Source organism: Nomascus leucogenys, chromosome 9, assembly GCF_006542625.1.
Source record: "Nomascus leucogenys isolate Asia chromosome 9, Asia_NLE_v1, whole genome shotgun sequence".
Lineage (NCBI taxonomy): Eukaryota > Metazoa > Chordata > Mammalia > Primates > Hylobatidae > Nomascus > Nomascus leucogenys.
Genome location: NC_044389.1, coordinates 23,418,268 through 23,490,356, shown reverse-complemented (window position 1 = coordinate 23,490,356; position 72,089 = coordinate 23,418,268). Strand labels below are relative to the sequence as shown.

The window sequence follows — 72,089 nt, the reverse complement described above, 5'->3', positions numbered from 1 at the left end:
CTTTGAAAGATAGTGAGAAATTTAGTTTTTAAAAAGTTACATGCTTAGTAAAGTAAATATTATTTACAATCTTAAAGTAAAGTAAATATTATTTACAATCTTAAAGTAAAGTAAATATTATTTACTTAGATTTGTATACAGCAGGATATCAAACTTGTGCTTACATTTATGATTAAATTCCAAGGTGTTCTGAAAATTGCCTCAATAAGTCCCTGATATAAAAAAAACCATTTTTTGAAGGATTAAAGTTAGCATAATCAGGAAATAAAGTAGAATTTCTAAAATTGGATTATTTGAGTATATTATTATTTGAGTAGACTTAGTCTATGTTAGGGTTTGTGAGCACCAAAAACTGGCTATTACAGGTAGCTCTTGGATCTTATGAGAGGGGTAAGAAGCAATTGAACAGTTTTACGCTTATTCATTACATACAGGATTTACCCAGGTATTTATTTCTGCTGCTTCAGCATTTTTTACAAAGCCTTTGGAAAGACAGGATGTGGGCTAACAATGGTAGTCTTTAAGTAGAACATTTTCTTTTTTAATATAAAAAGCAGGTGAGAGAGAAAAGACTTTGTTTTGCTAATAAGAACAGAACCTAGCTTAGTAAATGTGATACCCTCTCACAAATCCATAAAGAACTGAAAGTTTATGCAATTTTAAAATACCTCAGGAAATGTTTATGGATATCTTTTAATTCCAAGTCATTTAACTTGCATTTAAATATGCTAGCTTAGCGAAATCATATTGGTAATTTCGTTGGTACAAATGAAATAGAACTGAATGGTGTGGGATTTGGAGAAAAGAAAGAAAATTAAAATTATTGCCTTTAGGAAAATACACTTTATAACATAAGAAACTTTGTATAAGTTTATCTCCCCCAAAAAATTGTTTCTGAAAGATTTGAATTCAAGCAATTAGTGGAGAGACCATTGTGGGAATCCTTACTGCTTTACTTATTTGCCTACTTAGAGCAGGTTACATAACCTCTCCCAGCAGCACATTCTTCATTTGCAAGCTAGGGCTGGTTGTAGCACTTTTCTTTCAATGTTGCTTGAAGATTGCATAAAATCATATGTAAAGTAGGTGGCATGTGAATATGCACAACAGATGCTATCTCTCACCTTGATCTCTTATTTATTTTTATTTAGTAACATAATATACACATATTGTCACATGTATAAATATTTGCCTATCCTTTATGTCTGTCTACTAAACTGGCATAAAAGTGAACTCAAGGTACTACTCTTGCTCCTCTGTGCTCCCCTCAAGGTACTTTTAATCTCTGAACTCCTCGAATCTCCCCCAGGATTTGACTTTTTCTCAGGCTCTGGCCTAGGTCAGTTAAGGTGGGAAGAGAAATATATATATATATATATATATATATATATATCTTCCCAGTCCAAACTTAAAATCCAGTTACTGCAAGGCAAACGTATCTCATTATAACTAAGATTGTCTACCATTTAGCATTAACTTTGGTATGTTAATACGCTAAAAAGAGTCTCTGTTTTCCTTTATTAACTATCCCAGACATTCCTTTCTGTACTTCCATTTTGATAGGCCATGGCTTGCAGGTAATGTGACAGTGCCCTGCTCTTAAAAAAGAATAATCTCTTGGTGTCAGGAATCCTGGAAAAAAAAATATTGATAAAAGTGCATTTATAAATACAGAGTTTATTTCATGTCATAAGTTAGTTGGTGAGATACATCTTGAACATTTAATGAAGAAATTGACTTTTCTGAGGGACATGGATGGTTTTACTGTAGAAAAACAAGTAAATCAAAGCAGGTTGTATAAACATTGGTCTGAGTGAAAGTAGACACATGTTTCACACTAGTCAATCTTTATGGGGTCCCAAATTCTCCTAAAAGTACAAATTACCTTCATTAGAATATTAGGCCAAAAGCAGTAGAGTCTCTAATAGAAATGAGTGAGATAGCCTGAATGAATCAGAGAAAATGACAGTGGTAAAGAATCATTGGTTGAGCAGTAGTTTCTCTCTCTGAATCTAAGCATGTAAACACTAAGAGAAGTATTACGGAACAATTCTGTTCCATATGAAGTTTTCATTTATCCAACAATGACAAAAAAGGATAAGCAATGATATTGTGCTAAAAATTACTTGAACAATTTAAGACAGGTCTGTATGCTTTGTCATCAGAACAGCCCCTTTGAGATCATAAATTATATGCCTGAGAAATGTTATAGCTTAGCGAGATTGATCTGTAATGTCATGCAACCCACTGCCATTGCACTGTGCATTTGTGTTTGTGTAATGTTTATATAACAGAGGCCGAGAGAACTTATACTTGAACTTTGCTTATGTGTTAATTTTCCTGAAATGTCCGAAAGAGTAATTTTTTTTTATAAAGAAGCACGTTTTGTTTTGATAGACACTACATTGAAGACCATGAGAAGCTACCTGTCTCCCATTTTGGTAGCTCTTCATTTTACATGTTATCAACATGCAGTGCCACTAATGAGTTGGAGACGCAGAGAGCTACATCCTCCTCCACCATATGGAAATTTAGGAAGTGTATTTAGATGGCTCTCAACAATTAGTCAATGAAAATAATATCTACTTAGAATTTTTTAAATACCATAAAAAATACCCAAAAAGTAAATTATCCTCCAAAATAATAATAGCGCGTATCTCTCTATAGATACACATATAACACACACATTAATGCACACTCCAAGACACATATGTACATGATACACTCATGAACATTTAAGAGAAATAACATTTTTTGCTAAGAATTCAACAGCCACTATTTTAAATTTTAAATATAATGTAAACAACTATATAACTGATCTGATATAACTGAATATATTTTAGTGAATATGTTGAGCCTTATTCTGATTGATTTATATATGAATTCCACAATTTAAACTGTCTCCACGTTAATAAATTATTTAATGTGGTTAACGTGCATATTAAAGAATGTCAATGGGAAAGGCACAGAGCAATCTCTTCCCCTGTCAAAGCATTTGCATTTAAGATTAAAAAGCAGTACACAGAAGTTTTATAAAATAGAAAACGGCAGGGTTATTTAAAGGATTGTCAACAGAAATTCAGAATACTGACTTCGAGTAACTTGGTCACACTGGTTACAAATCACTATTCCTTTGTTTAAAAATCATTTTTAAAGCAATTACTCCTTCATTTAACCTACAAAATTGTTGGCATAAAATCAATATTAAATCCTATAACTGAAGCTAGATTGTGTAGAAATAAGTAATTTATGTTTTATCTCTCAGTCGTTTCTCTGGAGTGTCTCCACAGACTGAAGAGCAAGTGGAATACACCTAGAATTCATGTTATAAAGCTATCTTGTCCTATTGCTTGTACATAAAATAGCATATGGTTATAGTAAAAATTAAAAAGGTAAATTGCTTGCATTCATCAGGTATTATGCATAACACGTGGCTCTAAATGCACTCATTCGTTAATATAGGCAGTGCATTTTTGCATTTTTATTCAGTATATGACATCATGATTGAGACTGATGAAATTCTATAATATGTAAATGTTACTCTATGCTTTTAAAAACACTATGGTTTACTTAGTCTTTAAACTCATTTAAAATATGTTAAAAAGTAAGTTTAGTTCTATAGAAATTATAATACAGAATTCAAATATTTTTTCTTTTGCTAAATCTAGATATTCATGTGTGGGCCAAGACCCATTTTTATATCATATTCAACCAAATAACTAAATTTATGTGATTTTCTAGTTAAGGATGATGTTTACAACCTAAGAAAATGATCCAAAATGCAAATCGAAACATTTTACATTCTGTTGAAATCATTTTAAAAGTCTTTCTTCAGGATACAAGATAAATTGAAAGTATTGCATGATCTGTGAAATACTCAATGATCTCTTCTCTCCTTACTTAGCCACCTGTATCTCAGTTCTCCAGTCAGCCCCTGCCTCCTTCCTTATTCCAGGGTCCACAGAATCAACTTATTTAGAAGACTGAGAGTTCACTGAAATGTGTGCCCACAGTTGGTCCTTACAATCCTAACTCCTAAGTCTACTTCTGAATTCATCTTCAGCTGTAGAAAACAGCTGTGGCCATGCTGATAACATTCCACTCTAAATGCTGCATCTCTCTCCTTGTCTGCAGGAGAGCAAATTCCAGTCCCATGAAAGCTTGCTGGCTAAGACCAGGTGCAACTGAAGTTCAGAGGACTAACTGCTTCAAGGCACAACATCCAACCAATGGTATGTGTGTCAGGGGAATGAGGTGGGAGAGTGGAAGTTGTTCAATAGCCTAGCCTCTCCATCTTTCCGGGGAAGAATTTGGAAGTATGTCCTACATGGTTCCTCATAAAGCCCCAACAGACCTGCACCCCTGATGCCCAAAATAGACACCCATTTATTAACACATACCTTGTGTCCTTTTCTTCCTTACTGTTTCTTTTCCAGCGTTTTTTCACTTTTGTTTTCTGGACCATCTCTCACATAAAGTACCTGTCCCTAACTCTTCGTTCCTGGGTTTACTTAACCTTAAATGAAAGTAAACACCCTGCTGAACTGGAGCATCCATGTCCAATATAAAAGCATTTGAGTTATACCAAACAGAGGAGGAGGCGGTGTGGGGGGTAGGAGGGTGCTGTCACACCCAGGTGTAGGCCGCTGTGATTAATCTCTCTGATGTGGAATTGCTTGAAGTTCCTTGCATACATCAGATTATTACATGCCTCTGTGTCCTCTATCATGCTGTTTTGTGCCTGAGATGCTCTTCCTCTGCTTCTTCACTCAGATAACTTATCTTCAAAAAAGCAGCTCAGATATTATGTTCCAGAAAGCTTTCTCTTATGCCCAAAACAGAGCCAAGCTTCTCCCATGGCAACCAGCACAAATTTCATGTTAGAACCCTTAACACATTATACTGAGATGATCTATTAAGATGCACTCTTTTATTTTTTTTTCTTTTTTTTAATTATACTTTTAAGTTCTAGGGTACATGTGCACAATGTGCAGGTTTGTTACACATGTATACATGTGCCATGTTGGTGTGCTGCACCCATTAACTCGTCATTTACATTAGGTATATCTCTTAATGCTATCCCTCCCCGCTCCCCGTACCCGACGACAGGCCCCGGTGTGTAATGTTCCCCACCCTGTGTCCAAGTGTTCTCATTGTTCAATTCCCACCTATGAGTGAGAACATGTGGTGTTTGGTTTTCTGTCCTTGCAATAGTTTGCTGAGAATGATGGTTTCCAGCTTCATCTATGTCCCTGCAAAGAACATGAACTCATTCTTTTTTTTACGGCTGCATGGTATTCCATGGTGTATATGTGCCACATTTTCTTAATCCAGTCTGATTAATGATGGACATTTGGGTTGGTTCCAAGTCCTTGCTATTGTGAATAGTGCCACTATAAACATACGTGTGCATGTGTCTTTATAGCAGCATGATTTATAATCCTTTGGGTATATACCCAGTAATGGGATGGCTGGGTCAAATGGCATTTCTTTTAGACCGCATTGTAAGTTCTTTGAGAAAAGGATCCAGAATGCTTTGGCTTTGGTACTCCAGGGTAGCACGTTACCTATCATATACTAGACACTGAAAATAATAAACGGGTTAATACTTTTTTTTTCAAAAAGCAGTTATAAGATGTCAGGCAGTGTTTTAAGTGCTACACCTGAATTAACTCATTCCATCCTCATGACAACTTTTTGAGGTAAGTGCTATTAGTATCACCATGTAAAAAAAAAAAAAATTAAGAAACTGAGGCATAATGGAGCTAACTGAGCTGCAGTTCACTTAACTAGCAACTGATGAGTCCAAGACAGGCTGAGGCTCAAATCCATGCTCTTCAAAGCTACCTGTCATTGCTTCTCTCAAGTTAAATATTAAACAATAACATCGAACCAGTAGAACACACAATTTTTTAGCATTTTGGTATTTAATCTGGGCTAAACTCTGTTCTGTGTCTCTACATAGTTTTCAAAGGAAGAAACTCAAATTCACTCTCAAATCAGGTGATATTTATAAAAGCACTGGTAATAAAATGCTTTCATCACAGCATTCCTGAAAAATCATATGACTTTTAAGTAACTAGTGTAGATTTCCTAGTGTACCAGAAATTTACTTAGAAAGTTTACTTGACGGTCTGAAAATTAAGATGCTCTGTTTACCTGTTACTGATTTTTAGTGATTAATACTCTCGAGAAAAAAATTCAATGACCGTTTATGAAAATATTTATGATCGATAGTCAACTTTCAATACATTGTTTAGCTTTGTAAATAAACCCAAAATGTGAGGCTGCTAGTACACATGCTGTTAATGGCAGTATACTCGGTGAATTTCAGAGAACAAGCCTCCAGTGGCAGTGCAAGCCATGTTTCACACCGCGTGCATCCTGTTTCCTGTCGGCAGTGGCTGTAATAGGCACATAAACTAAAATTTACACACTATTTAATCTGTAAATGTTCTGTGCCTTTGAGCCCCTAGCAATGGAAATACGCCAGTAGCTTTCTCTTATATAATTCACTTTCTCCATCAGATTTCAGGAAATTTTAGCTATTATAAAGTTATAAATTTTTAACATGAAATCTGCATTAGTGGGCCCACGATAATCTTAAATCCAGATAATTATTTCAAAATAAAATAATACCACTGTCACCTGATCAAAAAAGCCTACAGTCTACTTCCAAGATATATTTAAGTAAAAACAACTTTAAATGCATCATCTAAGTAAACTTGGGGAACCATTTACATATCTAGGAACTTCAGGCCAATTCTCAATGGAAAGATACTACTTCTGTAGGCATTATTAAACAAAAAAATGAATGAGACAAGTTGAAGTGATTTATTTTGCTAGCCAAACCATATAATTTAACATTGACCTTTACTTTCTACTAACCTAAATTTTTAACAATCTCTTTTATGCAATTATTTTAGTTACAATATTTACTCTCTACATTCTAAGTAAATCTCAATAAGCAAACAAGAAATATTTGTATTATGATGATTATTTAAAATTTTAACTCTCTGTATTTTTCTAATAAATATTCTAGTAAATAGTAATTTTACCAGAAAATGAAAAGCAGAAAAAAGAAAAATTAAATGAGAAGCCTATGAAAATGCACTATTTGTCCATTGATAATGATGAATTTATGAATCTCATCAAATGCATTATTTTTAAAAGTCACTTTCTAATTATGTTCCCGTAAACCAAAGCAATCTCTCCAGTATAGAGAACTCAATGAAACAATATGTTTCAGGTTTTGGGTGGAGAGTTTAATATTATTATAAATGGGCCAGGCGCAGTGGCTCACGCCTGTAATCCCAGCACTTTGGGAGGCCGAGGTGGGTGGATCACGAGGTCAGGAGATCGAGACCATCTCTGGCTAACACAGTGAAACCCCATCTCTACTAAAAATACAAAAAAAATTAGCCGGGCGTGGTGGCGGGCGCCTGTAGTCCCAGCTACTCGGGACGCTGAGGCAGGAGAATGGCATGAACCCGGGAGGCGGAGTTTGCAATGAGCGGAGATGGCGCCACTGCACTCCAGCCTGGGCGACAGAGCGAGACTCCGTCTCAAAAAAAAAAAAAAATATTATTATAAATGCCTACAAAATACTCCCACTTTCATGGAAGTTGGGTTTATCAAAAGTAGGCATCCTGTTTCTTGAAGGCTTCAATCAGGTGTAAAATTTGAATATTCATTTGGCTCAACAGTTTTTAAGGATTTGTTCTGAGAGCTGTGGGCTAAACTATTAAGTATAATTTAATGAGAATATCTTATTTAATTTTGTATATTAGTTTAAAATTATATCTTTTTATGCAAGACAACTACTAGAGATAAGAATGAAAAATCAGTTTACTTGCATACTTCTTTAGAAGTTTCAACACTTTTTCCATGTAGGTTTAGGATCTTGCTTCTTCTATTTATGTGTCAAAAATAAGACAATGGCATTTTTGAACAAAAACATAATCATTGATGAGGACTGGATAGGGTTGAGTGGTTTTGACTTTTAGGAAGTAGTTTATAATCTGGTATACCATGGATTTCTGAAGTGCAGAGTGATTACAAAGTGAAGGTGAATATTTTTGTGTATAAGTAATGGATGTAAAATAAATACATAATATTACATCATGCACTTATATATTCTATTGTCTGAAACACATATATGCCATGATAAATAGTGTACATAATTTAAAAGCATTACTAAAATCACTGTAGTTTTTGTCATGGTGTATTTCTCAATCAACAGATGCTGAAAGTACCACAACAAGCATGGTATAAAATTATATTGATACTGTAAAAACATATTTGTGTTTGAAATAGCTGGGAAAAACTGCTCTGAAAGGCTGTTGCTAACAGGCAAATTAGTCATATTTTCCTGAATGTATCACTCATCTGTGACTCAGAGAATAACTTTAATATATCACTATATTAAAAGAACCACTTTGTACCAGGAGTGAAGAGGTAAAGGACATAAATGACTTGTGAAGAGAAAAAAAAGAATTCTTCTTCTTTCCACAATTACATTTTTATTAGAGATCTGAATTCTAAAACGTTAGCATCAGTCAGAGAGACCATAGCAGAAATCTATCTGAAAAACAAAATGCATGTAGACTCCAGATCACTTCTACCTTGGATGTGGCACATTGTCATTCAACCAAAATCTCAACTATCAACATGATTTAATGTTACCTGCACCCTGTGTTCTGGATTTTTTTTTTTTGCTATAAATGGATATAAGAAGAAGAATCAACTCCAAATACATCCAGGCCTCAATCTTCAAAATTTATGTGTATGTTAAGTTACAAGGCAAAGGGGAATTAAGGTAATGGATGAAATTAAGATTGCTAGTTAGTTGACCTTAAAAGAGAGAGTATCATGTTTATTCATGTGGAATCAATGTAGTCACAGGTGTCTCTAAATATGGAAGATAGAGGCAGAAAAGTCAGTATTAAAAGGATGCATGGGAGAAAAACTGAAACCCCCAATGTAGGCTTTGGGAGGGAGCCATGAGCCAAGGGATGCAAGCAGCCTCTAGAAGCTGGAAAAGGCAAGAAAATGCATTCTTGGCCAGGCACGGTGGCTCACACTGTAATCCCAGTATTTTGGGAGGCTGAGGCAGAAGACTCGCTTGAGCCCAGGAGTTTGAGTCCAGCCTGGGCAATAGAGTGAGACCTCATCTATACAAAAAAAAGTAAAAAATCAGCCGAGCATGGTGGCTTATACCTGTGGTACCAACTACTCAGGAGGCTGAGGCAGGTGGATCACTTGAGCTGGGAGGTTGAAGTTACAATGAGCCGTGATTGTGCCACTGCGCTCCAGCTGGGTTACGGAGTGATACCTGGTCCCAATAATAATAACAACAATAAAGAAAAAATAAAGAAAAATAGGTTCTTCCCTAGAACATCCAGAAAAAAAAAAAAAAAAGCCCTGCTAAGACTTTGATTACAGCCCAATGAGACATATCTCATACTTTTACCACCAGAACTGTAAGAGAATAAATTTGTATTACTTTAAGAAACTAAATCTGGCCGGGTGCAGTGGCTCACACCTGTAATCCCAGCACTTTGGGAGGCTGAGGTGGGTGGATCGCTTGAGGTCAGGAGTTTGAGACCAGCCTAGCCAACATGGTGAAACCCTGTCTCCACTAAAAATACAAAAAATTAGCCAAGCATGGTGGTACACGCCTGTAGTCCTAGCTACTCGGGAGGCTGAGCCAGGAGAATTGCTTGAACCTGGGAGGTGGAGGTTGCAGTGAACCAAGATGGTGCACTCTCCAATCTGGGCAACAGAGTGTGGCTCTGCCTCAAAAAAAAAAAAAAAAAAAAAAAACCTAAATCTGTGGTAATTTGTTACAGCATATACCTTAGCACACTGTAGAATATACCTTGGCCCTCTCTATAATAGGAAACTAATACAGTGGGCTAAGTTATATGCATTTGATAAATGTAAATTTTCATGAACAGGGAATGAATACAAATGAAATCATAAATTATCTTAGCCCCTCCTCACGTAATTGTTGAACATAATGGCTTTTATTGTGGAACTGACCATCATATACATAATAAGCACAGGTGCCTTGCTTCTCTTCAGGAAAAAAAAACAAAGCCAGTAGAAATGAGACAGAAATGTACAACTGTGCAGTAGGCTGATGTTGAAAAGCAAAAGTACTTTACCACGTGGGATTAATTGAGGGTCATTTCAGGACCACTTGGGCCTTTGACTTGGTCATTACAGCCCTGATTCTGCACACAGTTGGGCAGAACTAATGAAAGCACGTGGCTTATAGGAAAGTGTGAGTGATCTATGAAAGATTTTGAGACTCTCTGAGGGAGGAGAAATCCTTGGTGGAGGAGTAAAGTTACAAATAAAACTATAAATTATGCTGGGAAAGGCAGTTGAAGCTCTGAGTAACTATAACTTTGTTATTAAAAAGATCCATATATTCAAGTGTATAAAAAGGCTTAGTCATTTGATTTCCATTTAAATTTGTCTCTCTTAATGGATTAATGATTAATCAAGAGGGGAAAAATATAAAAGAAACCCTTATTCTCTAAAAAGAGAGCAGAGAGCAGATGAGAGCAGCAAAGAGCAATGGTCCCCAACCTTTTTGGCACCAGGGATCAGTTTCATGGAAAACAATTTTTTCCATGTCGGCAGGGGAGAAACTGTTCCACCTCATTAGGCATTAGATTCTCATAAGGAGTGCACAGCCTAGATCCCTCGCATATGCAGTTCACAGTAGGGTCCGCGCTCCTGTGAGACTCTAATGTCACAGATGATCTGACAGGAGGCAGAGCTCAGGTGATAACACTGATCACCACTCACCTCCTGCTGTGGCCTGGTTCCTAAAGGGCCACAGTCACAGCAGTGGTGCATGGCCCGGGGACTGAGGACCTGGGGAACCCTAGCATAGAGGAAGGTTAGCCCGTAGCTTGTACAGAGCCCTTACGGGGGGCAGGGTAACTTCATTCCTAGGTGTGATATACATTTTGTGAGGAACCAAATTTTGACAGTACCCTCTGAGTTGATTAGACCCTAGAAGATCAACTTCTACAGACTTAAAAGAGATAAACCCAAAATCTAATTTATGTGTTCAAAACAAGATGCACTTCTTTCCTGTGTCTTCTGCTAAGAGCATATGCTTTTCAGTATCACAGCAACTGAGGTTCTTTGAAAGCCCCTTTGCTCAAGGGGAAAAGAAAAAGAACAAAAGAATTAGAGGAGCGTTGCCTTAGTCTATCTGTGTGCTGTAACAAAATATCACAGATTAGGTAATTTATACACAATTTAAATTGATTTCTCGCAATTCTGAAGGCTGAGAATTCCAAGATCAAAGCATTGGCAACTTTGGTGTCTGGTGAAGGTCTATTCCTCATAGATAGCCTACCATCTAGGTGTCTTTAAATGGTGGAAAGAATGGAAAGGCTAAAAGCGCCTTAGCTCTTTCCCCCAGCCATTCTATAAGGCATTGGGACATTCATGAGGGCAGAGCTCTTATAACTTAATCGCTTCTCAAAAGGACCCACCTCTAATACCACCACAGTGGGGATTAAGTTTCAACACATGGGCCCAGAATGGTGGCTCGTGCCTGCAGTATCAGCACATTAGGAGAATCTCTTGAGCTCAAGAGTTTTAGACCAGCCTAGACAACATGGAGAAAACCCATCTCTATGAAAAATACAAAAATATACCATCTCACACCAGTCAGAATGGCTATTACCACAAGTCAAAAAACAACATGTTGGCAAGGTTGTGGAGGAAAAGAAACACTTATACACTGTTGGTGGGGATGTAAATTAGTTCAACCATTGTGGAAGACTGTGTGGCTATTCCTCAAAGACCTAAAGAAAGAAATACCATTCAACCCAGCAATCCCATTACTGGGGTATATACCCAAAAGAATATAAATCATTCTGTTATGAAGACCCATGTAAGTGTATGTTCACTGTAGCACTATTCACAATAGCAAAGACATGGAATCAACCTAAATGCCCATCAGTAGTAGACTGGATAAAGAAAACGTGATACAAATACATGATAGAATACTATGCAGCCATAAAAAATAACAAGATCATGTCCTTTGCAAGGACGTGGATGGAACTGGAGGCATTATCCTTGGCAAACTAACGCAGGAACAGAAAATTAAATACTACATGTTCTCACTTATAAGTGAGAGTTATGTGATGTGAACACATGGACGCATAGAGGTAACAACACACACTGGGACCTATCAGAGGGTAGAGGGTGTGAGGAGGGAGTAGGTTAGGAAAAATAACTAATGGGTACTAGGCTTAATACCTGGGTGATATAATAATGACACACAGTTACCTACGTAACAAACCTGCACATGTACTCTAGAACTTAAAAGTACAAACAAAAAATTTAAAAATTTGCTGGGTATGGTAGTTCATGCTTGTAGTCTCAGCTACTTGAGAGGCTGAGATGTGAGGATCTCTTGAGCCGGAGAGGAGGTTACAGTGAGTGAGATCACGCCACTGCACTCCAGTCTGGGTGACAAAGCGAGACCCTATCTCAAAAAAAAAAAAAAAAAATTCAACACATGAATTTTGGAGGACATTCACACCATAGCAGCCTCAAAAATTATTTTATCCAGATTATGAAAATGCGTGATGGACTATGCTTGAACAAAATCTAAATCTAACTTTCCAGTGAGCAGAGCACTGATGTCACTTGAAATACTATTTCTCTCCATTGTTTGGACTAAATGAAAAGAAAAATATCAAATTTTAGTATTTAAATCGTTTTTATGAACTTCATATGAAACATTTAAATACAAAATTATAAAACAGGTTTAAAATACAAAAAAACCGCAATGTATTTGACATATATATATACACACACATACATACATATATATACACAGGTATATGTGTGTATATATATCAAATACATATATATGTGTATATATATATATATAAAACAATATATATATAAATTCTAGTGTTACTTATGTCCCAAGCATAAAACTCAGTCATGTGGAATTTGGGGATCTCCTGTGTTCATTAATAATCCACTTATAAGCAATATTTTAAACAAAAGCATTTCTGAAGAAAATCTCTCTCTCTCTCTGGTTCTATCACACACACACACATACACATATTTTCATTATTGATAGTTACCTTCCTTAATTTTGGCATCAAAATTAGCTATGTATATCCTAGTATTTTTTAAAGCAAATAACCAAACAAAACCTTTTTGACTATCATTTAAGGAAAATAGGCATGAATGTTGCCAGGTTCCAAGAACAGAATAAAAGCTATGACCAAAGAAGGTTTTCACTAAAACTTTCCTCAAAAGTCATTTCTTTCAGACACTTCCTAAGAATAATCAGTAACTCATCACTGAAGGAAACTTCGAGTCATAGGTAATTACTGATAAATGTCAGCAAGTTCAATCAAGACCAGAAGGGAAATGTACAAACCTCACCAAAACAGCAACCATCTTTATCTTTAAAAAAGAGTGGTGTGAATGAACATGTGCCTGTGGAGATGGAAGGGAATTCCATTATCAAACACTCCTGGACTCTGTGTGAAATGTTTGTAAAATTAAAAATAATGTAATTATGAAAAACTTTCCAACAGAGATGCCAGCTACAATACACACTTAGTCGTTACTGGCCTCCTCTGATTTATCCACTCATCTATAGTAAATGTGAACCATGTGTACAGGAAGAAATATCAACATTTACAAATGGATATTTTGGATGCAATAATACATATGCTGGAATCAGGATTTTAAGTCTCTGGGTTTTCTATCATTCCTGTATAAATTCTCAAAATATGAAATCATGAGTGTTTTATTTACCCATATCCCCACTTTTAAAAGCTATGCTGACAGCCTATTCTTTCTTAGAACAGAAGATGCCAAGATGATACAATATGGTCTCTGCCCACGAAGAGCTTTTATTCTATAGAGGAGAAAGTCATATCTGACATCTCACATGATGAGACAACATGAGAGAGTTTTAAAATCAAGTTATTCTACTGTCCTTGTTTTTGTCTCCTCACTTGACTTTGGGCTTCCCTAAGTACTCTTGTTCAAAAGTCTAGATCCTGCAGCTCTCTCAGGAATAATTCATTTTTATGATTATTTTATACCCTGTTGATGAGGTAGTTAGGTGGTCTTGGGGCTGTGACCTTCACAAATATTACACGTGTTTCTCAGACTGGGAACTGTGGCTCATGCCCATAATCCCAGCACATTGAGAGGCTGAGGCAGGAGGATTGCTGGAGCACAGGAGTTTGAGATCAGATGGGGCAACACGGTGAGACCTTCCCTCTCTAAAAAAAAAACAAAAAAAAAACACAAAAATCAAAAAATTATCCAGGAGTGGTGGTGTGCATCCATGGTCCCAACTACATGGGAGAATGAAGAGGGTGGATAGCTTGAGCCCAAGAGATCTAGGCTGCAGTGAGCCGTGATCATGCCACTGCACTCCAGCCTGGGTGACAGAGTGAGACCTTATCTCAAAAAATAAAATAAAATAAAAACAAGTTTTTCTTCAGTGGTAGAAGTTTTGTTTGTTCATTTGTTTTTGTTTTGTTTTGCTTTTATCTTCAGCCCCCTACTCCTTTCTCTGGCTGCAACATTCTCAATCTATTTCTGTGAAGCTTTGGTTCCTGATGTTTATGTTTTTCCACCATTTAGGTGAGACAGGAAGGCAGAAGGAAGTTATCTTCCTTCAGCTGAGATAGTTTCAGAATTGAGCACTGGCCAAATCCTTTTCTTTGGAAAGTAAGCATTCATTACGGAGAAGGCTATGATCATGTTCACAGTGGTTAGTCTTCTCCTTCCCTAGCCAGAGCCAAGAAGGGATATTTCTTCAACCTTTGTCATAAAAATCTGGTGGCATTCCTAGAATGAAAGCCCACAGAAATATGGGGGCTCCCTAAAACTGTAGCCCCAAGGAGGCTCTCATCCTCACACTAGTCTTCACTTAACCTCCAGCAGTTCATTAAAATTACCACTTAAGTATTCCTATCAGTTCATAGTTCCAGTAGCTTTTGTTCCAGATAAGAAGATTTCTAGTTTATTTGCATAGAGGTGTTTGTAGTATTCTCTGATGGTAGATTGTATTTCTGTGGGATCGGTGGTGATATCCCCTTTTTCGTTTTTTATTGCATCTATTTGATTCTTCTCTCTTTTCTTCTTTATTAGTCTTGCTAGCGGTCCATCAATTTTGTTGATCTTTTCAAAAAACCAGCTCCTGGATTCATTAATTTTTTGAAGGGTTTTTTGTGTCTCTATTTCCTTCAGTTCTGCTCTGATTTTAGTTATTTCTAGCCTTCTGCTAGCTTTTGAATGTGTTTGCTCTTGCTTTTCTAGTTCTTTTAATTGTGATGTTAGGGAGTCAATTTTGGATCTTTCCTGCTTTCTCTTGTGGGCATTTAGTGCTATAAATTTCCCTCTACACACTGCTTTGAATGTGTCCCAGAGATTCTGGTATGTTGTGTCTTTGTTCTCATTGGTTTCAAAGAACATCTTTATTTCTGCCTTCATTTCATTATGTACCCAATAGTCATTCAGGAGCAGGTTGTTCAGTTTCCATGTAGTAGAGCGGTTTTGAGTGAGTTTCTTAATCCTGAGTTCTAGTTTGATTGCACTGTGGTCTGAGAGACAGTTTGTTATAATTTCTGTTCTTTTACATTTGCTGAGGAGAGCTTTACTTCCAACTATGTGGTCAATTTTGGAATAGCTGTGGTGTGGTGCTGAAAAAAATGTATATTCTGTTGACTTGGGGTGGAGAGTTCTGTAGATGTCTATTAGGTCCACTTTATGTAGAGCTGAGTTCAATTCCTGGATATCCTTGTTAACTTTCTGTCTCGTTGATCTGTCTAATGCTGACAGTGGGGTGTTAAAATCTCCCATTATTATTGTGTGGGAGTTTAAGTCCCTTAGTAGGTCACTCAGGACTTGCTTTATGAATCTGGGTGCTCCTGTGTTGGGTGCATATATATTTAGGATAGTTAGCTCTTCTTGATGAATTGATCCCTTTACCATTATGTAATGGCCTTCTTTGTCTCTTTTGATCTTTGTTGGTTTAAAGTCTATTTTATCAGAGACTAGGATTGCAACCCCTGCCTTTTTTTGTTTTCCAGTTGCTTGATAGATCTTCCTCCATCCCTTTATTTTGAGTCTATGTGTGTCTCTGCACGTGAGATGGGTTTCCTGAATACAGCACACTGATGGGTCCTGACTCCTTATCCAGTTTGCCAGTCTGTGTCTTTTGATTGGAGCATTTAGCCCATTTACATTTAACGTTAATATTGTTATGTGTGAATCTGATCCTGTCATTATGATGTTAGTTGGTTATTTTGCTCGTTAGTTGCTATAGTTTCTTCCTAGTCTTGATGGTCTTTACAATTTGGCATGTTTTTGCAGTGGCTGGTACCGGTTGTTCCTTTCCATGTTTAGTGCTTCCTTCAGGAGCTCTTTTAGGGCAGGCCTGGTGGTGACAAAATCACTCAGCGTTTGCTTGTCTGTAAAGTGTTTTATTTCTCCTTCACTTATGAAGCTTAGTTTGGCGGGATAGGAGATTCTGGGTTGAAAATTCTTTTCTTTAAGAATGTTGAATATCGGCCCCCACTCTCTTCTGGCTTGTAGAGTTTCTGCTGAGAGATCAGCTGTTAGTCTGATGGGCTTCCCTTTGTGGGTAACCCGACCTTTCTCTCTGGCTGCCCTTAACATTTTTTCTTTCATTTCAACTTTGGTGAATCTGACAATAATGTGTCTTGGAGTTGCCCTTCTCGAGGAGTATCTTTGTGGTGTTCTCTGTATTTCCTGAATCTGAATGCTGGCCTGCCTTGCTAGATTGGGGAAGTTCTCCTGGATAATATCTAAATGGATAAATTCCTCGACAAATACACCCTCCCAAGACTAAACCAGGAAGAAGTTCAATCTCTGAATAGACCAATAACAGGTTCTGAAATTGTGGCAATAATCAATAGCTTACCAACCAAAAAGAGTCCAGGACCTGATGGATTCACAGCCGAATTCTACCAGAGGTACAAGGAGGAACTGGTACCATTCCTTCTGAAACTATTCCAATAGATAGAAAAAGAGGGAATCCTCCCTAACACATTTTATGAAGCCAGCATCGTCCTGATACCAAAACCTGGCAGAGACATAACCAAAAAAGAGAATTTCAGACCAATATCCTTGATGAACATTGATGCAAAAATCCTCAATAAAATACTGGCAAACCGAATCCAGCAGCACATCAAAAAGCTTATCCACCATGATCAAGTGGGCTTCATCCCTGGGATGCAAGGCTGGTTCAACATACGCAAATCAATAAATGTAATCCAACATATAAACAGAACCAAAGACAAAAACCACATGATTATCTCAATAGATGCAGAAAAGGCCTTTGACAAAATTCAACAACCCTTCATGCTAAAAACTCTCAATAAATTAGGTATTGATGGGACGTATCTCAAAATAATAAGAGCTATCTACGACAAACCCACAGCCAATATCATACTGAATGGGCAAAAACTGGAAGCATTCCCTCTGAAAACTGGCACAAGACAGGGATGCCCTCTCTCACCGCTCCTGTTCAACATAGTGCTGGAAGTTCTGGCCAGAGCAATCAGGCAGGAGAAGGAAATAAAGGGTATTCAATTAGGAAAAGAGGAAGTCAAATTGTCCCTGTTTGCAGATGACATGATTGTATATCTAGAAAACCCCATTGTCTCAGCCCAAAATCTCCTTAAGCTGATTAGCAACTTCAGCGAAGTCTCAGGATACAAAATTAATGTACAAAAATCACAAGCATTCTTGTACACCAATCACAGAGAAACAGAGAGCCAAATCATGAGTGAACTCCCATTCACAATTGCTTCAAAGAGAATAAAATACCTAGGAATCCAACTTACAAGGGATGTGAAGGACCTCTTCAAGGAGAACTACAAACCACTGCTCAATGAAATAAAAGAGGATACAAACAAATGGAAGAACATTCCATGCTCATGGGTTGGAAGAATCAATATCGTGAAAATGGCCATACTGCCCAAGGTAATTTATAGATTCAATGCCATCCCCATCAAGCTACCAATGACTTTCTTCACAGAATTGGAAAAAACTACTTTAAAGTTCATATGGAACCAAAAAAGAGCCCGCATCGCCAAGTCAATCCTAAGCCAAAAGAACAAAGCTGGAGGCATCACGCTACCTGACTTTAAACTATACTACAAGGCTACAGTAACCAAAACAGCATGGTACTGGTACCACAACAGAGACATAGATCAATGGAACAGAACAGAGCCCTCAGAAATGATGCCGCATAGCTACAACTATCTGATCTTTGACAAACCTGACAAAAACAAGAAATGGGGAAAGGATTCCCTATTTAATAAATGGTGCTGGGAAAACTGGCTAGCCATATGTAGAAAGCTGCAACTGGATCCCTTCCTTACACCTTATACAAAAATTAATTCAAGATGGATTAAATACTTATATGTTAGACCTAAAACCATTAAAATCCTACAAGAAAACCTAGGCAATACCATTCAGGACATAGGCGTGGGCAAGGACTTCATGTCTAAAACACCAAAAGCAATGGCAACAAAAGCCAAAATCGACAAATGGGATCTCATTAAACTAAACAGCTTCTGCACAGCAAAAGAAATTACCATCAGAGTGAACAGGAAACCTACAGAATGGGAGAAAATTTTTGCAACCTACTCATCTGACAAAGGGCTAATATCCAGAATCTACAATGAACTCAAACAAATTTACAAGAAAAAAACAAACAACCCCATCAAAAAGTGGGCAGAGGATATGAACAGACACTTCTCAAAAGAAGACATTTATGCAGCCAGAAAACACATGAAGAAATGCTCATCATCACTGGCCATCAGAGAAATGCAAATCAAAACCACAGTGAGATACCATCTCACACCAGTTAGAATGGCCATCATTAAAAAATCAGGAAACAACAGGTGCTGGAGAGGATGTGGAGAAATAGGAACACTTTTACACTGTTGGTGGGACTGTAAACTAGTTCAACCATTGTGGAAGTCAGTGTGGCGATTCCTCAGGGATCTCGAACTAGAAATACCATTTGACCCAGCCATCCCATTACTGGGTATATACCCAAAGGACTATAAATCATGCTGCTATAAAGACACATGCACACGTATGTTTATTGCGGCACTATTCACAATAGCAAAGAGTTGGAACCAACCCAAATATCCAACAACGATAGACTGGATTAAGAAAATGTGGCACATATACACCATGGAATACTATGCAGCCATAAAAAATGATGAGTTCGTGTCCTTTGTAGGGACATGGATGAAACTGGAAAACATCATTCTCAGTAAACTATCGCAAGGAGAAAAAACCAAACACCGCATGTTCTCTCTCATAGGTGGGAATTGAACAATGAGAACTCATGGACACAGGAAGGGGAACATCACACTCCGGGGACTGTTGTGGGGTGGGGGGAGGGGGGAGGGACAGCATTAGGAGATACACCTAATGCTAAATGACGAGTTAATGGGTGCAGGAAATCAACATGGCACATGGATACATATGTAACAAACCTGCACATTGTGCACATGTACCCTAAAACCCTAAAGTATAATAAAAATAAAAAAAATAAAAAAAAAAAGAAGATTTCGGTTTCTATCTCTCTCTAGATGCACTTGTCTCTCCATATTTTCAGGTGGTGGTTTGCCCTGTGACCTCAGTTCTCTGATGAGTCCAAGACATCATGGTTCAGTTATTTTACTGTTGCTGTAAAAATGGGAATGATGACTTCTAAGCATTTTATTTGTTGGGGCTGAAACTGAAAGTCACAAGTCATTTTTTATGTACAATATTAAATGCATTACTACAGTAATACAATTCCCAACATTCCCATTTAGAGATGATTTTTAAGAAAAATATCTTAGATCCTTATTTTCCCCTCTTTGGAAGGGTAACAAAATAACAAAAATATGTAAAAAATGCATCTGAGTCAAACTTTAAAACACACCTGAAATACACACAGGACAATTTTAAATAGGACAATATTAAATAAAATTAGACACAATATAAATAAAATCTAAGTAAAGATACTATGTCTTTGCCATGCTCCTGCCACAGAATCCAGTACCAGACACTGACTTAAACAATAACATAAAAAAAACAAGTATAGCCATGAAAATCGTGACACAAAAGGAAGAAGACTGAGCTTTTTAAGTATGTAACATATTATAGTCTTCACAACTTAAAACATACCATTCCTGCATTTTTATAGACCGATAAGATAAATACAAAGTTCAGAAATAGATTTAAATATGTAGAGAAATTTGATCTCTAAGAAAAGAAAGTTGAATTCAAATCAGTGGGGAAAGATGGAATTTTGAAATTAATTATGTTGTGACACATGAATAACCATTAAAAAAAGATTAATCTAGATTCTTACCTTGTATTTAGAAGATAATAAATTCTAAATGCTCCAAAGATTTAAATATTAAAAATGAAACTATACAAGCGCTAACAGGACCCTTGGGGATGTTTCATTCAGACCTCATAGAAGATAGAAATCTCCCTAAATATAACTCAAAATCCAAAAGTAATAAACTCAAACACTTGATAAATCTGACTATATTAAAAAGAGAATTTTATTAAAACATACACCAGAAAACCATAAGCAAAAGCCAAAAGACAAACTGTGAGACAAATAGAACACAGAACATATAAAAAGTGCTAACATCTCCAGCATTTAAAGACTTTTTACAAATCAAGGGAGAAAGATCAAAACCTGAGGGACGAATGGGCAAAAGCTATACAACAGAGTTCACAGAAAAAAAATACAATGGACTTTAAATATGTGAAACTATACTCACCCTTGGTTATAAGAGACAGTGAAATTAAATACACAGAGACATTATAGGACATGAATTCTTGGAAATACTGGTGAAATCTGAATAGAGCCTATAAGTTAGTGAATAGTATTCTACCAATGTTAATTTTCTTGTATTGATAATTGTGCCATGATTATTTGACATATAAACTTTACAGATAGCTAGGTGAAAGGTATATATAAATTCACTTTATTATGTTTTCAATCTTTCTTTATATGTATAATCATTTCCAAATAAAAGGTTATTTTTTAAACAAAAATCAAGTGTAAAACACTTAAACAAAAATCAAGTGTAAAACTCTAAAACAAAACAAAACAAAGTGATGAAGAACCACTTCATATTTATTACATGGTAAAAATCCAAAAGCTTCATAACGCAATTTGCTGGTGAAGCCCTGGTGTAACAAACACTCTCCTTCATTATTGGTGAGAACACAAAATAGGAGACCCTTAGGGAGATTTTCAGCACAGCATTTATTATTTAGCATTAAATTCATCAAACTCATATCTATCCCCAAAATACACAGGCACAAAAATTAAATGACATAGCACAGGGCTATTGACTACAGCCTATTTATATTGGCAAGTGATTCAAAGCAACCCACATAACCTTAGACTATAAAATACTCATATAAGTTAGTAGAAAAAGAAATAATAGAGATTCGTATTTTCTGATATGCAGTGATCTCCTGCATATATTTGTTAGTAAAAGTAGCAAGGTAAATAAAAATGTTTACAGAACAGTTTGTGTATGGAAACTTTTGAATGGTAAGATGAGAAATACAGATAGTATGTTGCATTTGTATTGTAAGGTAGGAAACTTTAAATATGTGTGGGTATGTTTATATTTATAAAAAGAAACACTAAAAAAATACATATACTTATTATTCTTTGGTTTATTTTTATAAACCAAAGATTTATATATATATATATTTATTTATAGATATAGAAGAAACATATATCTATATCTGTATGAAGTGATACATATATATCTGTATAAAGAAGATATATATATACATATAGATACATAATATGTATGTATGAAAAGAGAAGGATGACATGGATAGAAGCAATGTTTCCCTGATATTCTTATATATTTTGAGTAATACCAAGTCACATAATAATATTGGGAAAAAATCAGAACCACATATTTTGAATACATATCCTTGGTGGAATATATTGTAAGAACAAAAGGAAAAACAAAGAACATTTAAATGTTATTCAGTAGCCTTATTTTGGTGGTAACATTGTTACCAATAATGCTAAACCATTTTGTGTGCATTGTAGGATATATGAAATAATAAGGGTTTAGGAAATAGTTTCTCATGTAAAGTCATAAAATCAAAATATGATCTTTTTACTTCTTTGCAAAATACATATTTTATTCTAGAAGCAATGACAACTCTACAGCAAAGAACACCCATCATGCCCTCATTTTGGATTGTAAATATTATTTCCAAGTTAAATGGATTAGAGCTCCTTGGAAATGTGACTGATTTTAGGACTGGGGCAAGAAATGTACAGATGAGCTCGAACATCTGGGTGTGCCAGAAATAAATGAACAATAAAAAAAGCTAATGGGTTAGTTCCTTAATGACCCAGGAGCCACCTTGAAGTTGCTCACCTGGGCCAGGATAAGGCGATTTGAGTATTGAGAAATAACTGAAATTGACACCTAACACATTGACTATATAAAAACCCAGGAAGTCATAATGATAGTCAAAAAGCAAGAGAGCAAATAAAAGCAAACAGAGACAAAATACCATGAGTATTAGAGAAACAACTCAGTACTATGAAAATTAATAATTATAGGAGACAAATTATTTGTCTGGTCCTTCATACGAACTGTATGTCAGAATAAACAAAAAGTCCTGGTTAATGAGGAAGTTATTCTTTTTATTTTATTTTATTCTTTTGAGATGGGGTCTTACTATGTTTCCCAGACTGACCTCGAACTCCTAATGTCAAGGAATCCTCCCACCTCAGCCTCCTGAGCAGCTGAGACTATAGGTATAAGCCACCACTCCCTATTTGGAAAAGTTATTTTAAAAAATCCATGTAAATCAAATGGAAGATACAGAATTAGAAAAGATGATTTTGTGATTGCTATCTAAATAATAGATTTGGGCAATGATCATCAATATATTTGGTAAATGATAACAATATTCATATACTACCAAAGTATTACATGCTGACCAGTGGGGAAACAAGCACAATGTTACAATGAAGGAGCCGTGCTATTGCCTCCTGAAATCAACTAACTATCTCAGGATCTCCAGTCCTTATGTTCTTCTTGATGTGATACATTATTAGGTGAACATCATCATCTGTGAAATATTCTTACCTAAAAAGGGGTAAACAATGCAATTAAGCCTTTAGTTCTTTCATTTACATGAACACAGGCAATGGATACAAATCTGTATGTCACCCAGTTATTTCAACTGATTAATGCCATGAAAAAAAACGGGGAGTGACGGGACAAAGTATGTTCCATTTAGAAATGGCTTAAGAAGCATAACAATGGCAATGTTTGGATGTATTTTAAGATTCTGTGTCAAACTATATGAAGACATTTTTGAGTAATCAAAGAAATTTGAATATGGACTGGGTATCAGAATATTAAACTTTTTGGTATAATAATGGCATTGTAGAAAGTATCTTTCACAAATACATATTCAAGTTGTTTTTTGTGTTTTTTTTTCTTGCAACCTTTTCCTTTTTTTTTTTTTTTTTCCACTTCAACCTCCGCCTCCTGGGGTCAAGTGATTCCCCTGCCTCAGCCTCCTGAGTAGCTGAGACTACCGGTGTGCGCCACCACGCCTGGCTAATTTTTTGTATTTTAGTAAAGATGGGGTTTCACCATGTTGGCCAGGATGGTTTTGATCTCCTGACCCTATGATCCACCCGCCTCGGCCTCCCAGAATGCTGGGATTACAGGTGTGAGCCACTGTGTTCGGCCTAAAGTTTTAGAAGATAAATATTAATGTCTGGATTTTTATTTGAAATATTTCATCAAAAATTATAAAATGTATAATAAAACATTGCTACTTTTAAAACCAGGAGTTAATTGTATGGAGACTCAATATACTATTCTATCTACTTTCAAAATGCAGTGAAAATTAGTGAAAATTGTATCATAGACAGGGCATAGTGGCTCACGCCTGTGATTCCAGTATATTGGGAGGCCAAGGCAGGCTGATTACTTGAGCCCAGGAGTTTGAGACCAGCCTAGGCAATACAGCAAAATCCTCTCTCTAAAAAATAAAAAAAGTAAAAATAAAAAAATAAAACTACAAAAATTATCTGGGTGTTTTGGGATGTGCCTAAGTTCCTGGCTACTTGGGAGGCTGAGGTGTGAGGATCTTTTGAACCTGGGAGGGGGAGGTTGCAATGAACACAGATGGTGCCACTGAACTCCAACCTGGGCAACAGAGTGAGATGCTACCTCAAAAAAAAAAAAAAGTATTACTTTTTTCTCAAGTTATTTTTTTTAAATAAGCAAAATACATCACAGTAAGTTACAATTTTTTTTGTAGGACCTGTTGCTATCTAATAATTTTTTACTTTCCATACTTTAATAGTTGCTGCAACAAAGAGCCAATCTGAATGAATTACCAATGTCCAAAGCTGGAACACCAAAATAAATAATGTGGTACTGGATTATAACTCAAAATGTAAGTATACATGAGTCTCTACTGATAAAGTATTGAATAAATAAATAGAGGAAAAAATATAACTCTACCTTATAAAAATTAGAAATACTATGTGTAGATACTCTCCCCTTCAAAGGTGAACCTTAATTCTGCCCTCTTCCCCTTTGAGTGTGGGCTGAACTTGGTGACTTGCTTTCCATGAATATAGTATGTAAGGGTCAGAAAACTAACTTCTCAGGGAGAAACCTATCAAATACAATTGCAGCCAGGTGATCCAGGCCAACTTCACCAATAAGTCAGGCTGATGGTATGTATGCCTTTATATGGTTCAATGGGTACTTCACTTCTGTAGTATTCTTCCCCAGAACCCATAACATCGGTCTAGTCAAGATAAAGACATCAGAAAAATCCAAACTGAGAGATATTCTAGAAAGCACCTTACCCAAATTCCTCAAAATTGCCAAGGTTATGAAAAATGAAAAAATACTAAGACACTATTACAGATAGAGGAAACTAATGGGACATGACTACTAAATGCATGTGGAATTCTGGATTGGATCCTGGAACAGAAAGATGACATTAAGAGAAAAACTAGTGAAATCCGAATAGCATATAGTTTAATTAATAGCCAGACACCGATATTGGTTTCTTAGTTTTGACAAATGTACCATGATTATTTAAGAAGATAATAATGGTGGAAACTGGCTAGAGCATATGGGAACTCTATACTCTCTTTATAACATTTCAGTAAATGCATAGTTTTTACAAAATAAAAAAGCTACTGTAGACTGAATGTTTATGCTCCTCCAAATTCATATACTGATACCTGATCTTCAATGTGATGGTGCTTGAAAATAGGTCCTTTGATAAGTGAATAGGTTATGAGGGAGGAACCCTCACGAATGGGATTAGTGCCCTTATAAGAGGGAACCCCGGGAGCTCCCTTATCCCTTCTGCCGTGTGAAAACACATGAAAAGACAGCTATCTAGAAAGTGGGCCTTCACCAGACACTGAATCTGCTGCCACCTTGATCCTGAACTTCAAAGCCTCCAGAACTGTGAGATACAAATGTGTGTGGTTTATAAATCACCCAGTTTTAGTATCTTGTTATACAAGCCCAAACAGACTAAGATGAAAACTTATTAAAAATAAGATAAACTTCTGATTGGCTTTAAAAATACATATTACTTGGGTTTAAAATATAGATATATTACTTATGTTCTAACAAAATTAACAGTTGCGTATCAGAAAAGAAATCCTTCACAGGACTGAACGTAAGGAGGGACACCATGAAACCGTCTGATAGTAGGGCATAGAGAGTGGGAGATTTGTCAGAAACCAAGAGAAATGTTGGCCATTCATATCTTTCATCCAGGTGCAGATTAAAACTTCAGTGGCAGAAGAAAAGGAACCTCATAGAGGTCTAGTAAAGTCACAAGCAAAGAGAGAGATGCTGAACATGGGAAACCACTAAAACATTTTCTCAGCCAAAAGTTTTAAGCCACTTGCAGATAAGCTTAGGAAAGGATTGGAGTTATGAAAATATTCCCGTTTCAACCATGCTAATAATATGCTGACAGTGAGCAAGTCATTTCATTTTTCTCATTCTTAACTCTCTCAACTGTGGGATGACGTTCATCCACAGCTGTGATTAAAACTGCCTCTCTGAAAATTATGAATGTGAAAGAAATCTGACATAACTCCATCTTGCTTCTGACCTCCAAGCTGCCCTTGTTTATTCCTGGGCATAGGCCAAGCTTACTTTGGGAGGAATTTAGTTTATAGTTTAAAACCAAGATGATAAAAACCCCTTTCCAAAACTAACCCACTCCTTACCCAGGAACTGAAACCACCTTTGTAAAATTAACCCAATTTGTCACAAGGTTAAAATTATGGTTCTGGAATCATGAAGCCAGAGGTCACAAGATTTGTAATCTCCCCAGTTGCTCCTGTAGATAACATCACTATTGTAAAACTTCAGATTTGTGTTTTAGGTATTTTTCAGACCCTGTATTCTGTTGGACCAGGTGGCACCACCTGGAGTAGTAATTCATACTAAGAAACTTCCCTCACTGGTCTTGAGACCCTACCCAGGAAATGACTCAGTGAATAAAAAGACAGCTTTGACTCCCTGGGATTTCATCCCTGGTGCAACAAATGAGCATTCTCCATTACCTAGGCTCCTGCCTGCCAAACTATCCTTGAAAAACCCTAGCCTCTGAATTTTCCAGGAGGCTGAATTGAGTAATAAACTCCCATTCTTCTTCTTGTCTAGGCCTGCAGTTGTTAAACTTTATTTCTACTAGAATACCACTGTCCCATTGAATCAGCTTTATCTGCGCATTGGGCAAGAAGAACCCATCAGGGGATTACATAATTCTATGAATTTATAAAGGTAAGTTTTTCAATCTTTTTTGATATATTCAATGAAATATCAAATTTGACAACTACATAAATAATTAAAATATTTTGTAATGTAAAAAGGAAGTAAGGATAGTTTTAGGTATTACATATGCGTTAAATTCCCATTTTGGCAAGTCATTGCATGTGGTAGGAAATAAATTATCATTCAACTACAATGTATGTACATATAGTCAATTGTAATGACCACAAATAGTTATTCCTTTAATTCCTGAAATATTCACCATACCAATAGGCTATTACTTGTAAGTATCATTCAGACGAGTCACTCAGAGAAATATGTTGAACTGTACCATTAATGTGCAATTACCAAGATCCAGACTGTACAGGAAACTATAGCCTTGTTCATCAACAGTTAATTTGTAAGAAAAAGAAAGAAATTGGGCCGGACTCAGTGGCTCATGCCTGTAATCCCAGCACTTTGGGAGGCTGAGGCAGGTGGATCACCTGAGGTCAAGAGTTCGAGATCAGCCTGACCAACATGGTGAAACCCCCATCTCTACTAAAAATACAAAAGTTAGCCGGGCCTAGTGGCACGTGCCTATAATCCCAGATATTCAGGAGGCTGAGACAGGAGAATCCCTTGAACCCGGGAGGTGGAGGTTGCATTGAGCCGAGACTGTACCATTGCACTCCAGCCTGGGCAACAAGAGTGAAACTGTCAAAAAAAAAAAAAAAAAAGAAATTGATAGGGCGCTATTAAAAGAGACTTAAAAGTCATATCAAGTTAAAAAACGGAAAGGAGAAATATATCAAAGGATATATATCTGGGTTACAATCTATAATAATGAAGTGATCATTATAAAATTCAGGATAATAGTTACCCATGGAGAGATGGAGGATTTGTTATTGTAGTGGGATGCATGGCTTCTGGGTGGCTGGCAAAGTACCATTTTTTTTTAACCTGGGTAATAATTACAAGGGTGCTAGTATTATAATAATTATAGCAAACATTTGTGTGGTTTTCAACATTTTTTGTATTACAATGTGTACTAAAATCTTCATGTGTTGCAGAGTGCTATGTACTCCATTTACAAAAACGAATATGAAAAAATTTCCTATAGCCAGAGGTTAGAATCAAGTAGGAAAGAATATAGGTGATAAAATGATTGCAACAGAATCTGGCAATTGTTATGATAAAATTACATTGGATAAAATGGGGCCCAGTGGATGGGTTGGTCAGTTTTGCCTAGCTAAGTTATAAATAGCTTTGAAAAGAAATAATGCAATGCCTAAGCTTAATATTCAAAGAGTAATCACTGTATCCAATGGACAAGAAGGTAGAGCAATGTAGAAGGAATGGGTTATTTTGTTAAAGTATATCTTTACATGCAAAATCATGACTCTCCTGTAGATATTAAGTATTTAAAATTTTATTTGGGCCGGGCGCAGTGGTTCACGCCTGTAATCCCAGCACTTTGGTAGGCCGAGGCGGGCAGATCACCTGAGGTCAGGAGTTCAATACCAGTCTGGCCAACATGGGGAAACCCTGACTCTACTAAAAAATACAGAAATTAGCTGAGCGTGGTGGTGGGTGCCTTTAGTCCCAGCTACTCGGGAGGCTGAGGCAGGAGAATCACTTGAACCTGGGAGGCGGAGGTTGCGGTCAGCAGAGATCGCACCACTGCACTCTAGCCTGGTGACAGAGCAAGACTCCATCACGCCGTCTCAGAAAAAAAAAAAAAGTTGTAGCTAATTGAAAAGAGAATCTGTAAACAGACACATATTGGTCATCAAACGTGTTGAAATAAATTTATAAACAAATAAAAAGTTAATCAATATCCATAGGAAAATAACCAAATATTTCCCTGCTGAACAAATCTGCATTTACGTGAAGAAGCCTGCTCTTTATTATCAGTGTTCAATGATTTGTAGAACTATAAAATACCTAAATGACAATGAAAAGAGAAAATAACTTCAAAGGGCATACTGGATAAGACACTCAGTAATCTTTTTCCCTTTCAAAGTATTTGAATAATTTTTTCCATCAGCATAAAGATCAGGTGTTGCAAAACAACAGGACCCATCCTAAGAAGGGCAAGAATGCGGAACAGCTGGAGTTAAAATGATAGCAGGGATGAGGTGAGAAAAGAGGTTGAAAAGATGGCTAGGGGCCACATCAGGAAGCTGAGTGAAGCTTTTTATTTTGTTTGTCATTAGGGAATGAGCAGAGGCAAATCCAGATGACCCTGATGATCATTTCCTCTTCTTTATCTGCAGTTTAGGAAGAATTTTGCCTAACACTTTGTGACATAGCTCAGTAGAAGAATATATTAGGTTGGTGAGAAAGTAATGGCAAAAACCGCAATTTCTTTTGAACCAACTTAATAGTGAACTCTGGAGTTCTCCCTTTCTTAATGCAGGACACTCCCGTTGTTACACAGATGCTATCTATCCTTCTTTACTTGTAAATATTTTGAATGGTTGAGGTGAGGTCTCTCACCTGGAGCACTTTTATGCTATATCATGCACACCTGTGCCCATGACAAGCCTTTTATGTGGAATGATGCAAGTGTGAAAGAAAGTATGTGCTTTGCTGCTTCTCTGCCTGTGAGTTACCTTAAAAAATCATATTTAACATTTTCATTGTGTGATGTTAGGAATGTGTGTGTCCTTTTCACTTTTGCCATTACAGAAGGAATGAATTTGGTTTTTGTTATATTTTATTCATTACTATTACTTAGTAGTAGCAGTATTTTTATTTTAACATGATCGGATTTGTATTTTAAAAAGATATAGCCAGGCCCAGTGGCTCATGGCTGTAATCCCAGCATTTTGGGCGGCCAAGGTGGGCTGATCATTTGAGGTCAGGAGTTCAAGACCAGCCTGACCAACATGGCAAAACCCCATTGGAGTATTATAAATTTAGGAAGACAGGTATGATCCAGGATTTGCAGTGTCGCTGTGTTAAAAAGAAAATTAAATTACTATGATTGAGAGTAGTTTGGGGATAACTGTGAAAAGGGAGACTTGGTTGGTTTCTGGTATATAAATTCTTTTCATATTCCCTTACCTCATGCTCTTTATGAAATTTATTCTCAAAATAGCTAGTAAAACATTGTGTTGTGTTGATTTTGACTGCTTGATAGGTATCGGAACATGGGTGTTTCCTACCTAAAAACAAACATTCACACTTTCAGGCAGAACTCATTAGGGAATTAGTCCTTTATTTGTAAAGCCATATTTATTTGGATCATAATTTTACATTTTTCACTTGATCCACAGAGACAATTCTATTTCCCTCTTATTTTAATCTGCTTCTCTTTCTTACAATTTATCTGTTGAAGAACTGTGCTGTAGTTGCCCCCAGGGTCTGGGTTCTGGTGATTGCATATTTATGGTGCAGTTCAACATGTTCTTCCATCTTCTGTCCTCTGTCATTTCTACTCGTTGGCAGCTGGGTCCAGAGAATGAATCAGACTTAAGTTTGGTCTTTTTAAAAACCTATAAGCAGGGTATAGCAAGGCTATAAAAAGCACATAATTTTGCCATGTCTTTATATGATCTTAACAACCACTGAATCACAATACCTAAGTTTAATCATTTGTTAGGGGCTAAAATGATAAGATTCTAATGCAATTATTTTATTTTTACGTGTTTGTTATTTTTATTAAAAAATTTATCTCATCCAGTATTTTGTTACCCATGATAGAGTTAATAAAACATGCAGGCTACCTGCTTAATTTTTTCCCTTTCTTAAACAATTTTAATAACAATGGATTAGTTTCTATTGATAATCTGAAAGTAGGTAATTCTTTTTTAATAGCATTATGCACTCATAGATATAAATAAGTTTGATCTGTTCAATCCATTACACTTATTAAAATTATTGAAGTTCAAATGGTGTCATCTTTGTTAGTGGAAAACCCACCAAATTCTTGAAGAATTTTAAATTGATCAGTCTTTGACAGCTTATTTGCTAACTGATATGACAATATTTGCTAGGCTTAGCTTTGCTATGTCCTGTCTGAGACCTGGAATCAGTGATATCTTTAGCAAACCTAGTTTTCTTGGAGTGAGAAGTGACATTTCAAGACCACAATCTAGGTCTCATTGCTACTGCATTAGTCATTGTTTCTAAGTATTTATAGTGGAAAAGACTAGAAAACATTTACAGGCAGGAATTATATATATCCCAGATCTGTCCACTATAAAAGACTAGAAACAATGACCAACACAATAGCAATTTTCTGTTTACATTGATGCTTGCAATCAAATTTCCAAGACTAAAGTGCTTTTAACTAAACTATTCTCTATTGCATTTGCATGTCACTTTTTCTATATTAAGAATTCTTTTTTCTCAAGAACACAGAATATGATAAATTAGATCTGCCACTAATTATTCATTTTTAAATTATTTTTAGATTACTAGTACTATTACCATTGTGATTACTAAAATTAAATAAATTAAACTAAAGAAACTTTCTTGAAATCCACCTCATTCAAAAAAGCACAGAAAAATTAATTTTACATGAAAAGAATAGAAATGTACAAAGGTCAAATTCGATGCAATGTTATAATAAGAGAATAAGGAACATAACTATGTGAATGCACACATACACAAAATATAAATCTGAAACCTAGCCTCATTTTAGTTGGCCTTACTTTCTCCTAATGCTAAGGAAAAGAAGACAAGGATTCCAACTGTTAATTTACTGCACTCAAGTTGTAAACCAATGATATTAGGCTAGAAAATAAAGTTATGATAACTGAAAAAGGGTTGTTAAAATTAATAATGTTTATACGAATCTAATTATCTTTTGAGAAACATAGGAAAATTAATTTTAAAACTATGATAAATTTGTTGAACAATAACAGTATTAATGGAATTCAAGTAACAAGGTATAATATTCATATACAAAAATTTTATATGCATATTTATATATATATATGTTTAAAGAGGACCATGATTATTATGATCAACTGATACACCACTTCCTGCTATAAACAGCTTGAAAACTGTAAAAATACACAATACACTGGTTTTTAGCCACTGAAAATAAGCATAGAGAGGCGTAGAGAACTGTGATCCATAACAGAAGAGAGACAGAGAAAGTAAGCCCTGCCTTCCTTTAAAAAGACTACAGTGCAGGGAAGGAACATAAATCTCAAATTTCGAATTTAGAAATTGAGAAGTTTATAGGGATACTCCTTAAATAGAGCATAAACACTAATTTGAGTTGAGGAAATAGTGATCTAAATTCAAGGAGAGTGACAGGACTGAAATTTACAAGACAAAGTACTAGAAAAAGTCTAAAAATACTATGTAAGAGTACTTTTGAGTCTAGCTGAATACCAAGCAGCTCAGATGAAAAACAAAACTGCATGAGTGCTGAAAAAGGATTCCCACCAGGGATGTGGGTTAATTTACAGAGATTATACCGGGTTCAGGTACTTTTAAGTTCTTATCCAAAGCAGAAAAGCCTTATCAAATGCCCTGGGAATGCATTAGAGATTTAAGAATCATTATACCTTAGTAATTAAAACTACTCTAGATCCAGTATAACAAATTTAAACACAGGTCTTTAAGACAGAGGTGATACACAATTGATTGTTGGCCAAGACAACTAGAGATCTGAAGAAGGAGGAAAATACGACGGCATTAGCAGAAAAATCAGTCAATAATAGCAGACCCAGAATTACAGAAATGCATTTTCAGAACAGGCTTCAAAACAGCTATTATAAATATTTTTAAGTATTTGAATATAAAACCAACAAGAGTATAATAAGGAAGGAAAAGCAAACTATAAAAATGGAACTTATGTAGCTGAAATGAATATTTTACTATACAAGTTTAACAGCAGACTAGCTATTGGAGAAGAAAAGGTTAATGAACTTGAAGACATGACAACTGAAGCTATCTAACCTGAGAAACAGACAGAAAAGAGGCTGAAAAAAATGGAATAGTTCCTTAGTGACCAGTGGAACAGTGTTAAGGAGTCAAACATACTGTAACTAGAATATCTGAAGAGAGGAGAAAGAGAAACAAAAAAATGGAGAACTAGTGCCTAAAAGTTTTTAACTTCGATAAAAACTAAAGCCCACAAGACCAGGAAGCTCAACAAATTTCAAATAGAACAAACACCCTTTATATCTTAACCAAAGTTTTAAAACTAGTTATAAAAACATTTGAAAAGTAGTCACAGGAGAAGAAAGACATATTAGAACATAGAAAACTAGCACTGATTTCTCAACAGAAATAATGGAGTTCAGAAGACAAAAGTGTAACATCTTCTAAAGTCCTAAAGAAAAGAAAAATCATCCTATAATTCTTTCTGGTGAAAATATTCTCCAACTGAAGATGGGGGAAAAGACACTTTTTTCATATGTTATATATCTGAAAATTGTTCATAAAATCATATATTTTGTTTTCTCACCATGAAACAATAAGTATGTGAGATAATACATATGTTAAATTGTTTGATTTAGCCATTTCATAATATAAACAAAACAAAAATTTTTTCTCGGAAAATCAAAACTTGAATATATTTATTGTTAGCAGACATGCACTACAGAAAATGTTGAAGACAGGTCTTTATGCTAATGGAAAAGGATTCCAGGCCTGCACAAAGGAGTGAAGAGACCTAGAAAAGGGAAACACGTGGGTACACACACACACACACACACACACACACACACATATAAATCCTTATCATTAAAGGTATACATATTTAAATAATAACTGACCATGCCCAAAATAACAATATTTAACTGATGTCACCATTCAGAATCCACCTTTTTCTTCCTCTCTGGTTCCAGCTCCTAACAGACCACATACTCAGAGTAGAGCCAAACCTCTCTTTTCCAATTCTGTTTCAGACCTTTACACAGACCTGTGGAGTAGTTCACTTGTGCCCATATTTTCTTTTATTTTTATTTTTATTTTTATTTTTGGAGGGGGGACAGAGTCTTACTCTGTTGCCCAGGCTGGAGTGCAGTGGCATGATCTCGGCTCACTGCAACCTCTGACTCCCAGGTTGAAGCAATTCTCTGCCTCAGCCTCCCGAGTAGCTGGGATTACAGGCACCTGCCTCCACGCCTGGAAAATTTTTGTATTTTTGTTAGAGACGGGGTTTCACCATCTTGACCAGGCTGGTCTTGAACTTCTGACCTCATGATCCACCTGCCTCGGCCTCCCAAAGTGTTAGGATTACAGGCACGAGCCACCGTGCCTGGCAACTTGTGCCTGTATTTTCACAATTTGTTTCTCCACAGTTCTATCAGCATTGTGTATGGCACACTTCACACATAAATTTAACATATCTTATGAAAAATAATATATTGATTTTATGTCTTTAACTTCTCTGAGTTAACAATTAAGTTGTAGTCCTAGTGACTGGATGATGTCCATGCTTCTATGATTTTCTCTTGTGCTCATTCACCTTCACAGGATTAAACTGATATAAACACAGTGGATACTAATCGTTACTAGGGGACAGCAGGGTGGAAGCATAATCTGCATTACCAGCATCCAGTTCCAGCAGAAGCTCAATGCAAAATGCCATCATACATAATATTTTTCAATTATCAGCCAAGGTGAGAGATTTAAAATACGTTCAAAGTACAAGTCATGGAATCAGGGGGTATATGTATAAAAATATACTAGATATTCTTTAATTTCATATAGATAAATGTTTTGAGCTTTTAGCTGGTATCCCTGATAAATTGTCTTGGTAAAACAATAATTCAAAAAGACTGAAAATAAAATTTTCTTTTAGATTTGTATAACTTAGCTTTCAATATATACCATTTTAGATTAAAGCATTCACTACTGGAGATCAAAGATTCTTGGAAGGACTAAAGCACATAGTAGGTGATCAAAGGCTCTGATAATTCCAGATTTTCCACTGGCCTGTCTCTGAAACTTTGTAAGATTAAATTACCTAATACCTGTGAACTTTGGTTTATTTTTCAATAAAATTTGAATTATGGACTAGAACTGCATTTGTAAGACTTTTGTATTCTACAAAACAGTGAAAGAAGTGGAGGCTAAACCAATTTGGAATTGTCAACATTTTTTTTAATAAAGGCATTAAAAAACATAAAAACTACCATCTCTACTTAATCCATGTCATTATAAAGAACATTTTACATTATAAAGAACATTTTAACAACAAAAGAGTCAGGAGAGCAAATTCAAAATAGCAAAGTCCTTTATATCAAAGGAATTAAAGCTTTAAGAAAAAATCTTTTCATATTATTTTTTCCATTTCATCACAGTGATTAAAATTTCAAAAATGTCTAAAATCATCCTATAGATCTGTGCTTAACACTTTATTTATTCATTTGAGACAGAGTCTTGCTCTGTTGCCCAGGCTGAAGTGAAGTAGGGGCATGATCTCAGCTCACTGCAACCTCTGTCTCCCAGGTTCAAGGGATTGTCGTGGCTCTGCCTCCTGAGTAGCTGGGACTATAGGTGCACACAACCTGGCCTGGGTAATTTTTTGTATTTTTAATAGAGACGGGGTCTCACCATGTTGCCCAGGCTGGTCTTGAACTCCTGAGCTCAGGCAATCTGCCCACTTTAGCCTCCAGATTACAGGCATGAGTTACTGTGCCCAGCCCAAAACTATTAAATTAAATGCTTTCTACAATCTTTTTTAACCATAAAATTCTGATCTGTTGTCTTATTTTGTTACAATATATTAAGCCAATGTAATTAACGTTACATAATCTTATGTCAGTTAAATGTGATTTACTTAACTCATGTAATAACAATAAGAAAAATACTTTTTTAAGAACTGGAGAAAATATCTCCTAATGTTTGATATAATACTTTGCCATAACACATTTTAACACAGAGTCTACACATTTAAAAACTTTTTGAAAAGTTCCTGTGGGAAATGACAGTGTTATTTGAGTCTATTAAAGCATCGCTCTGGTTGCGCAAACTTGAACGAGAAGTTGCACTGTGGTAAGACTAGTCTTTATCTTAGAGACCAAGAGTCATTTTGCAAATTTGTGGTATCATTTCCCTAAACAACTTAGGACCAAATTGTACTTCATTTCCTCAGTTCTGCATTTCTGCAGAGGCAGAAAGAAACACAGCTCTTGACTTCTTTTTTGTAAACATTACTGTAAGAGTTGTGATAACTTTTTATTCTACTATGTATACGTATGGAATAGTATTAATAAATGAACTAGAGAAGTATGTAATAAATTAGACATCTCTTCATTTTAGAGAGAAGATGGAAACAACATTGCTTTTCTTTTCTCAAATAAATATGTGTGAATCAAAAGAAAAAACTTTTTTCAAGTTAATACATGGTTCAGGAAAAGAAGAAACAAGCAAAGAAGCCAAAATCAGGTAAAATTATACAATTTTAAGTCAGCCTTATACTTTTGAAAGTATAATTGAGGTTGAAGATTCATTATCTCTTGTTTTTGAACTATTGGGTGGAAAATATATTGATCGTATTGTTATAATTTGGGAAAAAAACACCTTTTTATTTCTTAGGTTTAAACAACAAACTGTGAAATCTAAAGTGTTCTCATAAAAAAAAAGTGTAATAATTTTAGCCACACAGAGGAACTAGTACAATCTTTATTGAAATATAATCTCAAATATTTGATTGTCAGTGAGCAAAAGGAGAAACATTTTCATATATTACCCTCATTCCTCCACAAATACAGTATTTAAATGGGATTCATGAGTGTGTGGGAATGGGTATAAGTGGGCGTGGGTTTTTACCAATTACAAAATTTTCTGGTAGTCAGCAGGAGAGATTTTAACTGTCATCTAAATTGTCCTGACACGAAGTCCTTTTTATTACAGAGCTAAAGAAAAAAGAAATAGACTAAGTCTTCTTGTGCTGAAACCTGAGTTTCATGAAGACACCCGCTCCAGTAGATCTGAGCACTTGGCCAAAGAAACAAGGTGAGTAAATTTTCAGTATTTTGAGGAAGATTTTGGTGATTCCATCATTAAAGATTTAAGAAAAATGCAATTAGAGATTTCTGATTTATTGAAAATTACACAGTAATATAAGGAAAGTTAGAAATTTCATTTGAAGAGACTAGAAATATTTCATAAAATTAAATCACTTGAATTAAATCGCTTGAATTGAATAATCGTATGAACACTTAAAGCTGCTCTTTTAAAATTATATGCCTGTCAGTTTTAAATGATATATTTTACTCCTTATAACCTGATAAAATGCTCATTAATTTAAGAGTTTTCACAATGCAATATTGTCATAATAGAGAGCTATTCATCTCTTTCTTTAGTAGTTTGAAAAAACACCCCCATTATAGCAAGTAAAGCACAAACAATGTCTTTTAATACTTAGCATTTATTTAATTCAAAAAAATGCAAAAACCTTATATACTAGTTTCATACAAATTCTTCCAAATTGAGTATAATAAAAAAGATCTGAAAAAATATATTCAATTCTCCACATTATCAACATCTCTAGAATATTTTTTCTATTAAAATATACTTCTTATCCCTTTGAAACTTTATTAGTCAAACTTCCTGTATCCGTTTTAAAAAAAATTTGCAGCCTAGCGTGGTTACAGCTTCAAGGAAATTGCAGTACAATTTTTTTTTTAACTGAAAGATACTGTGAGTTTAGTTTTTTTCTACTTGCTGAATTTAAACAGATAGTTGACCTGATTTCTTTATATTTGTTCTCTGTGCTTTTTAACCTAAAAAAGGATTAATTTTTAATTAAAAAATAAAACAACACACATATCCATGAGAAAAATTAATGTTATTTTAACACATTATTCAACAGACAAATTCCAAAAGAAAATTGAACAATGTTTTCAAAGTTTCTAATGTAAATACAATTTTCATTATATTATAATCAAAGGAGAAACTGTGAAATATCATTGAAAAGAGCAGTACAATAGCATATGTTAGAACAGATTCATAAACAGACTTTCTGCACACTCCATTATAAAACATTTTGTTTCTTATACAGAGTCTCCCCTGAAGAGGCAGTGAAATGGGGTGAATCATTTGACAAACTGCTTTCCCATAGAGGTTAGTGGTACTTTCACCAAATATTTTATTGCTTAATGGAAAATTACACAAACTATGCATGTAATTATCCGAAACAATAGGTCACAAAATTTTTGTCTGATTGTTAATTTTCAGTAATTCAATTTTCTGATCAACAGAACTAAATAATAGAAAAGTCAAATAGTGGAAATTTTTTTAAAAGGTCTCATTTTGTTTAGAATTACCTGCTGTGGATGAAATATTAGTTATTTATACTGTAGCCAGTTTCAGTTTTTAAATTTTTCTGATTTTTGAATGAAATATTCGGTTTTATCAAATTCATGATTAACGAACTATTCATGTTAGTTTCATTGTTCAAGGATTAAAAATATAAAGTAATTCTTTTGATGGACATACAGGAAACCCACATAAACCAGTTTTTGTATTTGTTTATTTTTGTTTTTTGTTTTGAGACAGAGTCTCGCTCTGTCACCCAGGCTGGAGTGCAGTGGCGCGATCTTGGCTCACTGCAAGCTCCACCTTCGAGGTTCATGCCATTCTCCTGCCTCAGCCTCCCGAGTAGCTGGGACTACAGACTCCCGCCACCACGCTCAGCTATTTTTTTTTGTATTTTTAGTAAAGACGGGGTTTCACTGTGTTAGCCAGGATGGTCTCGATATGCTGACCTCGTGATCCACCCATCTCAGCCTCCCAAAGTGCTGGGATTACAGGCGTGAGCCACTGCGCCCGGCCCCATAAACACAGTTTTAAAAAACTTTTATAAATTCTTCATTCTGTACTTCGCATCAATTGTCTATTTTTAAAGCAGAATTTTGTAGAAATGTTGAGAATCTAGTGTGTATTTAAGGTGGAACTTTGTTTATGAGATGGAGGGTGAGGACAAGCATCAAGGCCTCATTTGACTCTGGAACACTGATAATAGAGCATGGCTTAGGAGGCAGGCTCCCTGGATTGCCACTCTTCAGGATCAATTTACATAAGGTAGCAAGTGAGTGAACTTTGTTATCTTTATTCATTTTATGCTTTCTTTCAGATAGAAAGACTGAACTGAGCAGGTGATGCAGCTAGGCAATCACAGATTTATTATTCTCCACTCTGAACTTGTCAGAGTCTGCTAAAAAAGCAATGCTTTATCATTACCAAACATCCACCTCAAGCCCACAGCTTGTTTTTTTGCACCTTAAACTTGTCCAGTTTCTTACCTTAGTCTTTGTCTGAAATACAATCATTTCCCAGCTCTTCCCAGACCCTTCCAAGATGAGGTTAGCCTGACTACTCTAACTACTCCTTGTAGCATTGCCTGTGTCTGTGACAATTTTAAGGTGTCTAATGGAAGAAAGGATTCCTGTTGCCAGGACAGTTGGGAGTGGAATATTTGTAATTTACCCTCAAATACTGTGCTCCATTTAATGTAACAACAACTTTTCTTTTCTGACATAATTTTTTTGTTTTATTCCCTTCCTTAATTGTCCAACTCTTTATAAGGTCTTGGTGACCTTTTCATGTTCTTCTGAATTTAGTGATATAAAAATTCTATATCTGTAGACGATACCTGAAAACTTTCCCTCTGCCAATGAAAGTACATGGCTGCCTCTGAATTGTAATATTTATAGGTAGAGAAATCAAGGCTTAAACTTAGGTAAGGATGTAATCAATGAGAATGGAGAGTAGTGGTAAGAAAGTTTGTGCTGACAAAGTTAAACTTTTATTCCTTGTATTTCACTCTAAGACTAGCTACTATCACTTCCTGTTTTGGGGAAAAGTAACTTAAATAGCCTTCCCTAACTACTGTACTCACTTTTCTTCATTTCCAGTATACGACAATTCATTTTTTGTTGTTTTTGTTTTTGTTTTCTTTTCTTTTTTGTTTTTTGGTTTGTTTGTTGTTTTGTTTCTGTGCTTTGAGACAGAGTCTTGCTCTGTAGCCTAGGCTAGAGTGCACTGGCACAATCTCAGCTCATTGCAACCTCCACCTCTTGGGTTCAAGGGATTCTCCTGCCTCAGCCTCTGAAGTAGCTGGGATTACAGGCACAGGCCACCACACCCGGCTAATTTTTGTATTTTTATCATATTGGTCTCGAACACCTGACCTTAAGTGATCCACCCATCTAGGCCTCCCAAAGTGATGGGATTACAGGCGTGAGCCATTGTGCCCAGCCCCAGTATACAACAATTTCTAAACTATTGTTAAATTCTTGCCAAATCTATGTCAAACTTGCCCCGTACTCACTTTCTTGCTCCCATTGTTTTGGTTCAGTTTCAGATATGTTCTTTATAGATTAATTACAATAACTTGTGTAAAACTTGCTTCCATAATTCATGTCCCCCAAATGTGTTTATTTTAAAATCTCCTCTTATATTCAACATTTTGGTACTGCACTGCCCTTTAGACTCTTCACCAGTCAGAGGAAGAGAAAAGAAAACAAAACAACAACAAAAATAAGAGGACTGGGATTAATTTCTTTATAATATAAGTATTTATTAGAAGGAAACATACATCTTTTCATTTGTGGATTCCTAAACTTAGCACATCCCCTGGAAAAGAATATAACTGAATTTGTTTCTAGAAGTTAGTCGTGAGTTCCAGTGAAATTCAAGTTTTAGTTTTCTCCTAAAACATAAATGGTTGTATAATCTTAGTTAAGCTTCCTAATCACTCTGACTTTCAGCTTCCTCCACTTTAAATGAAGATAACGTTTTTAGCTCCAACAGAAATAGATTTCTGTTAGGAATAAATGAGATGATGAATAAGAAACCAATAAATCTTGGACACTACAGAAATGTCAATGATTGCTGCTATTATAAAAAATAATATTTACTAACCAGCTTAATAATCTTTTTTATTTCTGTTTCCAGTCTACTTACGACTGGATGATGATCAATTAGAGGGCTAAAATTTCAATTGACAATAACATATAGACAGGATTTCTTTCACTTAATAAATTAGTATATAATAATTTCATCATACTTTCATTACTCATTCAAAGCATAAGATTTAGCAGGATGATTATTCCTACAGAAAATCCTCACCTAGCATTCTGTAATCTTTCTTCTTTAAAAGTGGTAAAAAGCAAAAGGACAAAATCAAATCTGCTACTCTCTCTTTTCTCTACTGGTAATATTAAAGAACAGTAAACTATCTGCAATTTAAATCAAGAGACACATTTAAAGAAATCAGCACTGACCCACTGGATATTATCACCTGTCATGATTACAACACTAAATATATTATATTGAATTCACAGAATTTATATTACAAGTATTATTTTACTCAATTTCCCCTAATCCAATTATTTTTTATTACAATGCTTATAATAATATTAAATTGTAAAGCTTAAAATAATCACCTAAAACAAGCCTTTTGTTTGCAATGGTTAAATTCAGTTTATTTCTATTTATTTGACTCTAGTAGAAAAGTGTGCATGTGTGTGTGTGTGAATATATATATATACATATATATATATAGTTAAAGAGAAAGATCCTACACACACACACACACACACACTTCAAGAAAGATGTTGCTCTATCAAATTTTATCAAATTTCCATTTATAAAATTTTCTTTTATAAAATTTTATAAAATGCATACTTTTCTCAAATTCTGTATGTTATGTCTATTAAAAGGAAACAAAATTTATTCAGTTTAGTCAAATGAGAAATGAAGTGATAAATCAAACTAGATACAATGGAAATTTGGGTATTCAATTTGACAAAAACAGTTAATATTAGAACCATCATAAATCGATTATTAGCAGTTTTAGGAATGAAACCACAGGATGGATGGTTTTTACCCTAGATTTTAGGGGATTAATCAAAATTCACTAGCTGAACAAGGACAGAAGGAGACCATCCAAGCAAAGAATCAGTATAGGAATGGGGCATTAAACAATATAATTTAGTTAGGAAATTAAAACCAAAATAATTCTTTATTGAAAAACACAATTTGAAAGGGATGGTGTCTTAGGGTAACAGACAATATATCCATGAGATCAAAACAGAAAGGTTGCTGATTTTTGCTCTATTCCACAGAAATCAAATGATTCAGGGAGGTGTTCTGATAATTCTATTTTATTCAAATTTTAGTCACATAGTTTAACTCTTTTAAAACTTAAAAAAATGAGTAAAGTATAAACTTCAGTTAAAAATTATGCAATGGTGTTGTTTCAGTAACTGCAACAAATGTCCCATACCAACATAAGATATTAATAACAGGGGGACATTGAATGGGGGGCATATTACCTTCTTCTAAATCTGTACTACCTTCTATACTACCTTCTTGTTGTGGGAAGTCAGGGACCCCAAAAGGAGGGACCAGCTGAAGCTATGGCAGAATAATATAAATTGTGAAGATTTCCTGGACATTTATCACTTCCCCACCCCAATCAATACTCTTATAATTTCCTATGCCTGTCTTTACTTTAATCTCTTAATCCCGTCATCTTCATAAACTGAGGATGTATGTCGCCTCAGGACCCTGTGATGATTGTGTTAGCTGTGCAAATTGTTTGTAAAGCATGTGTGTTTGAACAATACAAAATCTGGGCACCCTGAAAAAGAACAGGATAACAGCGATGTTCAGGGAACAAGGGAGATAACCATTAGGTCTGATTGCCTGGGACCCGGGCAGGACAGAGTCATATTTCTCTTATTGCCGAAAATGGGTAAGAGAAATATCGCTGAATTCTTTCCCCAGTAAGGAATATTAACAATTAACAGCCCTGAGAAAAGAATGGATTCCCTGGGGAGGCCTCTAAAATGGCCACTCTGGGAGTGTCTGCTTTATGCAGTTGTAGATAGAGATGAAACATGCCCTGGTCTCCTGCAGCGACCCCAGGCTTGCTAGGATTAGGAAATTCTAGCCTGGCAAATTCTAGGCAGAGTGGTACTCTGCTCTTGAACCCTGTTTCCTGTTAAGATGTTTATCGATGACAATACTTGCACAGTGGGACATGAAACTTCATCAGAAATTGTCGTTTTGCCCTGACCTTGTGACCTTGTCCTGCCCGTTTGCCTTGTGATATTTTATTGTCTTTGAAGCATGTGATCTCTGTGACCCACACCCTATTCGTACACTCCCTCTCCTTTGAAAATTGCTAATAAAAACTTGCTGGTTTTGTGGCTCCGGGGGCATCATGGGACCTGCCAATACGATGTCTCCCCCGGACACCCAGCTTTAAAATTTCTCTCTTTTGTACTCTTTCCCTTTATTTCTCAGACTGGCCAACACTTAGGGAAAATAGAAAAGAACCTATGTTGAAATATTGGGGTCTGGTTCCCCTGATACCTTCTGCAAAATATTTCTGTAAATCTAAATCTATTGAAGAATAAAATACTTTATAAAATGATCTCAGGAATGTTACATAGTAAATTTTAACACAATGAAGTCCGTCAATAATTTAAATTCTGTTTCTTATTTGGTTCTATGGAGCTATTAGTCTATTTTTTTCTGCTATTTTTATTTGTTGTCAAATTTGTCTGAATAATAATGAATAATAAAAATTTGTAGTTTAATACTACATGTATATAAACCAGTAATTTCTAAGGGCTATCTAAATTTAAAAAGTAGTAACAAATCAAAAATTAAATATCGAACTATATCTGTCATTCATAATCATAAATTTTTAATTTAGTTTTATCAGTCTTCTCACCAGCTTTATAAAAGTTAATTTTATCAATTTGAACTTATAAAATAAGTTGATGCCAATAAAATATAGAGATATACACACATATGTGTTTTTATTTGTATACATATATGTATATGGCTCTGTGTAGGCACCTTTGAAAGTAAAATGATACTGCTGTATAATACATAACTTCTAAAATAACTTGCTAAACAGTTTTTTTAAATATATAGAACTTGCAGTATATCATGTAGGCTTTAGAAGATCACTAAAAGAGATTAAATAGATGTATGCAATAATTCAACAGGCAAAAGGTAATTCTTGAGATAAAGGCAAGGAAACACTTAGAGTACTAAGAGATTTTGACATGATTCTGGAAAAGCAGTAAGTTTACTCTGAGGCAAAGAATAATAAACACATTATATAATTAAGTTGGGAACAAACTTTGGAAGCCTTTGTGTGTTAAAAAGATAACTCTGATGGTTAGAAAGGTAAAAGTCCATGCATGTAATATAGACTACCTACAAAGTTGTTATATAAAAGCTAAATTCAAAGTAAGGACTCCCTTAGGAAAAAAAAATGGATAAACTTAGTGACTTAATCAATGTGTATGTATGTTATAGAGTGAGAAGATGAAGGAATAGGAAACAAAGAAGGATGAGCCAAAGATTTCTAGATTTCATTTTTATTATAATAGGAAGATAACGATGTCTGTAATAGATGCAAAATAGAGGAGGATGAACAAGACTTGTAAAAAGAGAACAGGGTAGAGTTTGAACATTTTTTGTCCGTGGTAAACCTTATCAAAAGTTTTGCAGGGTTTTCTAAGTGCACACCTAAAATATGGAAGGCTGATTTACAGAAAGAGATTTTCTAACCAGCTCACATTGTTGATAATTGCTTATCTGAATGAAAATGTTCTATCTCATGAGGGGAATTTCTATCAATTAGACAATCTTTCCACTACTACATAACTGTTCCTTTTCCTTGTGTACCCTTTTATCCAGTCATTGCTAAAAACTACAATAGTTTTACCTTTTGTATTAATAAATATTTACTTGAACTTTTTAATCTCTGAATTGTGGTTCTAAGTAACTTCTGAAAACAATTTGTAACATGTAGGATGGAAGTAGAATATGTAAGTCATTGCACATCCTGTATTTAAAAATACAAACTGACTATACTTTGGAAAATACGTATTACTAGGTTTGAGTAAAGACTACAAGGAAATGCATACTTCACTTTTTGGGGAGGAAATGAGTACTTTTTCTTATACTTTTCACCTTGTGGCTTTTCAAGTTACAGTTCCTAATTTTTGGTTACCAATTTTCTGCAAGATAAAGAATTTCAGTGCTCTAAAAATTTAAATTTCTAACTCAAGCTAACCCATAACAAGCACAAGCACTCAACTTTTTTTTTTTTTTTTTTTTTTTTTTTTTTTTTTTTTTTTTTTTTTGAGATTGAATCTCACCCTGTCACCCAGGCTGGAGTGCAATGATGCAATCTCAGCTCACTGCAACCTCCACCTCCTGGGTTCAAGCGATTCTCCTGCCTCAGCCTCCCGAGTAGCTGGGATTTCAGAAGCGTGCCACCACACCTGGCTGATTTTTTGTATCTTTAGTAGAGACAGGGTTTCACCATGTTGGCCAGGCTGGTCTCAAACTGCTGACCTAGTGATCCACATGCCTCGACCTCCCAAAGGGCTGGGATTACAGACATGAGCCACCATGCCTGTCCAACAAGCACTCAATTTCCTAATTTATCTAAAGATTAAAAATAAATAAAACCCAGTCCTAATTATAACGCATCACATAAACCATTTATTATGGCAAAAGAAATCACATTCTATGGCAAATCAGAGCTACAAAGCCAAATGTTACAGAAGAAACAATGCAACTTAGTACTTCGGATATTATACGGTACTTGGGTTTCCAACTTCAGATTTTCTAGACTTTTTGTTTCATTTGGTTTCTTGGCATCAGAAAAATACTCCAACAGATGCCAGAGTTTCAATTTAGAAACATGCAATTACAAGCATTTCATATTTGTATGACACATTGAGCCAGCTTCTTCCAGTGTGAATTCTAATCCCAGGTTCTATCAAGCACTTTTGGCAGCTGCATTCACCACTGCCGCCTTCTAAAGGACTGTTTAGTAAGTTACTGCCTCTGTATGAGAAATGGTTCCATTGTGAACTGACTTAATGCAGCTGCCCAAAGTGAGTAAGAGAAACAGGAAGTAACTAATGTGCTGGGATAAGTAACTAATGTGCTGGGAAAATGTACAGCACTGCACATTACTTTAAAAAAGTTATTTACTTAAAATTTTAATTAATAAACTTCTTTCTCATTCATCCTTTATTCATTTCTTGAATTAGTATTTTTTCTTTACTATTATATTCATATTATGCCAACAAAATCCATTCACTTTAGTTAATGCATCATGAGCACTCAGAACATACATAGCACTTTTCTTGATATTAGTATGCTGACTTCACTTTAAATGTCTGTATCAAGCACAAGACTAACCATAGTAACAAAGGGCTTTTGCATAATATTTCAGAGCACAGCAGATGGCACAGAGTCGACACTCATGCCTGTGAATTAGTGAAGGACTCTATTTGAAATAATGTTTATGTTATTTTCTGGAAGACTTCTATTTGAATTTTATGCAAGTTGATTTTCCTCTGCTACTTTGAACAGAATAAGTCACTCTTTTAATTGTCCTTCCTCAGTCCTTAGTTCATACATGCCTGTCCTGCCCATTAATCTCCATATTCCTCAACAGTAAGGACTTTGTTTTCTTTATGGCAGTTTAGTTGTAAAGGTCCTGTAATTTTAAATAAGATGAACCTGGGTTCAAGCACTTACACTATCTTTTACCATCTGTAAGATTTAATGCAAGTTAACTCTCTGAACGTCAACTTCTTCATCTATAAACATGAGTATAACAAGACTTACTCCGTAGGGGTGATGTGAAAATTAAATGGAATTGTGCCAATAAAAGGCATATAGCAATGTGCTAAGACCTTAATGAACACTCAAAACTCCTAACTTGTAAATACTGTTTAAATATATAACACAGTTCTCAGGTTCAGACTAAGTTTTTTTTTAAATCAGTAATTATAGGTTAAAAGTTATTTTAATAAATAACAATTTCAGCTATCTGGCTTCTGGGCATTTTCTTTTAGCTGACAGTACAAAAAATTTATGATAATTCTGATTTGTTAATTATAGAAGTAATGGTCATATTCTTCTGAAATCATGAAAATTATTTAAGAACTCACTTTAGGAATAATTTGATATTTAAAAACTGATCAATCCATGCTTATGCATAACATGTGGCCAGAGTGCAGTAGATTAAAATCGAAAACGTTTATGCCTTCACTGGGTCAGTGCGACTTTATTTATGAGCCAAACAAAACATACTTTCTTTCCTCTTTGGAAATATGACCTTGAAACAGGTTGGTCTTTCCTTGTAACGTAACTGGCATTTTATTTTGCCAACTTTGCTTTAATTTCCATTTAAATAGTAACTGAGGAACAAGCAAGGACAAGCTAAAATGCCTCTTATTGTGAAATGGGGAAAGGCAGGACCTATATCATAAACAAACAGATCAATAACGCCTAATGGTATGCTTTTTAATATCAGCAGAAGGCACATTTCCATATGACTACTTTTTGTTTTCTTTTTAATTAGGATTACCTGAAAATCTTCTCACAATTATTTTGTTGTCCTGCTTCCAGTTTTTTCTTAATATCTAGCCAAGAAATTCTCTTCAGAAATCTACTTTATAGCAACTATTAAGCAAAGCATACTAAGATACTGACCCTGCAATAAGAAATACGACATTTTAGAATTCTATTAAAAAATTAGAAAGATCTATCGGCTCTGAAGATAGTTATCAGAGATAAATTAACAGAATGTTTTTTAGAGTTAAGTCTAGTAAAAAAATGGATATTAACTTAGAAAAAGGACAAATACTTTAGCAATTTGAAAGATTAAGTACAGGTGGTAAATAGCTGGTTTCCATTTTATCTTAAATATTTATTAAAGGGAAAATTCTCAAGAAGAATTTGTTTTAAGTAGTTCTGGGCAGAGGCTACGGCTAACTGCTGAAAGTTTAGGCCAGTTGGTGCATAGATTATTGTTTTTTTGTGGTGGTTTTCTTTTACAGACCTAAACATTGCCCCACGTTTCAAATTATATTTCAGTTACAATTTAGGGTTTGAAAGGCATGTGATACGGTTTGGTTGTGTGACCTATCCAAATGTCATGCTGAAATGTGACCTCTGAAGCTGAAGGTGAGCCTAGTGGGAGATATTTGGGTCATGGAGCGAATCCCTCATGAATGGCTTTGTACTGTCTTTGCAGTAATAAGCAAGTTATCATTCTTTTAGTTAACATGCAAGCTGAATGTTTACAAAAGCCTGAGACCTGCCTTTTTTCTCACTGCCTCTTGTGATACACTGGCTTCCCCTTTGCCTTCCTCCATGAGTAAAAGCTTCCTGAGGCCTCATCAGAAGCAGAGCTGATGAACCATGAGCTAAATAAATCTATGTTCTTTATAAATTACTCAGCCTCAGGTATTCCTTTATAGCAATGCAAAATGAACTAACATAGCATGTCAGCATGTTTTGTCTTAGTCTCCTTATTTTATTCCAAGATCATTATAGAAGACAGAGGGGGCAAAATTAGAAAAAAAAAAAAAAAAGAAGACAAGTAAAACCATAGACTAAGTAATAAAACCATCCCTTCAGTTACAAAATGGAAAAGAAATAAATTATCAAGCTGCTGTCAATCAGCAGCTAAACAATACTTATTCAGCTTATTTCCTAAAGTCATCATAAGGCTCCAGGTTTACTTGAAGTCTTGAGAGGATATTGCAATTTAGCTTTCAAAAATTAAAAGAATATAGTCTTGGACAATTCATGACACAAATTGCTTTTATACAAGTCCAAGTTCTCAAATGCAGGTGGTGAAAGGGATTGTGGGAAGGAAAATCAAATAGGAACGTTCTAAGGAACAATAATCCCTATGGGTGCTTATGTGCTTATTAATAAGCCACAGTAAAATCAGCACATCTGATGCCCTGTTGTTCACTTTGGCAATTATTTTGTAGCTAGACCATTAACTTTACTCTGAAAACCTATATATTTTTAGGTATTTGGAGGAAATGTACAATGTATCAAAATGCCTCAAAGAACCATTGTTCATTTATATTTCCCTTTTACAGTCTGAGAAACGCATATACTCAGTGTGATAAATCAATCTTGAAAAGAATGCACTAACTGAGCTAGAGAAAGAAGAGCAACTTGATCACTCTTGCTTCTCAGTGGTCAGAGTTTGCTGACTCATTAAAGAATCACTTAGCAGTAAGGCCTTCAGCAGAGAGTTGTGTTTGACTAGAAATTATCTTACTAGCATCTCAGGACTGCAGACAAGTTCTGTAAGTTGCTTGTCAGTTTTACAATGCCTTGTCAAATTATTTTTGAGCCCAACCTTCCTTTGTCTCTCTAGTTAGTTAACTAATATGTAACTGCTAACATCTGTTGCTCATGGTAAATTTACTGAGGAAAAGAAATGGCAGGATCTCCCTTTGTCCAGTTGAAAACATCCAATGAAGAGGCCGTGGTGCAGAAGAGACCTGTGTCATCCTTTTCTCGTGGTAGTGGCTGAAATCATTCCATACTATAAAGCTTAGGGATTTCTGTAGGTTGTCATGTCTTTGTCTAACTACTGATTTCCTAAACAGTAAGTTCCTGGAACTCTAATACATTAAAAAGATTGCTTACAACATTAAAAAATCATGCTTCATGACAAAGAGGATAAGGTCTATATAAAGGAGGAATAAATGGTGATACAAAAAGAATAATTTGAGGATTGTATTGGTTTCCTGTTGCTGCTATATCAACTTACCACAACTACAGTGATTAAAACAACACAATTTTATTATCTTAAAGTTGTGTTAGAAGTCCAGTATGGGTTTGATCAAAATAAATCAAGATGTCAGCAGGCTATTCTTTTTTTGGAGGGTTTAAGGAAGAATCCCGTTTCTGCTCATTTGGATTGCTGGCAGAATTAAGCTGTTTGCAGGTATAGACCAACTACTTCCTTCCCTTGCTGGCTGCAAACTGAGGTTCATTCCCACTGCTATGGTTTGGATGTGGTTTGTTTCTCCCCCCCACCCCAAATCTCAGGTTGAAATTTGATCCTCAATGTGGTGATGTTGGGAGAGGGCACCTAGGGGACTTGTTTCTATCATGGGAGAAGTTCCCCCAGGATTGGCTTGATGCAGTTTCAACAATAGTGAGTTTTCTCTCTTGAAAGACTGGATTGGTTCTCAGGGGAATGGATTCGTTCCCTCGAGAGCAGGTTGTTATGAAGCCAGGATGCCCCTCGGGTTTGATCCCTCTCTGCACATGCCCACTTCTTCTTTGGTCTTCACCATGTTTTGACCCAGCACAAAACCCTCACCAGAAGCCAAGCATATGCCAGCAAGCTTCTTATACCACTTGCAGAACTGTGAGTAAAATAAACCTTTTTCTATATAAACTACCCAGCCTCAGGCATTCCTTTATAGCAACACAAAACAGACTAAGACACCCACCTTCTAGAATACACTACATTTCCTGGGTCATGACCATCTTCTTCATACTCAAAGCCGGCAGCAGAGTCAGGTCCTTCTTAGGTCACATCTCTCTGATCTACTCTTTTGCCTCTTCTGCTTTTAAGTACTCATGTGATTAGGTGGATCTACCTTGATAATCTCCCCCATCTCAAGGTCCCGAACTATATTTAGTTCCTTTTTTCCCACAGGTCCTGGAGATTAGGGCATGAACACCTTTGGAGGGTTATTTCTCTGCCTACCAAAGGAAACAATGCCTTCCTGAGAAAAATATGCATATATACATATATACGCACATATGTATGAAATCTGGGGCATATATATATATGCATATTTACACGTATGTATGAAATCTGGGGCAATTGAACTTATCTGAATCTCAGTTGTCACATCTAAGTAAATGAATATAAGACATATTCCATGTATCTGTTATAAAAATTAAATGAGGTAATGTATATAAGTAACACTTAACCTTCAAAACCTCTAAACATGTTATAAATGCGAAACCCCTTAGTTATTACCGTAATTCTACCAATAGAAATTTATTCTTCTTGTTTATTTTATATGGAACTTTTTATATTAGTAATTGTGATTGACCATGAGGAATAGTTCTAGACAGCTATAAACATTGAAAAAAATGTGGTAATCTAAGTTAAAATGAGTTGAACAGACAAAGCTACAACATTTATTTCAACTTTTTTCAGCCATAATGCCAGAATATTTGCACCTTCTTTATAAATAGCTGGATTTTAAACATATACTTTGTGTAGAATCTTTGCTTCTATAATCATGAGAGATATTGTGTAATTTTCTTAACTTCTTTCTTAGTCTTTGTTTTTTTATGGGGCAGAGTGACAAGTTTCGGTATTAGAGTTATCCTCATCTCATAAAATGAGGTGGAAAGTGTTCATCTCCTCTCAATTTTCTCAAAGCAAGTATATAAGTTTAAAATACATTTTTTTTCTTAAATGTTTGATGGAATTTACTAAATTGGGTCCCAGGTATTTTGGGGGGGAGATAAATGTTTTATTATAAAATCTATTAATTGAATTAGGGCTACCAGATCTTCCACTTCTTCAAGTGTCAGTTTGGGTATAGGTTTATCATTTTTTTAAACAATTTCCCTATGCCATATAAATTATACTTACTGACATTAAGTCATTGATAATATTCACTTGTTTGTAATATATGTAAGATCTATACTAATATTTATGGCTTGCTTCCTAATATGAAAGACTCTTGTTAGGGGTTTTATTTTATTAATGTTTTAACAGAACCAACTTTGGCTTTGTTAAGCTCTGTAGTTTTTCTATTACATATATTTTTCCTCTTGTTTTTATTTTTATTTTTTCTTCTACTGACTGTGTATTTAATTTGCTCTTCTTTTCAAGTTTCTTAAGGTGGAAACCTAGATCTTAATTTTTATACTATTCCTGTTTTTTTTCTTTTTTTTTTTTTTACTAGACCACCATTTTGTGCAATAAAATTCTCTCTAACCTCTGTTTAAGCTGCATCTCACAAATTTTTGATCTGCTGTACTTTCACTATAATTCAAGTATAAATATTTCTCTAATTTTTCTTCTGATTTCTCTAACATGTAGGTTAGTGTGTTTATTACATATTTATCACAAACACACTGGTTATTGTGTGCTTATTTTCAAATATTTGTTTTTGTTTTGTTTTTATCTATGTTACTAGTGTCAATTATTAATTCAAACCCCTTGTGGGCAAAGAACATATCTGTAAGGTATCAAGCTTTTTGAAATTCATTTAGGCTCATATTATGAGTCTAACACAGAGTTTATTTGGGATAATATTCCTTGTGCATTTGAAAAGATGTGTTTGGTAGATTATTTTGTAATTTTTCAATTCAGTCTAATGATGTTTAAGTTTTATATATTGTCATTGATATTGTCTACTTTTTTCTATGAATTAATGAGTAAGCAGAATTAAAATCTATACCTAAATTGTGAATTTTTCTACTTCTGTTCTATGAGTTTGCTTCATGTATTTTGAAGCTCTAAATTAAGTTCATATATGTTTAGGATTGTTATGTACTAGTAATAATTGGTCACTTAAAAATTACAACATGGAAATACTCTTTATTTTGAAGTTACTTTTTCAAGCCATGTGAAGATTTTTTATTCAGATTTCTTATGCTTAACCTCTGCACTGTGTAACATTTTTATCCATTTTCTTCATCTTCCTGATACTTTTAATTTAATGTGTCTCTTGTTGCCAATATGTAGTCTGTTTTTACTTTTTAACCCAGTCAGATAATCTCTTTTAATTGGAATGTTTAGCTCATTTAAATGTTATCTCCTCATTGATATATATGAGCTTGGATCTAACATCTTACTATTTATTTTCTATTTGTTTCCTCATTTTGTTGTTGTTTTCTTCTCCTCCTGTCCTACCTTATTTAGATTAAGTCAATCTGTCTTCTATCCAACTATCTGCTAACATACCCATCCCTTCTGCAGTCTTTAATCTGTTGCCATGACCATCCAATATTTTTTATTTTTAATATTTTTTTTTACATTTTATTTCCTGAATTTCAACTTGATTACTTTTTATAGCTTAAATTTTGTCTTAGGTCTTTTTTAACCTTTGTGTTTTTCAAAAAATTTATATGAGCTTTTTTAAAGTTTTTGTCTGCTATTTCCAACATTTTAGATACCTCATGATCAGTTTTTATTGATATTTTATCAACAAACAAAATATTGATAATAAGTCATGAAAATTTTCTTACATCACTAATTTTTTTGTATGTGAGCATGGAGGATGACATAGGAGTCTAAATTATGTGGTCTTCCGTTATAGAGTATTGAATCATTTTTCTGGAAGTGAATGAAATCACTGTTGTATCCTCTTGACTTTTTTCTGATCAGTTTGATCCTTTAAGGCTGGTATCTCTCAGAATTGTCTTAGTATGAGGACAAGACCTTTCTTAGTAGTAGGACAAGACATAGTATGTATACCAGAAATATGACCTTTCTTGGGTGTCTTTTCTATGGCTGAGCCAGAAATCCAAAGTCATCCAAACCTATCAAAACTCTCATATCTCCATTTACCTCAGTCCCATAAGCATCTGTCTTCTTCTAGACTTCACAAAATTTGCCCTGCTCATGTGCAGCTTAGCCCTCAGTCAAGGCTCTGCAGGAAAACTGCAGGCAGGCTTCTGGGTCCCCTTATAAAGCAGATTCACTCTGCAGTGGTTACCAATTAAGCCCCCTATATCTTGGGCTACAATTTTGATTACGTGCACAAATCCACTGTGATAGAACACTGATACAACTAGTTAGGCAAAGCAACTTTAGTACTTGCAAATAGGCAGCAAGGGATAATAGAAGCCTAGTATTCATAATGAGCTGCCCCCTCAACACTCAGGAAAGCTGCTAAGAGTGAATTAAATCTTGTCTATGATGTTCCAATTGCACGGCAGCTGAGGGATCCCAGAAAGCAGCCTGTCCTGGTTTTTATGTCCGAGGGAATACAGGTATCATCGGGCTAAAGTGTCAAAGAAGATCCTATTTTAGGGTGGCAAAGGAACAGAGCAGGGTTATTCTGGTCAGTTTCTCTTATCTCTGGATGTTGCATTGTCAGCACATTGTACATTTATTTTTGAGAACTACAAGTGACCAAAGAGAACAAGTTGGTACAAGGTCACTCAAACTGTCCCACACCCTCCTGCATGTCTCCTTTTTTCAGTAGCCTGACCCACAAATTCCAAATACATCATAATGCCCAAACTCTTATCTCTGCCTTCTCAATTCAGCAAGACTTGTTACTGTGGTTAGCCTCCGTCTTCATGCATTCCAGTCTTAAAAATGCCCCCAGGTAGAAAACCAGAGCAAACCTAGCACTCACTTCATGTGTTTTTCTTCTCATCTGTTGCCAGTTGTATTCTGCTTGAAAACTACTGCCTCAATATTTTTTCTAGTTTTATAGTTATTTGTGGTAGGAGGACAAGTCTGGTTCCCACTACTTTGTAATGACTCTCCTCTTCTTAATAGTTTAGTAGTAATATGTTCTTCTATTTAAGGTAGTGCTCTATAGATTAAATATCAAATCAAGGGCTTTGTTCACTTCTAAAATTGCTGGTCGCTGGTACCTAGACCAGTGTCTGGAACATAGCATGTGATCAATATTGTTTCGATGAATTAATGAGTTATTCAGTGGGGAGTTCAGGATGCAAACAAAAATATTTAATAAGATAGTTGAACAAAGTAAGGAATACATTATATGTTTCAATAACTCATAGTGCTATCCAACAGAGAGCAGTGTACCACCAGAAATGTTTGTCAGCTTGTCCAAAGTCATATAGACTGGCATTTACCACAAACTCCAGCTTCACACGTTCTCAAAATTGATGCTGTCATCTTGTTAGCATGCCAGGAAGGACCCAACTCTCAGTAGAAGGCTCACATTGGCAAAACTCATGAGGTTAAATTCCAAACTAATAATATAGATTCAGAAATAAAACTGTCACTGATAGCCATTTCTCTACCTTTTCATATGACCAAAGAAGCAGCTAAAATGTATTAAAAATTTTGCTTGCCAAGCATGAAACTAGAATATTAATTAAATGTTTAATGTCATCAAGCTAAGAGTTAACTTTTTAAATAAACTAGTATATTTTTAATTACATATTTTTGTCCGTATTCACAATAGGACATAATTTTGTGGATTTTTGGTTTTTTTTTTTTTTTTGCTTTTTTATGTTACCAGCTCTGATTGTCCATATCTCTTGTAAATATGATAGGTCTGATATTTCATTTAGTACACAAAATATTTCCTAGAACTGTTTCATGTTTTTAATATAATTCTGTATTTTTATAATTCAATTATTTGTTGATAATTTATTTTAGTATTATTAAATAATTATTGAGTTATTTCTCATGTTGGGTACTGGAAATTTGGTGACAAGTTAGACAAGGGTCTTCATCTTATATATGTTACAGTGTAGCCTGGAAAACAAAAGTTAACAGGCAACTGCAGTACAATATTTTAAGTTTACCCGGCACAGTAGAAGGCCATATATGAAGGACTCCCAACTCGTTCTTTAGAGATGGGTGAAGTCTTTCCGGACAAGATGAAATGTAATTTCAACCTCAATGAATAAAGGCTGTATGGATTAGATTAATAAAATTGCTTTATGGATTTAGAATAGGATGGGAAAAGTATTCTCAACAGGAGCTAAAACTAAGAGATTCAGGAACGTGGCACATGAATGGAACTATACGTGTTTCTCTGTGAGTGGAGCTTAAATCAGTGTAAAAACATAGTAGGAAGAGATGAACGCTATTGGGAAATTTTAAATGGTGAAGAATCATAATAAAATTTGTACTGCAGAAAGATATTACTGATGAGAATGTGGATAATACTCTTGGAGGTTGGAGGAAGAGACAAGGAAAACCTAAATTCAGGGTCACCAGTTAGGAGGTTTTTATAATAATTTGTGTGAGAGATAGTTCCAGTCTAAATAAAAGTAATTACAGATTGCACAAAAATAAAAAGACAGACATAGGCTATATGAAAGGGGAAATTTTTTAAGATTTGATTGTCAGCTATGTGTGAGATAAAAGGAAAATTAAATATCCCTAAGAATAAATGCCAGGGTTCCTGTTTACATCCCTGAGTGGATAGCGTCATTAAATGGGAAATGTATGGAGGGAAGGTTTTGGGTAAAGGTGATAAATGCACCATTCATATGACTAATTAAGTGGTCAATTAAATGATGTTTTTCACATGTTGGTTGATATGAACTTGCAGCTCAGGAAAAAGAGGCTTGAGATAAGTTCTAAGAATCATCTCCATATTGATTGTATTTGGGTGTTGAAGTAATTTTTCAGGAAATGAGTTTAAGGGAAAGATGAAGAAGGATAAACTGAGAAGAATTTGGGGATGCAATAGTCAGAGGTGTAATAGGAAACTCTGGAGTTTAGCTGCCATTGAGGAGAATTACAGGCAATACTCTACCGTGCCTGCTGTTGTGGAGAGATAAAATAACATATGGATGGAAAAAAAATGTTCACTAACTATAACATTAAGTCAATTTGGCAAAAATAATTTAAGTAAAGTGTTGAATAGAAACCACATTTTTGTGTGTTGGAAAGTAAATGAGATAGAGGGGATTAAGAGACTAAGTGTAGAAAACTTACTCAAAGATTTTATATCTGTAAGGAGAAAAGATAGGTCAGTAGCTAGAGGAATATTTGAAGTTATGATTTTAAAAATAATTTCTTGTAAGAAGATTAAAATATTTTAATGATATCAACATGTAAAACAAAAACTTTATTGTTTTTCAGAATTGTTTCTAATGGCTCACTTTGTCTACAGGTGTTAACAATATGCATAAATTACAGTTGAATGTCAGAAAAAAGGAGTTCAGGAAAAATGTCAAGAGAGAAAACGGGCGAATAGGGAAGACAAAGGAAAGAAGGAAAAAGAGAATGCAAAGGACAGAATTTTAGCAAATAGCACATTTAATGGGGAAGAGAGGGAGTTAAACCTAAACAGACAACACACAAAAAAAAACGATCACACAGTATGAAGTAGGAGATATGGCATCCTACAATCCTATGTGGAAGAGTATTTGAAAAAGGAGGGGGTCAGTATTATCAGATGCTGCCAAGTGGGAAGTCCAGATGGGACTCATGATATTTCCTTATGCAATAACCTACATAAGGAGAGCAGAAAGAGAAATGGGCTATAACTAGAGAGTGAGAGTGAATCTAAAGAAAGATTGCTAAAACTCATTTAAATCCAACTCAAATGTGATTTATTCTGAGAAAGTTTATCTGAAAAATCCATTAGGAACGTATTTCCCTTCCCTCAACATTTCTATAGTGCAACTACCATACACCCAAGCAATTTCAATCCTTGGAATTTATTCCAGATAGAGACTTATGTTCATTTTTTTAAACTATACACAAATGTTTGTAGCAGATTTATTTGTAATAACCGAAAAAAAAGAAATAACCCATGTTACCTTCAATGGCAGAATGGTTAAACAAATGATAGTATATTCATATCATGGAATATAATACAGCAACAAAGAGAAACAAACCATTGATACATTCATCAACCTGAATAAATCTCCAGAGAATCAGGCTGTGTGGAAAATAGAAACATCTAAAACAACATATACTACATGATTTAATTTATATAACATTCTTGAATTGACAAAATTATAGCAATGAAGACCAGATTAGTGGTTCCCTGGAGTTAAAAATAATTACATGTGGGGAGATGTAAATGTGGCTGTAAAAGGGCAACATGTGTTATACTTGTAACTTTCTGTATCTTGATTATATTAATTAATGTCACTATCCTAGATGTGGTATTTCACTGTAGTTTTCCAAGTTGTTACACTGGTGAAAACTGGATAAAGATTACATGGGGTCTCACCTAGGAACTTCCTAGGAGTTCATGTAAATCTATAATTTTCTCAAAATAAAAAAGTTTAACTTTTAAAAGACTTAAAAATAAGTAGAGTTAAAAAAGATAGTTGAAAGAGCCCTAGTTTTGAAGTCACATTGTCTTAAGGTTGAATCCAAAGTCTGCTGCTTTTTTAGTTATGTAAATGTCATCTTAGTGAGCCTTAAATAAAAATTATCAAGATCATCATCATCATCACAACCACCATTACTAAAACCCTTATGCACTTTTTAATGTCCCCTTACTGTTCCAAACACTTGGTATATTTTAACACATTTAATTCTCTCAACAGCCCTATCAGGTAGGGATCATTATTATCTTAATTTGAAATACTGAAAAACTAAGGCACAGAAAGAAAAGGTAGTATGCTCAGGGCCACATATTAACTAAATGAACACTAATTTGAGCCCAGATAGTCTTCCACAAGACTTGATACCTGCCCTGAACATTTATGGGGCAAGACAAAAAGTGAAAAAGAGGTCCCATGCTGTATGTCTAAATGCTTAGGAGCTATAGAAACTAATAACTTTAAAATATATATGCTATCCTTCTGCTTTGACAAATATACTTTACTTTGTAAGCCACTTGGAAGATTATGTTTGAATTTAAAATTTTCAGACACTTAACGGTTCCACTCTATAAACATGACCTACCACCTTTTTCGTTTCCCCCATGGTTTGGTTTCACACTGTGAGCAGCTCTTTGCACATTTGAGTACACACTCCAGCCTGCACATTGAAGCCTTATTCATACTCAGGCCTAAGGGTACAAATACCAGTGAGTCAGTGTGTTTTTGGTAGATGGACTTGGAGAAAAGGCTGTGTAAATGCTGGAAGCATAGAGCTTTTAGTCAGGGAATCTCAAGATCCTGAATACCAAAGGCATGGTGTAGAAGTAGGTAGGATCCGTTCCAACTGTAATGGTTTCTTGACTCTGTGTAATCACCCCTCACACTCTGGGAGGGGAATGGATAAAAGAGATATAAAGTGAGGTCCACCATAGGGGGTCCCTCTTACTCTTAGGCCTAAAGTCAAACTTAAGCCTGTGTGAGATACTGGTCTTATTTCAGTGGGAATAATACTTTCCTTTTATAGTTGTGAAAACTACATGAGGGTCTCTCATGTATATTGTGCCAGATGTGTGCTGCGGTGCTGCATTAGAGGGAAGATGTAGGTTTTCTGTTAATATTTGCAATTATGTTTTATTATCAATCAATCAGTAAATGTTTCCAACATTAATACTATTTTATAGTTACATTATTTATTTTCTTGATAGATGGACTAGAGGCTTTTACCAGATTTCTTAAAACTGAATTCAGTGAGGAAAATATTGAATTTTGGATAGCCTGTGAAGATTTCAAGAAAAGCAAGGGACCTCAACAAATTCACCCTAAAGCAAAAGCAATATATGAGAAATTTATACAGACTGATGCTCCAAAAGAGGTACAGTAAAGATAACTGTAAAAATGCATAATTGCTTTCAAAAATTTTTAATAATTTTATTTTTAAATTGTGAATTATATTTTTCCCAACTTATTTTTATTAATTTTATTTATAATTGACATGTAATAATTATACATGTTAATGAGATACAGTGTGATTTTTAATATATGTATGCATTGTATAATGATAAAATCAGTTAGCATATTCATCAAACTAAACATTTATCATTTCTTTGTGGTGATAATATTCAATATGTTCTTTTCTAGCGATCTTGAAATATACCATGTATTATTATTCACTATAATCACCTATTAGGTAATATAACACCAGAACTTATTCTTCCTATCTATCTCTGTACCTTTTGATCCATCCTTTCTCCATCCTCCCATCCTTCCTACCTTACCTAGCCCTTGGTAACCACTATTCTGCTCTCTACTTCTATGTTAGAAACTTTATTAGATTGCATATACAAGTCAGATCATGTAGTATTTATTTTTGTGTGCCTGGCTTATTTCACTTAATATAATGTCCTCCAGGTTCATTCACATTACCACAGATGACCGAGTTTCTTTGTTTTTTAATACCTCAATAGTGTTCCATATGTACCACATTTTCTTTATACATTCATCCTTTGATGGACATTTAGGTTGATTCCATCTCTTGGATACTGTGAATAATGCTGCAATAAACATGGGAGTGTAGATATCTCTTTAACATGCTGATTTCAATTCCTTTAGATATATACCTAGAAGTAGAATGGCTGGATCATATGTTAGATTTATTTTTAATTTTTGAGGAACCCTTATACTATTTTCTCTAATGGCTGAACTACCTTACATGCCCCCCAACAATGCATGAGTTTCCCTTTCTCCACATCCTCACCAACATTTGTTATTTTTTGTCTTTTTCATTAAAAGCCATTCTAACCGAAGCGAGTTGGTATCTCATTATGGTTTCTACTGGCATATCCCTGATGGGTAATGATGTTGAACATTTTGTCCAAAATGGCACTTTATGTCTTTTTTTGAGAAATGTCTATTCAGAGCTAAATTTTTTAGATAATCTGTCTTTATCAAATTTGTACCCTCATACATTCTACCAGAATGTTCATGATGTTGCTGGAGGGAAGATAATTATTTATACATATTTATCCATACAAATGGAAGACATTGTAAGATACTGTCATAGAATGAAAAGTACAATTAGAGTCACTTTTCAGAGTTATTTTCATTCTAGACTAAGAGTGAATATGATAAATTGCAACATTTAGATTCATTCACTTATTCATATTAATCACTTTAGCACAAGCAACCTCTCATAGAAACTAAAGATTTCTATAAGTGATGAAGTCAAGAGACATCAAGAAGTTTGCATCATATACCAATTTAATTTTGGCTCGTCTATTTATACAGAGTTTTGTTTGCTTTAGGGCTACCTTAAAGACAGGTTAAAAGAAAAATCTTACAATAGAGAGATGAGGTAAACCTAACTAGGCAAGTTTTCAAGTGGAAAACAATTGAGATTTTCTTTTACTCCAAACTCAGTGTGAAGTAATTGTGTGATACAATTGCTAAAATGGGTATAAGACTAGCAAATATGACTTGACTGCCCTAAAATATTAATTAAGTAGAGCTTCAAAGTTTCTAATATGTGTTTTATAAATAGTGCTTCTCCCAAAACCAACGTTTTACATCGTTTTTTAATAAAAAGGCAGCTAGTTGTATTGTGTTATGGACAAGGGGAAAGAAAGCCCCTACCTGAAAACCTACCACCATCAGAACCAGATATATATGCAGTGCTATGATACAAGGCATTAAAGAATTTTACATCTTTAAAAGACATTCATACTACAGCATATGTTTGCTTGGAGGAAATCATCATAACATAATGAAATGAGCACTGGAATAAAGAGGAGCCCCATATTAAAATCTCAAATATGCCCCAGCTCATATTTTCCCATGACTCAAATAATTTAGCCTCTGTGAGGTTTAGTTACCTATTCTGAAAGTGAGTTATGCTTTAATTATTTCTATGATCTTTCTTTAGCAGTTCAATATTCCATTATTCTAAATTCATAGAGAGTAAGAAGGACCAGGGATTCCAGGAGAGAAGAAACAGATGAAATGTTAGTCAAGAATAGAGGAAAATACCCAAGCATCTATATTAGGCCATTCTTGCACTGCAATAAACACGACAGCACTGTTCACAATAACCAAAATGTGGAAACAACCCAATTGTTTACCAACAAATGAATAGATAAATGAAATGTGGTATACCTATAGAATGGAATATTCAGCCACAGATAGAATAAAGTTTTTGATACATGCTAAAAAAAAATAGAACTATCTGAGACTAGGTAATTTATAAGAAAATAACTTTAATTGGCTCATGGTTCTGCAGGCTATACGGGAAACCTAACAGCATCTGCTTTTGAGAAGAACTCCCGAAGCTTCCAATCATGGCAAAAGGCAGAGGAGGAGCAGTTATCTCACATTTCAGAAGCAGGCGCAAAAGGAGAGAGAGTGAGGTGTCACACACTTTTAAACAGCCAGATCTTGCCAGAAGCCACTCACTATCATGAGGACAGCACTAAGGAGATGGTGCTAAACCATTCATGAGAAATCCACCCCCATGATCCAATAACTGCCCACCAGACTCCACCTCCAATGCTGGGGATTACAATTAAACATGAGGTTTGGGCAGGCTACACACATCCAAACTATATCAGCTTCTAAGCCCGCTATGCCAACTCCAACATTGCATCAGTCCTATGCTGTTTCTCAAAGTTGTTTATATAAGCATATTAACTATAATCACACTTTTTTTCTGTTTATCCAGGTTAACCTTGATTTTCACACAAAAGAAGTCATTACAAACAGCATCACTCAACCTACCCTCCACAGTTTTGATGCTGCACAAAGCAGAGTGTATCAGCTCATGGAACAAGACAGTTATACACGTTTTCTGAAATCTGACATCTATTTAGACTTGATTGAAGGAAGACCTCAGAGACCAACAAATCTTAGGAGACGATCACGCTCATTTACCTGCAATGAATTCCAAGATGTACAATCAGATGTTGCCATTTGGTTATAAAGAAAATTGATTTTGCTCATTTTTATGACAAACTTATACATCTGCTTCTAACATATCGCATGTTCATGTTAAGATTTGGTCCCATCCTTTAAACTGAAATATGTCACATGAAATGACTTTAAAAATGTAAAAACAAAACTTTTTGCTAACAAAATACATACAGTATCTGCCAGTATATTCTGTAAAACCTTCTATTTGATGTCATTCCATTCATAATCAGAAAAAAACTTATTTCTTAATTAAAAGGCGGTACAAAAAAAGTAATAATGTTTTATAAGATTGTAGAGTTAAGTAAAAGTTAAGCTTTTGCAAAGTTGTCAAAAGTTCAAACAAAAATCTAGTTGGGATTTTTTACAAAAGCAACATAATATGTGTTATATAAACATAATAATACTCAGATATCCAAATGTTCAGATAGCATTTTTCATAATGAATGTTCTCTTTTTTTGGTAATAGTGTAGAAGTGATCTGGTTCTTACAATGGGAGAGGAAGAACATTTATTATTGGGTTACTACTTACCCTGTCCCAAGAATAGTAATATCACTTCTAGTTATAAGCCAGCAACAGGAACTTTTGTGAAGACACATTCATCTTTACAAAACTTCAGATTAAATATAATCTAGATTAATGACTGAGAATAAGGTCCACATTTAAACTCATTCCTAAGTGGGCATGGACGTACCCAGTTATACGAAGCACTTCTGTTGGTCACAAAAACATGACCAGATTTTGCGTATCTCCAGGTAGGGAACTGAGTAGACTACCTTATCACTTGCTAAGAAAACTTGCTACTAAACTATTAGACCATCAATGGCTTGAATAAAAACCAGAGAAGGTTTTGCCCAGGACATCTCATGTTTGGCCCTTTTAGAATTGGGGTAGAAATCAGAAATGAGATGAGGGGTAGAAGCAAGGAGTCTAAGGCCCTGGCGATTTGGGCATCTGCCACATTGGTTCATATTCAGAAAGTGTTATCTCATTGATTATGTTATTGTTAAGCAAATCTCCTTAAGTAATTATTATTCAAATAAGATTATACTAATACATCTATATGTCACTGTTTTAAAGAGATATTTAATTTTTAATGTGTGTTACATGGTCTGTAAATATTTGTATTTAAAAATGCCATGCATTAGGCTTTGGAAATATAATGTTAGTTGAAATGGAAAATGTAAAAACTTCAGATCATTTGTAGTAATAAATATTTTTAACTTCATTCATACAGTTAAGTTTATCTGACAATAAAAGCTCTGACTGAATGTTGATTATCCTTCCTATTATGTAATAAGGAATAAACATATTTTCTTCCTTTAGAGTAATATTGGGACAGAAAGTATTAATTGAGTTATCGTATCATTGATCTTAATGCTATATCAGCTGTTTAAACTGTTGTGAATATAAAAGCAAAGTATCTTGTGTTTCAAAATTCAACTAAAAATGTGATTTTTATGTTTTCCTTGGTTAATTCCTATTTTCTTTTTCTGTGGCAGTCTTTTCCATAGAATTTAATTGTTTCATATACAGAGTTAAGACTTGATACAAACTTTGCAATCTCATCATAAACATCATGGGCTGATTCTAATAGCATTGTTCTGGTACCACAAATATCTATCATGTAGCTTTTCTGTATATAATACTGTTCAAAATCATCTGATCTCTTTGTTAAATTATGAAATATTCAATGAGATGCTTCAAAAACATACCAGGACTTCTTCATAAAATTAATGACTGACTTCAAAAAGTTTGCACTCTCTGGAGGAGATAACATGGACAAATACAGAAACAAAATAAATAATTGGACAACTGAAAGTAGCCAAGCACAGATGCACAGAAAGCACTGAGTGTTGGCTGAATGATGGCAAAACGCACAAATTGAAACTAGACTTGAAAGCCTCAGTGTGCGAACTCCCTAACTGTATGTGGGATCCTCAAAAGTTTATATAATTTCTAAGGACTCTTCCATCCGCATTCATTTTAAGATAAAGACTCAGGATTTCTACCTTCTGGTGTTCTTTATGGTCTCCACACTCATTAATTCTCATTTGTTCACTTGATATTCTCCGAAGCAACTCTTGACCTGTATCCAAGTAAGGAAAAGAGGCAAATAAGTATAATTAATGAAGGAAAACTTAAGACTAAAAATTAACATGGGATTTTTGTCTAAGAATAGGGCACAAGATTATAGAAAACCCAGAAATATATGAAAGGAAAGAAGCCACAAGAAATAGAGCTTGAATTTTTTTTGACCAGTCAAATGTATGATAACAATGTCTTTAAAGAATTGGATGATAAAGTTGGGTTGAATTAGATAATTTGGGGCATTTTTTGAAGCCCATAAGCAATAGTAAATACCTAGGCTGTCAAGTTATGTACATAATAAAAGCTCAATAAGTGATCACAAAGTCAAGTGAAATCAAAAGGAAGCACTATAAGGAAGTCAGAGTAGTATTTCAGCAAAGAGTAAAGTCTTTAATATGTGGTGCATTTTTATGTGAATTCTATCTCTACTAGCTACCAAATGTACTATGTTGAGAAAGTTACCTAAATTCTTATCTTCAATTTTTATTGGTAATATTGGAATAAAATTTTCACAATGTTCTCATGGTGCTTAAATTGTAAATATTTGCAAAGTGCCAACTACAGTATTAATTGACCTCAGTGTGTGGATGGATTTTAGAAATTATTCCCTGTGTTTAAGTACATTTTAATTATAATATAAATTTTTCTAATAATGTCTTGGTTACAAATCAAAAAATACCTTTGAGAACAATGAGATTTTTTTTTGACTAAAGTATGGGGATGACTATTGCTCTCATCAAAACTTTTATAATTTGCACTTCATAAAAATGATATTTTAGCTAAATTAAAATATGGGAACATTTTAAGCATAAGCATTTTTCTAAAGAAAAAGCTTTTTAAAAAAACCCTTAACTTTTTAGTTATGTGCAGTGCAGCTCTTCTATAAGAGGAAAAAAAAGACAAAGCATGGTGAAGATGTTTACCCTCCCCGCCCCACCTCATCAGATGCTAAGCCTTAGCTATGGCATTAACTAAATTTAAAAATATTAATTTATTTTCATTGTGCCACATCGACTGGTCTTATATTTAATTTCCTGGCTCTTTATCATCTGTCTAAAAAAGAAAAAAATTACCAACACAAATTTAACCACATTTGTTTAGCTATGTCATTTGAAGCCTTTTCAACAATGAAAATAAAAGTTGGTACAACTTATCAAAACTCATATTCTATAACTTGAATACATAAACAAGTATTTATTGAACATTTTTATTTGATTGCTACTGCTAGCTTCTGGGCATTCAAAACTGAATTTTTTTTTTTTTTGAGACCACTACGCCCGGCTAAATTTTTTGTATTTTTAGTAGAGACGGGGTTTCACCGTGGTCTCGATCTCCCGACCTCGTGATCCGCCCGCCTCGGCCTCCCAAAGTGCTGGGATTACAAGCGTGAGCCACCGTGCCCGGCCTCAAAACTGAATTTAACAGTGGGAGTTACAGGGAAAGAGAAAGAAAGAAAAGCTCTCTTCATGGTGTATTCTTTGATAAAGTTTGCATTCTGCAATACGCAGCTGAAAGCCATGTTTTAAACTTTTCTTCTTATATATCCCAAATAGCAAATCCTTCTATGACCAATTGTGCAGATTACCATTTATCTTTTGAAACTAGGAGTTAAGTAACTAATTTCCTCATTTATTTAAGCAAAATACAAAAGATTCACTAACTTACATATCTTTGTGCATCTTTTATAAAACAAAAGAAGAACTGAAAGTATATGTATATATAAATACATTTTATTATGGGTTTGAATTTTTTGGTCATTTCATTTTATTGGTTTTGCCCTATAAATCAACCAATTATAGAAAGGTCCTTGGAAGATGAAAAAAACACAAGTTTTATGAGACATTTAAAAAATTAAATCACTTGGGAAACAATACAAATTTAGCAGCACAGGTAGTAAAATATTACATTTGGAAAATTTTTTAAAAATCAGATTGAGCTGTGTTTTAAAAGACATAATTATTTAATAGTTAATATATACATTTACCTGGAATCTTACCTCCTAAATTTTATAGAGTAGAAATGAATCTTTTAGAAGTAATAAGCAAAGCAACTATTTCGAACTTCAGACATTTGCTAAAATAACAGTATTAAATTTTAGATAGTTTGTCTGCAGTCTTACTATAAATTTCTGATTTTGTTATCTATCTGTAACAAACAGATAACAATTGTGGGAAAAATGAAGACTGAATCATTGTTAAATTTTGATCCACTAAAAAATGTCAAAATTCTTTTTATTAGATGCTATTTACTAGAGCAAGAAAGTGAATAAAAAACATTAGGAAAGATTGCCATCAACATGTAAAACCCAACAATCATTTTTTCAACATGGAACTGTTGTTACATGTAAAGAAACTGAAATATTGAAACATGAATCCAAGTGAGATCAAATGAGTATCAATGATAGCAGTAATAAATGCATTTAATAATCCATAGTTTGGAATATCTTGTATTTCATTTATCGTTATTTAATCGTAGAGTCCTGTAGTTCAGCAAATGTTTGCCATGTTTCACCTCTGTCCCAGTCACTATATGAAACAGTAGTGATACAAAGACAAATAAAATAATGTAAAGGCTATCACTGTAGTATTACAATGAACGGTGTTCCTATGTAGGCAAAGACAAAAATTAGTCATTTCAATATGACATGTGAAACACTCATATATAATATATCTTGACTTCCTTGTGTCTAAAAAATGGCAAGACAATTTCATGCAACGTAGCTAAACAGCAGAGTCATGTTGCTGTGCCTTCACAATATGTCTGAGTATATTTTATAGTATGGGATTAGGTATTAAATTGCTATATTCATACTGAAATCTGCTTTAAAATAATCTCTAGAAACCGGAATTGATCTCATAAATGAGCATCACTCACATTAGAATGCAAGCTCCCAGAAATGTATTCAAGTTATATTAATAGAAAATTATTTAACATAGAGGCTTTGGAAGTAAATTTTTGATAGAATTGTGAAAGAATGTTAAGAGATACTGACAAATGAGTATCAACCAAAAGATTATATATGTACGATAACTGAGACAACTAAATAAGTTCACTGGAAAATCATGATTCAACCCAAGAAATTCTATTTATTTGTAGTATTCTTAAACACTTCTATTGAAAAATATAATAAACACATTATCTAAAAAGTTTGCATGATCATGAAGGGAACACTAATCTTGCAGTTTGGTCCCATTACATATTTTTTCTTTAGTAATCACCTCACCATATATTTTCTTCTGTTGTTTTTTGTCTGTGTTATCTTTTCTCCAGGCAGCTACTTTGACAAAAATTTGTAAATAAAAGTTTTCAGTGTGCCACACATGCAGGAGCATGTGCACGCGTGCATGCGAGCACGCGCGCACACACACACACACACACATACATAGAGTTTGATTTTTGAAAGGTAATATATAATTATTATAATCATTTCTTAGTCAGTTGGGTTAGAGTGTATTTTCTCTCCTGTGGAATATCAGTATTTCTTCCTCATTAAAGAAAGTCTTTAGGGAAGTGTTTGGAGTGATGTAATAAGACAACACTTACATCATTCAGAAGACTTTTATGAGAAAACTTGTAGTGCTTTTAAAATCACGTAAAAATAAGCATTATTTTGATCACTGAATATTTCAAATTATTGGTGGAGTTCATTCCAGCAACTGCCATTATCTTTCTGAGGAAAAAGAGAGAGCATTTCACGTTCATTTTTCTCATTTTTCATACAGAGTCTCTGAGGCCTTTAGAAACTTAAGAGTATTTTAGATAGAAAGTCCCATTTTCTTGAATGGCTGAGTCAGCAAACACATCTCTAGAGACAGAGTTAAGTAATTATTATAGCGTATTATAATATTTCAAAGCTAATTTTTCAACAAATGACTGACACGTGTCTAAATGATCTTTAACATAACAAAAAAGGTTACATGGGGGAAATCCTTTAATTTCAAGGACATATATATTGGCAATAAAAACAATGTATATATTCTGGAAAAAAGATTACAGAAAAGTGAAAATATTCTGAACCACCATCTCTACTCTAAAATCATTCTGTGGTTTTTATAAAGGGTTATACAGTGTACATATTGAAGAGTTAACATGATTAATTCTACATATCACTTAAAGACAAATAAAAACAACATGTGAGGAGCATAAGTTGACTAAAAAAGAAGTCTAATTTTTCATTCTAGAAATAAACATTTTAACATTTATATTCTTCTAATATTTTAAAAATCCACAAATTTTTGTCATTGAAACAATGGATTATGAATATGAATATCAATTTTCATAGAATTATATTCATTACAAAAATCGAGTTTTAAAGATAGTATTAATGTGTAAAAAATACTTATCTTAATTTTTTAAATGTATTGTATGGTATTGATATGAACTAGAACTAGACTGAAGTTAAGAATAAAATATATTCAAATCTCAAAATGGAAAAGTGATTATATATTTGAGGTAAATCCTAGACAGAGCATATTAAAAAATTGGATTATAAAAGATATGAAGATAAAGAATGAGAAAAAATAGAGTCCAAAAACAGACAGACAATATTGATATAGTGATCATTCTAAAACGCAGTGTTTCATTACAAATAATGCACATTGTGACATATTTTGAATAATAAAAGGTTTGCAATATTTGAATTGTCTATTAAAAGCATGACGCTGTTCTGATATGGGAAATCTACTTCATTACTGGGAGCTAAATAAGACACTCTGCAGATTTTAAAAATTTTATTTCATCTTTAAACACTAGTGCTGGAAGGAAATTAGAGCTCATGTCCCAACAAACCTTCACATTTTGTAGAGCAGAATAAGGAAGTCATTTCTAGACTAATTTAAAACATTAATAGGAAATTTATAGCACTAAATGCCCACAAGAGAAAGCAGGAAAGATCCAAAATTGACACCCTAACATTACAATTAAAAGAACTAGAAAAGCAAGAGCAAACACATTCAAAAGCTAGCAGAAGGCTAGAAATAACTAAAATCAGAGCAGAACTGAAGGAAATAGAGACACAAAAAACCCTTCAAAAAATTAATGAATCCAGGAGCTGGTTTTTTGAAAGGATCAACAAAATTGATGGACCACTAGCAAGACTAATAAAGAAGAAAAGAGAGAAGAATCAAATAGATGCAATAAAAAACGAAAAAGGGGATATCACCACCGATCCCACAGAAATACAATCTACCATCAGAGAATACTACAAACACCTCTATGCAAATAAACTAGAAAATCTAGAAGAAATGGATAAATTCCTCGACAAATACACCCTCCCAAGACTAAACCAGGAAGACGTTGAATCTCTGAATAGACCAATAACAGGTTCTGAAATTGTGGCAATAATCAATAGCTTACCAACCAAAAAGAGTCCAGGACCTGATGGATTCACAGCTGAATTCTACCAGAGGTACAAGGAGGAACTGGTACCATTCCTTCTGAAACTATTCCAATCGATAGAAAAAGAGGGAATCCTCCCTAACACATTTTACGAAGCCAGCATCGTCCTGATACCAAAACCTGGCAGAGACTTAACCAAAAAAGAGAATTTCAGACCAATATCCTTGATGAACATTGATGCAAAAATCCTCAATAAAATACTGGCAAACCGAATCCAGCAGCACATCAAAAAGCTTATCCACCATGATCAAGTGGGCTTCATCCCTGGGATGCAAGGCTGGTTCAACATACGCAAATCAATAAATGTAATCCAGCATATAAACAGAACCAAAGACAAAAACCACATGATTATCTCAATAGATGCAGAAAAGGCCTTTGACAAAATTCAACAACCCTTCATGCTAAAAACTCTCAATAAATTAGGTATTGATGGGACGTATCTCAAAATAATAAGAGCTATCTATGACAAACCCACAGCCAATATCATACTGAATGGGCAAAAACTGGAAGCATTCCCTCTGAAAACTGGCACAAGACAGGGATGCCCTCTCTCACCCTCCTATTCAACATAGTGCTGGAAGTTCTGGCCAGAGCAATCAGGCAGGAGAAGGAAATAAACGGTATTCAATTAGGAAAAGAGGAAGTCAAATTGTCCCTGTTTGCAGATGACATGATTGTATATCTAGAAAACCCCATTGTCTCAGCCCAAAATCTCCTTAAGCTGATTAGCAACTTCAGCAAAGTCTCAGGATACAAAATTAATGTACAAAAATCACAAGCATTCTTGTACACCAATCACAGACAAACAGAGAGCCAAATCATGAGTGAACTCCCATTCACAATTGCTTCAAAGAGAATAAAATACCTAGGAATCCAACTTACAAGGGATGTGAAGGACCTCTTCAAGGAGAACTACAAACCACTGCTCAATGAAATAAAAGAGGATACAAACAAATGGAAGAACATTCCATGCTCATGGATTGGAAGAATCAATATCGTGAAAATGGCCATACTGCCCAAGGTAATTTATAGATTCAATGCCATCCCCATCAAGCTACCAATGACTTTCTTCACAGAATTGGAAAAAACTACTTTAAAGTTCATATGGAACCAAAAAAGAGCCCGCATCGCCCAAGTCAATCCTAAGCCAAAAGAACAAAGCTGGAGGCATCACGCTACCTGACTTTAAACTATACTACAAGGCTACAGTAACCAAAACAGCATGGTACTGGTACCACAACAGAGACATAGATCAATGGAACAGAACAGAGCCCTCAGAAATGATGCCGCATAGCTACAACTATCTGATCTTTGACAAACCTGACAAAAACAAGAAATGGGGAAAGGATTCCCTATTTAATAAATGGTCCTGGGAAAACTGGCTAGCCATATGTAGAAAGCTGAAACTGGGTCCCTTCCTTACACCTTATACAAAAATTAATTCAAGATGGATTAAAGACTTATATGTTAGACCTAAAACCATTAAAATCCTACAAGAAAACCTAGGCAATACCATTCAGGACATAGGCATGGGAAAGGACTTCATGTCTAAAACACCAAAAGCAATGGCAACAAAAGCCAAAATCGACAAATGGGATCTCATTAAACTAAAGAGCTTCTGCACAGCAAAAGAAACTATCATCAGAGTGAACAGGCAACCTAGAGAATGGGAGAAAATTTTTGCAACCTACTCATCTGACAAAGGGTTAATATCCAGAATCTACAATGAACTCAAACAAATTTACAAGAAAAAAACAAACAACCCCATCAAAAAGTGGGCAGAGGACATGAACAGACACTTCTCAAAAGAAGATATTTATGCAGCCAAAAAACACATGAAGAAATGCTCATCATCACTGGCCATCAGAGAAATGCAAATCAAAACCACAGTGAGATACCATCTCACACCAGTTAGAATGGCCATCATTAAAAAATCAGGAAACAACAGGTGCTGGAGAGGATGTGGAGAAATAGGAACACTTTTACACTGTTGGTGGGACTGTAAACTAGTTCAACCATTGTGGAAGTCAGTGTGGCGATTCCTCAGGGATCTCGAACTAGAAATACCATTTGACCCAGCCATCCCATTACTGGGTATATACCCAAAGGACTATAAATCATGCTGCTATAAAGACACATGCACACGTATGTTTATTGCGGCACTATTCACAATAGCAAAGACTTGGAACCAACCCAAATGTCCAACAACGATAGACTGGATTAAGAAAATGTGGCACATATACACCATGGAATACTATGCAGCCATAAAAAATGATGAGTTCGTGTCCTTTGTAGGGACATGGATGAAACTGGAAAACATCATTCTCAGTAAACTATCGCAAGGACAAAAAACCAAACACCGCATGTTCTCACTCATAGGTGGGAATTGAACAATGAGAACTCATGGACACAGGAAGGGGATCATCACACTCCGGGGACTGTTATGGGGTGGGGGGAGGGGGGAGGGACA

The 72,089-nt window shown here is 34.8% G+C and overlaps 1 protein-coding gene across 1 annotated transcript; it reads left to right on the top strand.

The window, feature by feature from the left end:
• Positions 1 to 35,959: 35,959 nt before the first annotated feature.
• RGS18 (regulator of G protein signaling 18) lies at positions 35,960 to 63,402 on the top strand. Its single transcript, XM_030818422.1, has 5 exons — positions 35,960 to 36,254; positions 36,723 to 36,824; positions 37,873 to 37,934; positions 58,880 to 59,046; positions 61,885 to 63,402. Exons 1-5 carry the CDS (start codon positions 36,136 to 36,138, stop codon positions 62,140 to 62,142), a joined length of 708 nt encoding a protein of 235 aa, XP_030674282.1. The 5' UTR covers positions 35,960 to 36,135; the 3' UTR covers positions 62,143 to 63,402.
• Positions 63,403 to 72,089: the final 8,687 nt, after the last annotated feature.

Excerpts from the sequence above, each read along its gene's own strand:
- RGS18 (XM_030818422.1), top strand. The coding sequence starts at position 36,136 with ATGGAAACAACATTGCTTTTCTTTTCTCAAATAAATATGTGTGAATCA. Across the intron at positions 36,825-37,872 it reads CACTTGGCCAAAGAAACAAG|AGTCTCCCCTGAAGAGGCAG; the intron begins GTGAGTAAATTT and ends TTTCTTATACAG. Across the intron at positions 37,935-58,879 it reads CAAACTGCTTTCCCATAGAG|ATGGACTAGAGGCTTTTACC; the intron begins GTTAGTGGTACT and ends TTTTCTTGATAG.